The 62,168-nt window shown below is 32.4% G+C and overlaps 8 protein-coding genes across 8 annotated transcripts; 5 read left to right on the top strand and 3 right to left on the bottom strand.

The window, feature by feature from the left end:
- Positions 1 to 7,491: 7,491 nt before the first annotated feature.
- On the bottom strand, positions 7,492 to 8,028 carry LOC132933209 (uncharacterized). Its single transcript, XM_060999523.1, has one exon. It carries the CDS (start codon positions 8,026 to 8,028, stop codon positions 7,492 to 7,494), a length of 537 nt encoding a protein of 178 aa, XP_060855506.1.
- Positions 8,029 to 15,524: 7,496 nt separating this feature from the next.
- LOC132933208 (uncharacterized) lies at positions 15,525 to 16,031 on the bottom strand (the record flags this gene model as incomplete). The annotated part of the gene is made up of 2 exons (XM_060999522.1): positions 15,525 to 15,731; positions 15,835 to 16,031. Coding segments are annotated over 2 exons (354 nt in total), but the record flags the coding sequence as incomplete, so codon positions are not given.
- Positions 16,032 to 21,343: 5,312 nt separating this feature from the next.
- On the top strand, positions 21,344 to 23,226 carry LOC132933207 (uncharacterized). Its single transcript, XM_060999521.1, has 3 exons — positions 21,344 to 21,536; positions 21,858 to 23,095; positions 23,155 to 23,226. Exons 1-3 carry the CDS (start codon positions 21,344 to 21,346, stop codon positions 23,224 to 23,226), a joined length of 1,503 nt encoding a protein of 500 aa, XP_060855504.1.
- A 6,906-nt stretch (positions 23,227 to 30,132) lies between these two features.
- On the top strand, positions 30,133 to 31,053 carry LOC132933206 (probable serine/threonine-protein kinase clkA). Its single transcript, XM_060999520.1, has one exon. It carries the CDS (start codon positions 30,133 to 30,135, stop codon positions 31,051 to 31,053), a length of 921 nt encoding a protein of 306 aa, XP_060855503.1.
- A 12,604-nt stretch (positions 31,054 to 43,657) lies between these two features.
- LOC132933205 (uncharacterized) lies at positions 43,658 to 45,667 on the top strand. Its single transcript, XM_060999519.1, has 4 exons — positions 43,658 to 44,078; positions 44,142 to 44,302; positions 44,561 to 45,122; positions 45,249 to 45,667. Exons 1-4 carry the CDS (start codon positions 43,658 to 43,660, stop codon positions 45,665 to 45,667), a joined length of 1,563 nt encoding a protein of 520 aa, XP_060855502.1.
- Positions 45,668 to 53,187: 7,520 nt separating this feature from the next.
- On the bottom strand, positions 53,188 to 54,404 carry LOC132934694 (uncharacterized). The gene is made up of 4 exons (XM_061001018.1): positions 54,248 to 54,404; positions 53,898 to 54,017; positions 53,599 to 53,801; positions 53,188 to 53,487 (listed from the first exon to the last, which is right to left on the bottom strand). Exons 1-4 carry the CDS (start codon positions 54,284 to 54,286, stop codon positions 53,331 to 53,333), a joined length of 519 nt encoding a protein of 172 aa, XP_060857001.1. The 5' UTR covers positions 54,287 to 54,404; the 3' UTR covers positions 53,188 to 53,330.
- Positions 54,405 to 54,927: 523 nt separating this feature from the next.
- Positions 54,928 to 58,379, top strand: LOC132933204 (uncharacterized). Its single transcript, XM_060999518.1, has 3 exons — positions 54,928 to 55,063; positions 57,076 to 58,205; positions 58,351 to 58,379. Exons 2-3 carry the CDS (start codon positions 57,083 to 57,085, stop codon positions 58,377 to 58,379), a joined length of 1,152 nt encoding a protein of 383 aa, XP_060855501.1. The 5' UTR covers positions 54,928 to 55,063; positions 57,076 to 57,082.
- A 5-nt stretch (positions 58,380 to 58,384) lies between these two features.
- Positions 58,385 to 59,887, top strand: LOC132933203 (uncharacterized). Its single transcript, XM_060999516.1, has 2 exons — positions 58,385 to 58,790; positions 58,941 to 59,887. Exons 1-2 carry the CDS (start codon positions 58,385 to 58,387, stop codon positions 59,765 to 59,767), a joined length of 1,233 nt encoding a protein of 410 aa, XP_060855499.1. The 3' UTR covers positions 59,768 to 59,887.
- Positions 59,888 to 62,168: the final 2,281 nt, after the last annotated feature.

Here is a 62,168-nt window from a genome sequence, read left to right as displayed (position 1 = left end):
CGACATCATTTTCAAATCAAACAAGTGGTCTACATCACTTATCAGCTTTTCAGTTACCTAAGCGTACCTTCCCTATTTTTTCCGGTGAGATGACCGAGTGACAGGGCTTTGACGATTTGTTTAACTCCATACTATCGCACGCTCCTGAACTGCCGAACGTTGAGCGTTTTGAATTTCTGAAAATGTCTCTTAAGGGTGAAGCTCTATCACTTATCTCACATCTCGCGTTAACGGCTACGAATTACACTAGTGCGTGGAAAATATTGCGTTCCCGTTATGGCAACAAGCGTGATCTTGCTCGTATTCACCTTGATGCTCTGCTCGATAACCAGATTGTTAAGTCCAATGATAGCTCCTCTATACAAACTCAGATCAATACGATCTTAGAGAACACTGCTGCTTTGGACAACCTTGATTTTGTAACGCGCCAATGGAGTCCGCTTCTGGTGCACATCGTTGAAAAACACCTTGACTATGAACTTCGTGCTCGGTGAGAGTTGGTCGTTGGGGAGAATCATGATCCTCAAATTTCTGAATTTGTTGAATTTTGCGTACTCATCTGCGGTCTGCGGAAATTTATTCCAGTTGTTCCTCATTTGACCGACACGATAGTGCATCGAAACCGCATAAGTCAGTTTAGCAATCAAGTTTCAAACCTCACTCGTCTTCAGCCGTTCTAGCCACCACTTCGAGTAATTCGTCCATCAAGCAGTGTCCACTGTGTAATGCACCTCATTCAATAAGGTCATGTAAACTATTTACCGACAAGCCTCCGAATGAACGATTTCTTATTGCCAAAACGCATCGGTTGTGTATAAACTGTCTGGGATCAGGTCACTCTTCAATGAATTGCAATTCAACCTATAAATGTCAGTCATGTAAGAAAAGTCATCACACGTTTTTGCATATTAATTTTACTGCAAATAAACCAAATACCTTTGGCTCAGTATCGTCAAATACAATATTCACTAAGACAGCAGAGCCTGTCGCTGAGTCCTATGTTACGACTACCTCATGTATTGTTCGAGGACAACCTCAGCGAATCGTTCTATTTTCAACAGCAATAGTAGACGTCTATGCTGCCAATGGACGGCGACACCCTTTAAGAGCGTTATTAGACTCTGGTTCACAAGCTAGCTTTATCACGGAGCGAGCTGCGTGTACTCTTATGCTTCGTCAATTCCGATCTTCTGTCAGCGTTTCTACATTTGCTAGTTCAGACTCTACAATTGTTCCGGGCAAATGCAATATTAAGATGTCTCCCTCCGGTCAGCCATCACCCTCTTTTTGCCTTGACATATCTGTAGTTCCGCAAATAACTGGACCAACTCCTCAAACTCCAGTTACATTTGGGCACTGGGATCTTATTAATAGTCTATCACTGGCCGACCAATCATATAATACACCTGGCCCAATTGACTTACTAATCGGAGCCGATCTTTTACTTTCAGTGTTCCTTGATAGCCAGTGAAAGGGCCAAGTTGGTGAACCCCTCGCAATGAACACTGTTTTTGGATGGGTGCTCATGGGACCAACGGAAATTAAAGACCGCTCTTCTGTCACCATACTGAACGTGAACGTATCCGAGCCGATTGACTCATTAATTAAAAAATTCTGGGAACTTGAAGAGCTACCCACCACTTGCCATTTGAGTCCAGCTGACGTTGCTGCTGAAAAAATATATACTTCCACTCTACTTCAACTTCTTCTACTTCAACTCGGCTAAGTTCTGGTAGATTTGTTGTCATTCTTCCGTTTCTGAAACCACGCCCACTGCTTGGTGACTCAAAAACGTTAGCTTTGCAACGGTTCAAGGCCCTAGAATGTCGTCTCAACCACAACAAAGACCTGCAAGATCAATATGCTGAGTTCATGCTCGACTTTGGAAATACTTGTTTATGGCTGATATCAAGCAGATGTAAATAAATATAAACCAGATTCTCATCAGACCCGCTCACAGAGATTACTTGCGGATTCTGTGGAGATTCTCGTCCACATCTCAGATTGACGAACACCGTTTATGTACTGTGACGTACGGCACCTCTGCAGCTCCATACCAAGCACTTCGCACTATCCGTGAATTAGCGACTGTAGATGGTGCAACATGACCGATAGCTGCTTCTGTATTATTAAATGACACTTTTGTTGATGATATCCTGATCGGAGCCAACTCAACAGAAACTGCTTTGGAATGCCAATCCCAATTAATAAACTTGTGTGCCATGGCGCAATTTCAATTCCGAAAGTGGGCAGCAACAATAGTCAACTTCTGCAAACTGTACCAGAAGAAGCCCGTGCCATTTCACCATCTGTCCTTTTCGAGAGCAGTGAACATTCAGACTTGAAGGTGCTAGGTCTGAAGTGGGACCCGGTAGCTGATAATTTTTATTTTAAAGCTAAACCGTCAGCAGTCATTCCAACGAAGCGTAAAGTCCTTTCAGACATTGCTAGGATTTTTGATCCGTTAGGCTTGCTGTCGCTGACAACATTCTGGACGAAACACGTCATGCAGCAACTCTGGATTGCTGGAGTCAAATGGGATGAAGAAATACCAAAGGATATTCGCTGTAATGTGGACACGATATCAGTCAGAGCTAATGTGAATTGAAGCCGTCTCTATCCCTCGTCGGATCACATTTGACGACGCCACATCGATCCAACTCCACGCATTCTCGGATAGTTCGGAAAAAGGATACGCTGCGGCCGTTTACCTTCGAACCACAACTCCTACCTCAGTTCATTGTCACCTTGTGACTGGCAAGTCGAAAGTGGCCCCTTTAAGAAGGTCTACAATTCCGCGACTTGAACTATGTGGAGCTGTTTTAGCTGCCAGACTTCTACGCTTCGTCATCGATACCTATTCAAATCGTATCAAAATCGATAAATTCTATGCCTGGACATACTCAACCACCGCTTTAGCGTGGATACAGTATCCTCATCGTTGGGCTACGTTTGTTGCTAACCGCACTAGCCAAATTCACGAGCTCACGTCACCCGACATTTGAAACCACGTTCTTACACATCAAAATCCAGTTGATTGTGCGTCTCGTGGACTTTTTCCATCAGAACTTGCTACTCTTCCGTTGTGGTGGACAGGACCTGCATATTTACTAGAATCTCCTGACGAATGGCCGTCTGCTGTAAATCATTCAAATACAACTGATGCTAACATCTCCACAGAAGCGCGAAAATGTACCGTTCTCCTAACTACGACAAACTGCTCAATTAACAATGTTCTACAGCGTTTCTCATCTTTAGATAAAGTCCTGCATATTATAGCCCAGGGGTGGCGAACCTATGGCACGCGTGCCAGAAGTGGCACGTTGACCAAATTTTCGTGGCACGCAAATATTATTCATCTTAAAAAAAAATATTATATTTTAAAACTTTAGTATGAGAAATTTTAAGAATCAAATTTATAAGTTTGTAATAAAATGTGTTTATAAATGTTATAATAAATAATATTTATGATTTTTGTACTCTTATTGCTACGATAGAAATATAAAGTACCCAACATTCGATTACGAAGTTTATTTTAAATTTACCAATACCGCGACCGGTTGCGATAACAACAATTGCACATTTGTCAGCCGTTCAAGGTTCAAACGAACTTATAATTTAGTTACCCGTCGGCCGTCGTCAACTATTGTGATTATTGATAATCAAATAAATACGAGTATTTTATTAATATGTCACTTTCAAAAAAAATGAAATGTTCTGAAGAATCAACGAGTCGAAACTTTCAAGAATGGTGGACATTCAAATATGGTATGATATTCAAAAATAATAAAGCGTTATGTGTACTGTGTTCAGAAAGTGTTGGATGTCGGACTTCATCTGTCAAACGTCATAAAACTATTCATAAAACACTGTTGACAAAATCTGCCGATGAACTAAAATGTTTTATTTCACGTGCACTATCAAATAAAGATGCACTATACTCCAGATATTAAAATGTTATCTTCTAAAAAATAACAACAGAAATCACATTAATAAATGAAATAAAACTTTACATATACACTATTTATTTATTATTTATTTATTGAATTATATAGTATATACCTAATAAAATGTGTTTAATTATTGCATGCTTTTTCTTTTCATCTTACCTAGTAAAATTCATTTTTTTTTTTGGTGGCACGTGAACATATTTCAAAAAACTTGATTTTAAATTTTGGCACTTGACCCAAAAAAGGTTCGCCACCCCTGTTATAGCCTATTGTCTTCGTTTCTCCAACTCACGTTCAGCTACTTCGTTCACACATCAGTCCACCAGCAACATATATAGTACGTATGTTGTGAGAGAGGCCGCCCAGGTCGTCCAGATCGTCCGCCGATTGCGTTACACCCGTCACCGTCTCAAGACTTTAATAGAATTAAGTTAGATTTAAGTATTGTTCCTGTGTTTGTGAGCTCTGTGGTCATTGCACCAAACCGATTCGACTACAGAGACCCTCCACCCATAAATAGCTTGCACCATCCTCATTCCTCGGTAGTTCCCTCCCGTCATCGTTGTTGTCGTCGCCGTGCACATTTGGTTGCCTACCCTAAAATTGTCGTCGGTTAGTGGTGAAATTGACAGCCATCAACACATGAAATCTCGTCTCGGTTGTCACCGAGTGGTCCTTCGGGTAGTCCCTATTGTGGGGCGCGTACAGATATTGTGAAAGAAAAATATATGTCATTAGTATAAACTAACATAGATAATAATTAATAATGATATATTGTAATACTAATAGTTATCTAAAAAAAAAAAATTAACAAATGACAAATGAATTGTTTCATTATCAAATTGTACTTAATGTTGAAAAATCAATGTACCAAAAATATATTGTGGATTGTATGATTATATTGTATTTCACATGTACTGACGTGTTTCCATTTGCCAATTGTTGTTTTCCTTTGTATTTCAGCTACTCGATGTGCAACAAACGTTCTCCATTTCGTCGAAGGTGAAGCGATCCATGCCAATACTATCATTGAATAGGTCCAAAAGTATTGTTGACTAATTTTTAATTGTAACCTCGGTATTAATTTATTCGCTAGACGTGTTAATAACAGTGCCGCACAAAGTTCTAATCGAGGTAATGACAATGTTTTTAAAGGTGCCACTTTGGATTTTGCGCATATTAAATTAGTGTGATGAATGCCCGCGTTGTCCGTACATCTCAAATATAAACAACATCCATACGTCAATATACTAGCGCCCGAAAATCCTAGGACCTCAATAACAGACGATTTTAAATTGTTCGTAATTTTGCGGGTTATTGATAACCTGTTTAACGTGGATAATTGTGTTCGATACTCAAACCATTGTTCGTGCACTGGAACGGGTTTGTCCCAATCAATCTTTTCACGCCATAACGCTATTAATTTTGCTCACACTATTAATGGGCCGACTAAATCGAGCGGGTCGAATATCGCAGCTATATCGGACAGCATTTCGCGTTTGGTAACAGACATCCCCTTTACCTTTTTATTCTCACGCACGTTATATTTTAATATATCTGACGTAGTATCCCAGAATAAACCTAATACCTTTTTCAAAGAATAATTAAGTTCGTGTTTATTTGATATTTCTATATCTTTGCTAGGTAGACTTGATGTTAATAAACTTGTGTCGTTTGATGGCCATTTTCGTAACGTTAGACCGGCACTGTTCATCACCACAATCAAACTGTCGCGTATGTTAATAACTTCCTGTTCCGTGTCAGCTCCGGTTAATATGTCGTCCATGTAAAAATCGCGATTGATAATAGGCGTGATGTATGGGTATTGTTCGTATACCGTTTCGGCTAGTACTTGTAAACAACCTGTTGCTAAATATGATGCGGGTACCGTGCCATACGGATCGTAGAAACGGATTTTAGAATTATTAGTATAGTAAGTTATACATATTATGCGTCCACTCACCGGCAGCGGACGGATCGCACGTATCGGTCCGTCGGTAATGCCGACGAAATTGATCGAAGGGGCAACTTTTACGACTGTTGTGGATGACGTCATACGGATTACCGATAAGTGGACGCGTGTCACAACCGGTCGTCACTGGTCGCCACACTGATCATTTGAATTTTATTGCATTTCGACACTCACTACACACGTGTTTTAATTATAATATATTTATTATTTTAATTATAATTATTATTACACATATTATGGACATCGCAAGTCTAATAACAATTGTACAAGAGTACGAAGAGTTATACAATTTTAAACACCCTCATTACTCGAATCAACAAAGACAAGATAATATTTGGGAAGAAATTGGAAAGAGATTAAATCAAATTGGTAAGTTTATTCGTATTTCAATATAATTAGTTAGTAAAATAAAATTATTTAGGTACAAAATGTTTCCGGCGACCGAATGGGCATCCGAATCCCGTCTGACCGACGACGCCGCCGATCCCGCGACTCCTCGGTTCACGATCGAAGAGCTGCGCGATGGACTTGACCTACCACGTGACGCAGGTCCTCTCGGTGCACGGCTGCTTCAGGAGCTACCTGCGCAGGTTTAATCGGGCAGACGACAGCTATTGTTCATACTGCTTGGACCCCGATGACACGGCCGAACACACGCTGTTCGCCTGCCCGAGGTGGGGAGACGAACGCGCCATCATGGAGAGGATCCTCCATCGTCCTCCACACGCCGGCGACGTCGAGGACATCCTCTGCGGCCCCACCCGGACGAACCGGACGCACGATGTAGGATCGTAGAACAGGCCACGAACAATAGACGCGAGTTCATGGTGATGGTGGAAAGAATCATGAGCACAAAGGAAGCGGACGAACGGGAGGAGCAGCTGCACGACTGACGTCAGCACACGATGAAAAACGGCTCGCACACGCTTCGATGTCGCAACAGCGACACGTCGGAGGTGTCACCGACCACCGTTCTTCATCCCCCCACTTGTGACACCACGGGAGGGAAGGCGATCACAGCATCGCAGGACACCGGACAGGACGAACGAGACTACCAGAGCGGCGGACTCCGGTCGGCCCTAGAAGACCAGGAAGGCGCCTAACACACACTTGCAAACGTATCGTAAAATAAATAAAATGTCATGTAATAGGGGGGTAAGTCGGGGAATTGTCCCGTCTACCCCTCACGTATGTATATGTAAATGTTGATATCATTAAACGATGGTGGCGCCGCGGAAGTAATGGGAAAGCAATTCCCGCGGCGTCGTCGGTTCAAAAATGGAAAAAAAAAAAAAAAAGGTACAAAATGTTTAGTTAATCATAGTCACGTGAATCTCCTTCCAGCTCGAACTCTCCTTAATTGCCATTCTACTGACCCTGCTGCTGAATTGAAATAACTTTTGAAACCATCCCTAACTGCTAAACCATCTGTTTTCGAATTTCCACCTATATTTCTTAAGTCTTGCAGTCCTTTCATGTTGTAAACAGAAATATTCAAATCATTTTCTGTCCAGTGACACGTGTCATTTCTTAGAAAGTTGTGCAAGCAGCATGTATCCATTACAACACTCACAATGTGTTCTGGAAACATAGACAACTTACGTTCGAAAATTTCCGTGCCAATATTCCAAACGTATTTTCCACAGTATTTCTAGCACGACTCAACCGATAGTTAAACACTTTTTTTTCTTCGTTTCTTTGTGCATCGTCGCGTGAGTATGGTCGCATCAAATTCGTGCATAATGGGAAAGCAATTATGACGTGAGGTAATACGTCATTGCCCCCTGGTAGTATTTTTGGTGAAGGTATATTTAGAGTTCCATTTTGTAAGCCTTTACCCAAATTAGAATTTTGCAAAATTCTAGCATCAGAGTTTTTACCAAAAGCCCCAATATCTACGACTATGAATTTATAATTTGCATCCACTAAGGCTAATAGCACCGTACTAAAGTGTTTTTTATAACAAAAATAATTTGATCCACTGTGCGGTGGTGCCTGTATCAACACGTGTTTTCCATCAATGGCAGCAATCGCGTCAGGAAAATTCCATTTTTCACGAAAACCTTCTTCCGATTCTCTCCATACTTCTTCAGATGGTTTAGGCATTACTAGTGGCTGTAGAAATTGGGATATGGCTTCGTAGGTTGAGTAAACGATTCTTTGTACTGTGCGTTCATCTAGCCTAATGGAAAATGAAATTGAACGAAAAGAGTTCCCAGTGGCCAAAAACCTGAAAAAAAAGTAATGGCAACCGAAACAAGGTTAATATTATTCTATATACTCAAATACCTTTAAATAAATAGCCTAATATACGTGTATCCTTAGTTATAAAACTGAACATTTTATAATTTTTAGGTTCTGAACGAAGTGATGAATGTATTGATTTTAAAATGTGTGTTTTTTTATTTTTTATGTATCTACATTCTATGGTCATTTTTTTTAAAGTTACACCAAAAACCAAAATTGGTTTTGTATTGTAAAATTAATACATTCACCACTCCATACAGAATATAAAACAAACACATCGTTAATCACCTAGGTCATAATCTAAAAATATTGATTCATTGTAATGCATTACAGGTAATGCATGCAAGGAGAGATGGACCAGAACTAGAGACAACCATAGGAAGGCTTTGAATCTGCGCAAAACCAAAAGCGGCCAAGCAGCATCAAAACTGAAGCCCCCCAAATACTATAAAGAGCTCACTTTCCTCACTCCGTATTTGAATGACGAGGAAGAGAGACTTTCAAACCTATCGCCACCTATTGGTGATGATAGTAACGGTGATTAAAAAGAGCTTGAAATATCACGTAATCTAAATAATATAGATAGTGATACAGTAAATGAATCAAGTGATACACGAGAGTTACAACCAACATCGTCCAAGTTATCATCACGAAATGTTGGTAGGAAATCGAAGTTTGTAACACCACAACAACCAACTGCAGCTAACGTCCTTCAGGGATATTTATCAAGAAAATAACAACTTAACAGTATTCAGAGTGATCCTATGGTTGATTTTTTTATAAATATGGCAAAAACAGTCAAGACTTTTCCTATTCGAGATCAAGATCACATTAAGGCGCAATTGTTTCAAATGGTTAACAATGTAAAGATGAGACTCGCGTTAACTTCACCAACTCCTGTTTCCAACGTAACGATGCCTCCGCCCCCATCAAATAATTCAAGGTTTTCTACACCGTCTACTTCAAAACAAACTTCAAATAGAACAATGTATTTTTCACCTACCGTGAACAAAACTCTGCATATTCATTGCCCGTCACCTGTAACGATGTCTCCTTTTCCTGATTTAAATGTAATTATGACTCCATCACCTAATTCTAATGCATCGATGTCTCCTATATCTAACTCAAGTGCCGTTATGTGTCCTTTGCCTAATTCAAATGCCATTATGACTTCTTCACCTTCCACAAACGAATTTTCTTATACGCAGGATCAAGATAATCAATATCTAAGTCAATTTTTAAAATTTCCTTATAATAATATAAATAATGTATCGGAATAACTTTGTTTTGTACTACATTGTAAAAAACTGACTCAACTAGAATAAAAAGCTTATTGGTTTAAGAATGTAATCGTGTTATTTTTCACATTGCGTTTGAAACGATGTATCTACTTAATATTTAATACCTACCCAATAATTATATTTTTTAATACTTCAAACTAATTGTTTTTAATACATACCTTAAACACACAGCAAGTTTTTGTTCTGGTTCTATCGCCTCTCTGTATGTTGTATTCTGTCTTAATATATGAGGACGTAAGATTTCAAGAAGAGTTGTGAATTTGGCATGAGACATACGAAAATACTGGAAGAATTTTACATCGTCGTTAAGCAAATCGGTAAACAGTGTATGATATTCTCCAAATTGTGAGCTTTTTTTGAATATGTCATGTATCTACATTCTATCTTTTCTCTTATTTCCTCTTCTTTCTTCTTCATCTTCTTCATCTAATAACAAGGCAATAATGACAAGTTCTTCATCACTTTCCATGTTGTCTATTAGGTACACACACTGTAATGTTTCCGATCGTTCACTCGGAACGAAAATGCGAATGTAACTTAAGGGGGCTGCAGTCGATCGTGTTTTAAGGAAATTAATATAGGCAATTTAACATGATAGCATTAAACTGACTTGTAAGTGTGTGCAATTTAAACGAACCTTAGTGTGTGTAAGTCTAATCGCTCTCAATATTTACCAGGAACCGACCCGCCGTCGATATCAAGCATCGTAAACAATTAAACGGAAACGACTAATTATGTGGGTCATAAAATATATTGTTGTCAAAAGTAGGTTATTTTAGTATTCTTTATTATAATAACTAAACCTATTTTTGTATATACAATTTGTTTACTCATTAATTACATAATCACTTTTTTTACGTAAAAGGAATAACACAATCACTCGCATACACCGAAACACCTGTATATTATAAAAAAGGTGAGGAAGGTGAGTGCTAGAGAGGATAAATCATTACGACTTGGTACTTACTACTTACGTACTGATATTTATACATATACATATTAATATTATGTTTGAACTCGGCGTTATTTCACTCACATAAATGTACATAATATTGTAAGTTAGGTATCTTGGAGAAAAAAATAATGCGATCCATATAATATGAATATCAAGTTAAATTATTATGTTTTTATAATTTATTTACAAACTTCTTCAGTAAAAAACTTAAGCGTAACTATGGTTAGTCACGTAAACGACGGTTGCTATCAGCTCTTGAGTCTATTAACTCGGGCAACATCGCTTGGAAATAAAAATTTTCTAGCAATGATTTCATTTTGGTTTCGAAAAAATCATCATCTCTTAAAATTTTTTGGTATAATATACCTGTAAACATACGTAAGTGGAAATCAATTTACGATAGTTATTAGTATAACCTATATTTATTTGTAATTTAAGAATTATAATTACCTTTAGGTGACCATATTATAAAATAACAAAACAATCTTTGAGTTATTTGTAATTGACCCATAACTTGAAAATAGTATTTGTCACTTTTTTTTAACTGTAGATTTCCTTGATTGTCAATAGTTGCAAATTTTAATTTTTCAGTTTCTATAGCTTCTTTTAGGAGTTAATTGTTTAATTGTAGATGGACATTTTATTTCAACTATACCGTTATCTTCTAATAGTCCATCCGGACTGGCTGCTAAAAACGGTAGTTGTTCATAAATGAAAAGGCCAGATTCTTGAATTTTAAGCCCTGTTAGTTTTTGAAACTCTATCTTCGCAAAGGGTTCGCACTCAATACCTTATCTTGTATGCTCATTTCCGCAAAATGTTTTATACAACATTGACTTAATTGTATTAGCTCTAGACGTCGCCGGTCGAAGTTTACAAATGGTTCCAAAGTTTGACGCGGTTAAACGAATTCGTTTTTCTTTATGCCATAATTCACATACCGATTGAAGTTTAGTCGATTTTTCAATTAATTTGATTTCATCACTATTTTTTATAATTGTAATCGTCATAAATTCTAATTTAAGTTTTTCGTAATCATTTTCATCCATATCCAATTCTTTACAAATATCTTCTTCACAATTTGTCCACTGCTACATTTCCTTTTTCCCGCAATATCACGCATACGATTTATATAATTGCGTAAGACATGGTTTTTACATTAAATTTTTTGAATTATCATATTCGGACCATAAGGTTTAGCGAGTTGTAATTTTTTACTAATACTGCTATCACCATCACCAATTAATTTATAATATATAATATTATGCATTGCTAAACTTTCTTTGAACCCTTCAACTATAATATCTGACTCCATAGAAGTAGAAGTAGAAGTCCAATTTTTGTAGCATTTGTGCTCACAAACTATATTTTGTTTTGTGTTTGAGGCTCTTTCACATATGACACAGTACTTATTGCAAACACTCATAAATAAACATTTTTTCGTTCTATACCCAATAATTGACGCTACACCCGATGAAGCATTGTAATTTGTTTTATAAGATCTTTTTGACGAAGCTCCATCTGCAACAACAGTCACTAATGCACGACCTTGGTCATCCACTTCTCCATTTTGTATAGCAAGTTTTGCCTCTTCAATTCCAGCTAGTCTAATTTCATCTAACGAAGCATCAAATAAATGACTATACAATTTCTCGTGATATTTTTGATATGAACTATTAGCATAACAAGGCATATCTAGTACGGCCGTAAATTCATCCAATTGCGAATATCCCTAACCAGTATTAATGACGGCTGAAGTAATTGCCATATTGATATCAACATCTTTCCTATCAGGATCTTCCGAATAAATATTTTCAAAAACTCCACATATTAAGCATTTAAAAACAAAATTGCTAGAAAATCCATTTCTTTTTTCATTTACTAACGTCATATTTTTTGAGAATGAACATTCGAAACCTTATGTTTAATACGTCGAATGGATTTAAAAAAACTATGCAATATCAACTATTCGTCTACCACTTAATAAGTACCTAAAATAAAAACAAAAAAATTGTAAAAAATGGATGTACCCACGATCTGCCTTTATTTAAAAATATCTATAAAGGTAAACGAAAGAAAAACGATTCTGAGCGACGACAGTCTATCAGTCTATAATATTACTTAGTAATTTAGTATATTTGTTAATATTATTGTGATGAAAGTAATTTATTTTACTAGTTTGCATTAGTACCTATACTACGCAGTAGATTTAATTCAATTTTGCTAAAATAATAATATTTTTAATTTACAACAAAATAGCATAAATCTTGGTTATTTAATATGTAATTTCGTCCACATTTTAACATAAAAAACAAAAAACAAACACGGTTATCATATATATTTTTAGATTTTTTGGTTACAGAATAATCTACTTGCGTGGAACTTAGTTTTAAATGTTCAACCATTAGTTATAAAAGTTGAAAAGTTTAAAAATTTTAAACTAAAATCATTTGTAAATTTTGAATGATATGTATTTTGTCAAAATTTGAACTTTAAATGCTTACTAAAAAAAACTGTGCTTATGTATTTTTAATATTTTTCAGCTAATATTGTAAGATATATCAGGAGCCTTGTATTCAATTTTCAAGTTTTTTGATCCTACAAATACAATTTTATTGACAAGTAAAGAAAAATAAACTAAATAAACTAAATAATTAAAAATTTTAAATGTCCGTAAATTGCCCAAAACGATTATGAACTTACTCGTAGTTTTGCGTGTCGTTCAAATTATCACTAGTTGATATTTCTAATACCACTGCTTCGGCTTCGTCTTCTTTCGGGTACAATATATTTGAAAGCGAAGGTACAGTATCAACGGTATCGTCCACATTATCAGTATCAATACTCTATAATATTTTATAGTAAAACAAAAACAGTAATAACAAATATCTAAAATCGTTTGAGGATAAATAGTTATTTTACGCGATTTCGTAAAAATTTAAATTAAACGTTCATAAATGTTTTTGTGTAATGCCGCTTTGGTTTATTTTATAATTATTCAAAGGAAAATCATGGTAAAGCTTGTATTCAACTTTAAGTAACCTAACCATAAGTATAAATACTAAATTTTTTTAAAACTTCACGTAAAATACAAATTGAATAAATAATAATAATTAAAAAGGTGATAAGATAAGTTATAGTAATTAATAGATTTGTAATATTTTATACTTTTTTTAAACCATTCAGGGCATTAATGTTACCTTTATTTTTCTTTCTCTTGGATAAAAGAGTTTTAGTTTTTTTTCCATAATGCCAGTCACTTTTACTGTCCATAGCACCAAAAATGAAAAATATGTAAATATTTTACACAAAAATTCTCTCTCTCGATACTGCACATTATACTATTAGTAGTATATATTTGTATGTTCACAGCCAGCTTTTCCACGGTAAAAATTTTTTTCCAAGGGGGAATGTCCCCCTTGGAGCACTCAGATTTACCGTGTAACACATTTCACACTGATTGTTACTAAATTTTACCTCGAAAAAATGTACTGTATTTCATTTTTACTCATGTTGGTTACACTGATTTTTTTAATAATGATAAAAACATTATTTATTATTTACAATAATTTTAAGTTATAAGCTGATTGCTGATTATTTTTTTCATATTCAGTTACTAATGATCCATCGTTCACTCAAGTCGTGTCTCATTTTTCTTTATTTTCTCAAAGCTTTATTAAATTGTATAAGTTATTTAATTTCTTCAAAAATGAATTTTCAAAAATGCACAAACGATGTCCAGTCATTGGTCGATCAAATACGATTCAATTCAACGCCAGCGTATCCAGAATTCTCTGCATTTGTATCTAGGTTACGATCTTTTAAAAGTTTTCCTTCAAATACCGGCCAGAATAAGTACAAGCTCTCAGAATGTGGATTTTACTATATCAATCTCGATGACACAGTTCAATGTCATTGGTGTGGAGTAATTCTACATAGTTTTGAAATCGATGATAATTGTTTTATAGAACATACCCGATTCTCACCAAAATGTTTATATGTATTATTAATGAAAGGTAATCAGTTTGTTCAAAAAGTCTTAAGTAAATATTGTAAAACCGAAGTTATTTGTTATTGTGAAACCGGTTCGTACGACACCATTTGTTAAATCATGTTTTTTTTATATAATATACTGTTTATAATATTTGCTGTATTGAATAAAAAAAAAAAATAAAAAAAAAATTGAATGTTTTATCTTAAATGTTTTATTATTCGATTTAATATCTCGTGGACGTATAGCCTAGCGGGTTAGTGCGTATATAATAATTTAAAATGTTTTTCAGGTATCAGGTTAGTAAGTATATGTAAATTCCCTCTCTAGTATGCACTAATTGGCTAACTGTACGTTCACATTTTTTGAATTTTTTTTTTTTATCCGAGTTTTTAGTATATAATATGACTGCAAAGGAAAAAACTAACAGTCCAATGTATAACTCCTAACAGTTATATCCTACTTTTTATTGTGTACTTTTTTAGCAAAAAAAAACTTCATTATGAGTCCACCAATAATTGTCTGTAAGTCTACATTCGACATCCGAGCTTTTAACAAGAAAAGTATTACAGTTGGATTACTAATTAATAAGCAGATTTCAATTATTTTATTATTAGAATGTAAACTTTCAAAGAAAATTATTACATTAAGTTTAGAAGAATGGTTTACACTGATGTCTGAATCTAATTACAATTCAATTATTAATAACCTAAATACCAGGGTGAGGCGTGTAAAGATTACCGATTCCTTTTCATATTCAATTAATGTCAAACAGAGTTCAATTACCCTACATCTAAACGAGGAATATATTACCTTGACACGCGTAGATTTGTACCGGCTTCGTCAATTACAGAATTTGATTGATTTGTATGTGGTAGACAAGCAAAAACGTTTAGCAAATTATCAAATTACTTTCAACACTGCATATGACCTAATTAAAAATGATGTCCGTGGTCTGCCATCCACTTGCCAAAGGAACGAATTTACCAACCAATATATTCAAAACTATGATTTTAATTATTATAATTTTTTTCTCAGACATACTATATAGTTTATAGGTTTATGTTTTCCAAGACCTTTGAGTATTGAACAAATAAAAACATACATGTATAATAATATTTTGTTTTATTAAATGAAACTCATTTTTCCGTATAATAATCAAACAACCGTCTTGCTTTTAATAGTTTGACGCTTTGGATCGGTTAGTAATTTATCAAATATAATTTGCATTGTCTCATTAAGACCAGTATGAAGTGTTTGATCTTTTGATTCGTCGGTCGTGTACAATCTAACAGTAGCTTCACTGAACTTCCATCTATTACAACAAATTATTTTATTTAAAAACAAAAGAAGTAAATAAAATCAGTAAAAAAAAAAAAAAAAAGCAATAGTTTTTAAATTTAAACCAATGTATTTACCTGTCCTTTACTGGTACATCCTCGATGTTAGTAACCTTATAATGACTTAGCACCCAAAGATCCTTTCCTTTTTCTTCAAAAGGCGTCTTTATTGTCACAACGCCATCTCCTTGTCTGAATGTTAGCGAATCAAATACTTCAACATCAAAATCTTCTGATCTCAAGCGTTCGCTGATATTATCTCTGTATGATGCATTCTATAAAAAAAAAAAAAATTATTTATGCTATCATTAGGAAAAAATATTATTTTTATTACCATTTTATTCTGCTACTTTTTCATAGGTTTTTTAACACTTGTTTTTTCTGCAGAACGTTTTGATCCAGGTTTTGTTTTTGAAAAAGACGGTCTTATATCAATTGATTCGCTAAAATGTTCATTCTGTGAAACATAAAACATAGTATATTATTTTTTACTGTTTTTTTTTCCATTATATATTTTTTCTATGTCCCAAGAATTATACCCAAAGCGTTGAGTAATGTTACGACGCACTTCCAATATACTATGTTATAATCAGTCATTTAATATTATTTTAAGAATTATAACCATAGCGTTGAGTGGTGTTACGACCGGCCTCCAATTTGCTATGGTTATAAGATATTTACTAAGTAGTTACTAACCTCTGAATCAGTTGAAGCAATTGTACGGTACGACATTTTATTTTGGTAGTATTTCTGTTGAACTGAGCTTCTTGTCCTGGGATGAAATATTGAAGACTGGTGAATATTAGAGAATTCCCTCTGTCTTTTATACACAGATTTTTACCACTACTTCAATAATTAAGTATACAAATGGTCATAGCCTTACATTATAGAAACCTGCTAAAACATGAACATACAGGTACAACAGCAAAATCACATTACATGACTTTAAATTGACGCTAACATAACCTATCCCAGCCAAATGTTTATGACATTCACCTTTTACCATGGTCAATACCCTCCTTGAATAAATTTCTACAATAACCTTACCTTAGATGGGTGCTGAAACATGTTCATATACAACAGCAAATTACATTACATGAATTTAAATTATTACAAACAGGATTTAAAATAAATTAGAATGTATACATTCATTCTCAAAAACCAATTACATTATATGAATTTTAATTGTTGCTAACATAACCTGTCCAGCCAAATGTTTTCACATTTACTAAATGTCAATGCTTAAAATGTATACATTCATTCTCAAAAACCAATTATATTATATGAATCTAAATTGCTGCTAATATAACCTGCTCAGTCAAATGTTTTCACATTTACTTAATGTCAATGCCATTATAATATTAAAACAGGATGTAAAATAAGTTGAAATGTTTAAATCCATCACAAAAAAATTCTAATGAGAGAAGAGAGGGTTATTTTCGGGTATAAAACCCAGAATTTCTTAGCTTATCGTCATCAGTTCAAGCAACAGCAGTTCCAAGAGCAGCCAGCAGCAGAACAGTCTTCTTCGCCAAAACAACAGCCAGCCAGCAGTTTACCAAACATCTTCAACAGCCATTGAAAACCACTGTGTGACGGGGAGTATAAGACCAATCGGGGGTTATTACACCTTTAGCCATGTTTCTCGAGGGCGGCTCCTTCACGCCTTTGTGACGCGGTCGCATCCCTCCGACGGGTTAAGTTCAGGGCACCCTGGCGCCAGGCTGACGTTCCCCCGCCGGCTACTCTCATGCGAGGTAGAACGTTGGGTATCGCTGATCCGCGTCGGCGAGCGCTGGATTCGACCCAGGCAAAAGATTGTCAAAACAACTCTAACAAATAGACCAGCCATCATACTTAGAAAAAGTACCTCAATTTCTACAAGCTATGTAAGTACTATTTTTTTTTTATTGTTATTTATTAAATTTAACATCATACTTCTTTTTTTTTTAAAATAAAATAGAATAATAACAATTTATTGTTGTAATGATAATACAGTTTTATAATATTACTATGGGTATTGAGTGTTTAGACTTAAAGATTTTTTTTCATAGATTATTTAAATAAAAACATTAAAATAGAAGGAGTTGAAAGACGGTTTCTCAACTCTCACTTTTAGTCACTACTATAATATAAGCTGTTTTCTTTTTTTTGTTAAGTTATGATCAAGTAACAATAATACGTTATAATTACACCATAGAGTAATAATACTAAAATGAATTACACCACGTCTACAGTATAGAAGATAACTGATGTACCATACTATCATAGATTTACATAGATAAGATAGAACATCGGGCTTATCATTCATCAATAATATTGATAATTATTACCTAACCTCAAAAATCTTTAATAGTCAATCTCTTTCATGATAATTACTATAGATACCGTTATCTAGTAGTTGTTGCACGATACCTTGTTTTTATCAATGTTAAAATACTATAGCCGATTATAAATATTTGTTATAGATAACGTGATTGTTGTATTACACGTGTAATATTATCTTACGTAAAATGTTTTAATATAAAAATTTTTTTTTATTATATTAAAATATTCAATAATGTTTAATGACTGTATAAAATATATCCTAAAACGTATATTATATACATATATAAATTTAAATTATTTTTTCTATAATGTTTTTTTTTATTGCTTTTACGTTAAGATTATTCGAAAGCTGCTGTCGCACGTTGATAGTAAACACGTAGTTGCTTTCGTGACAACGTAATGTTACCGTACGAACTCTACGATTGTTACTATCGCCCTATCTACTATTAACTAACATATAAACTATCACGTTTTTTTCTATTATCGTGTGACGTAGCTTCACTAGCAACTAAAATTTTATTTTTTATGATATAAATGCTATATTGTCTAATTTTTAAAGTTTTTTTATTTAGCTTTGAATAATATAATTAGTTATTATTATATATACGTATATACGTACATTCGTTGTTTTATAAATAATCGCTTTAATAATTAGATTTATATAATATTTTATATTTTATACTAATGTATTTAGTCAAAAATTACAGATAATGAATTTTTGGCATTCATATGATTTTTGTAATTAACAAATTCAATATTATGGAGAACAAATTGTAACCTTAACGAAGATGATTGATGAAAATAGGATTAAAGAAAGATATGAATATAAAGATCTCAAAAATAAAATTAAAAACCTGAAATTCATTATTTATTTAAGTAGAACAAACTCTAACCCAAATTTTTCTTATATAAAAGATTTAAACGCAAAATTAGTTTTATTAAGAGAAGAAAAAATGGATATATGTAAAAAATATAGTGATTTATATGTTACAAATTTTCGTAAGCGAGAACACTGTTTCGGTAAAAGGTTAGATTTTATTACAACAGCAGAATCTAAGCGCGAAAGATTTAGATCAGGTTAAATTTTTTTTTTTTAAATTTTTTATGAATAATTAGTAATAATATTATAAGTTTAACCGAAAATTATATCCCTAAGGAAAACTGTAGTTCTTAAGTATTAATAAATTATGATTAATACATACAAATTTTTAATATAAAAGTTAAAAAACATAAAAAAATAGAAATATGTTGGAAATATATTATTGTCATTAATATGCATTATTTTTTTTTATCTGGCAGATAGTTTACAAATTCTATATAATTTTTCCAGATTTTTTTTTAAAAAAAGAAAAAACATGAAAGCCAAATCGTTAATTCACGAGCAAATCATTCAAATATTGGAACAGCAAAAAGAAAATGATCATGCTCAAGATGTTGACGAAAAAATGTTCTATTCCAATATTAAAAATATTAAAATAAAAATTCAAAAAGCGGTGCTGAAAGAAACCAGAAAAAGGCTAATTGAAGAAAAACAGAATTTAATAAACGAATTTAAACATTTAACATATATAAATTATTTATGCGAGAAAAATATTCAAAAATGTCTAAATGATTTATATAGTAAATTAGATAATGTCGAATAATATTCTGTTTTTCAATAAATAATTAAAATATTATTTTTTTTTTTTGTTATTATTTATTATTTTATCATATAATTATTATTGCGTATATAAGATCTGCTGGTATGATAAATGTTTTCAAATAAAACTAATTTAATAAAAATGTTAGGAAAAGTGGTTTAGATTTAAAAAACGTATCAATTAGTTAGTTTTTGAAATTCTATGTAATTTTCAGAATCATGAACCCAGAAATAAACGTAATTAAAAGCAGAATTCTAGCAGCAGAACAGCAGTTGCGTGACAATAAACGCTATTATATCGAGAAACGGAAAACATTTCGAAAAGTATTTGTAAAAATTAATGATAGTATGAAGAAAAATTCATTTTTTAAAAATAAATTGATAAATGAACATAATAGATTCGAAAACTATTCAAGTGAATGTAAAGCAGATCTTCAGTGTCGGTTAACAGAACAAAACAATCGGTTAAGAGAATTAGAATCTGAGTAATTTCTTATTATATTAACCAATTCTTTTTTTCTTTGTAATAATTTAGAATTAATACTTTTATTATATTTTGAAAACAATATTCTGAATTGCTTGCATAAGATTTAAAAAAAAAGAAGTTGATGTTATAATACATTTTACAATATTATGATTGCTTATATCTGTGTTTTTTTTTATTTAATCTATTTTTTCAGTTTCATAATGAAAAGAAAAACGGTTACAAAACACGAGCGGATGTCATCTTCAGATGAAGGTTTATTTGAAATCGAGAGATTTAAGAAATGTTCAAAAACATTTTTGATTAAGAATACTTTAAATTTTATAGACTACACGCTTTTTTTTAACTATGTTAGAGATAAATTAATTTTAAAGTTAAAAGAATCATGTTTACAATCATCTATAAAATTTAATTTACATGTGGATAGCGTATACGAAAGAACACTCACTCAAGAAGTTCGGGACATAGCTTTCAAAACTTCTAATACAATTGCATGTAATTCATCCGATTTCAATAAATTACTAAATGGAATGTTCAATAAATTATTATCTGAACAAGACCAGTTTTTAGCGAAAGGATCTGGGTGGTCCCTTAAAACTATAGATGTATTACAATTGAGAATTAATACAGTGAATCATCTCAGAGGAGGAACGTATCTAGATCTACCTGAATATATAAAAGATAAAAGAGCAATTATAAATGTAAAAAATAACGATGCTAAATGTTTTAAATATTCAATACTATCTAAGTTTGATAATCGATCGAATAAAACTTATTTGAATAAGAAATATTTTAAAATGTTAGAAACAAAAAGTGGTTTAGATTTTAAATGTATTGATTTTCCAACACCAATCAGTCAGATGAAAAAATTTGAACGTACAAACGATTTATCAATTAATATTTATAGTTTAAATGATAAAAAACATATTTTTCCTTTGTATATTTGTAATACTGAAAGAAAAAAACATTTCGATCTTTTTTTGTTCAATAGTGATGAAACATCACATTACTGTTATATAAAAAATTTTTCAAGATTCGTTAGAAGTCAGAAAACTAAAAATTGTACTAAGCTAATTATCTGTAAAAGATGTTTTACTACTTTTGGAAACAAACCGTGTAAAAGCAAACTTTGGGGTATGAAAGGATTGATTGAACATCAACATAATTGTAGAAAGAACCAATTAGGGAAACCTATAATGTTTGAAGAGGGAGATGATGATTTTATTTATTTTAAAAGTTATAAAAAAACTCAAAGGATACCAATTGTTATTTATGCAGACTTCGAATGTATTTTAACTCCTAAAAAACCTGATGAATTTATTCAGAGTTGTAAAGTTCTTTCATAATTTATCGTACGATAGCCATTTCATAATTCGAGAGCTCGGTTGCGATGATCAAAATATTCACGTTATTCCTAATTCATCAGAAAAATATATATCCTTCAGCAAGGAAATCGCACCTAAATTTAGTATACAATTTGTTGATACATTCCGTTTTATGAGCGAGTCATTAAGTAAACTTGCGGAAAATTTATCTGAAGATAAGTCGAGATTTAGAGAAACTCTTAAAATATTTTCTGCGGAAGCACTAGATTTAGTTACACGAAATGAGTCTTCCCTTATGAATATGTCGATAATTGGAGTAAATTAGATGATACATTTCTGCCATCAAAGCTAGAATTTTATAACTCTTTAACAGACGAGAAAATTAGTGATGAAGATTATATACATGCTAAAAATGTATGGCATACATTTGATATAAAGACTTTAGGTGAATATAGCGATCTTTATTTAAAAACTGATGTTAGCATACTAGCCGATGTGTTCGAAAATTTTAGAGACTTATGTTTATCTACGCTCGAACTAGATCCTGCTCATTATATGACTGCTCCTGGGTTCGCTTTTGACTGTATGCTGAAGTATACCAAGGTCAAATTATCAAGGTTAAAGGAGTATAACATGTTGCTTTTCTTCGAAAAATCAATTAGAGGCGGGATATGCCAATCAACCAAAAGATATGTTAAGGCAATCATACCAAATATCGAAGGATTGGACTATAATGCAAATGAACCGATCACATGGATTACATATCTCGATTGTGTGAATTTGTATGGGAAGTCTATGTTAACAGAATTACCTTTTAAAGATTTTGAATGGGTTGACGATCTCAACATAGATGTAACTAAAATTGCTGATGATTCAGAAGTCGGATATATATTAGAAGTTGATATTGAGTATCCTAAACATCTAAATAAATATCATAATGATTTCCCATTTTTACCGTTTAACGAATGTCCACCGAATTCGAAAGTTGAAAAATTGTTAACTACTTTATCACCGAAAAAAAACTATATTGTACATTACAAAAATTTAAAACAAGCAATTTCTCACGGTCTTAAAGTAGTAAAAATTCATCGAGCTATCCGTTTTTCTCAAAGTAAATGGATGGCATCATACATAAAATTATGTACATCTATGAGAGTACAAGCTAAAAACGAGTTTGAGAAGGATTTCTGGAAGTTGCTAATGAATAGCGTTTTTGGTAAATGTATGGAGAATGTTCGAGCAAGAACTTCTATAAAACTGGTTTCTTCAGAACAAAAAGCAAGGAAATTAATGGCGAAAACTAGTTTTAAAGACAGAACTATATATTCTAAGAATCTCATGGCCATTCATCAGCATAAGGAAACAAATAAATTCGACAAGGCAATTTATGTAGGATTTGCAATTTTAGACGTTTCGAAAACATTTATGTATGACTTCCATTATAATGTAATGAAGAAAAGGTATGGTACTGTAGTGATCCCTCACTGCTCGCTTATATTTTTGAGTTCGTCGACGTTGATGGTGAATGTAGGAGAGAAGGTTGTAGAGCGACAAGTTACACAAGTTAGTTATAAGTAATTTATTCAAAAAGTAATTAATTTCGTATATAAATTTGAGGACAGAGCGAAAAGCACCTGCCCGAGACTCAGCGTGTGCGTAGTGCAGACTCTGTACTAAATCTAATTTTACTATAGATTCTATCTTATATTTATATAAAAACTATACGGATACAAATGTACACGGTAGAGTCCAGGAGGTGGATATTTGAAAGGAACCGGAGATGGACGTTGTTATTGCACAAACAACCCGAGTGAATGCTTGACACTTATTGGTACAAAGTTAATTAAGTTTTGCAGATATTCATAATCCGTTTGAATTGCACTGGCACTCACGGATTATTTTCATAGGTTGTTTTAGCACTATTGTGTAAAAATGCTTTTTAAGTGCGCGGTCAAACTCTAGGTACGTACATTGTACGTGGTTCTTGGAATCGTTGATGTAGTTAACCTTCTTGTTGTTGTTGTCCTATCGTGAGAATGTACTTAGAATATTAGTAATACTGTCGGTTTACTACATTCCTCCCCTCGAAGATGGAAGTCCCTGACTTCCGCTAATTCAAGAATGTCCGAAGTGTTGGGTAGCCGGTAGGGATGTTTCTTGGTGTGAGTGGAAACTCGACCATGTCGATTCCTCTTGATGACATCATTGGGTTTGCGTCCAGTTCTTCTGTTTCTTCCTGTGACTGTGCTACTTCCGTGTGATTTGTTACTGTTTTTTCTTTAACCATATTTATTATTAATATGATTACCGTCATAAAAATACTACTTGTTATTACATATAATATATAATCGTTGCGTTCTTGCGTGTCCTTTAGCTCGTCAATTTTGTTGTCGACTTTCCGTTGTTTTTCTAATTGTTTGTTTGACCCTGACACTTTATGTAGGTCCTCCATGTTATTTGTTTTAACATGGTAATCTTCCATTAAGTTGTTGTTGTCGGTGAACGGCATATCCTTTATGTGTTCTAAAACTGATTTCGGGTTGAAATCCATATATTCAGATTTGTAATCGACTTTTCCTGGTATGAGTACGTCTCTAGCGGCGTACGCTTTACAAGTTTCGTTTAAACTTAAGATACCTACACCTTTTAGTGTATGGCTGGTGGATTCTTTATCTTCGTCGCAGGTGATGAATACTAAATCGTAGTTAGTGACGTAGATCCACTCGTTTTTGAATCGTTTTTTGTGAAAGATGGATGTACCCATTTGTACGTGCATGATTTCGCAGTTTGTTGGAACTTTTATAGGATCTTGGAGTAATTGTACTTCGCATGCTGGTCTACTAGCACGTGGATGTAAAGGATTACCCTCAGGACACAAAAGGAAGTCTCTAGCGTGTTTACAATGTGTGTAATACAATTCGTCATAAAGAGCATAGTGTTCTTTCGTTTTACTTATAGCTAGATACTTATTACTAGGTTTTATATAAAAACAATCGTTTCCGGTGCACACTGGCACAGGTATTAAATTATACAAACTAAAATCATTTTGATAAATTAAAGGTAAAGAAATTATAAACACTAAGTTGTCATTTGCATAGTATATAGTAATGTCTGAGAGCTTTATCAATTCGTAAATATTTTGTATGTCTAAATCAGTTGGTAAATCGGTGCCCCCAGGTAATGATACTTTAACGTCTTTAACGTGTTCTAATAACTCTTTTGGAGATATTAAACTTGGATGAATAATTCCCATTTTAGCTTGTTGTATTACCTCTAATAGTGTGTTTGTTTCTTCTATCTGTTTTGTAATTAATAAATTAACGTGTATAAAATGTTTTGTCAAATAGTTTTTTATTTGTTGTTCCCGTGTACTGTTTGTCGTTTCGTTCACCATTAATGTTAAAGGTACCGAAGATATAATGTTGTGTGACACTATATTATTCTGTAGTTGTACTACTTTAATTTGTTCTTTTATTAGTTTAGATTGCGAAGTGCTTTGGCTTTTTGCTATATTAAAATTAAATTTTTGTATGCATTCTAAATTGCATATTCCGTATATTAATTTAGCTGCTTTTGTAACGAGTTTAGTTAAAGCATTACGTTTAGTAATTATGTGACCAATAGAATCTAAGACTTGTGTCTTTTTATTGTGTAAATTGTCAACTATAGCGGTGGCTGTTTTAAGTAAGTTGTTACAATTAAAGTTATTGGTAACTGGGTCGTGCATGTATGCAACACACAATTCGTTCGTTTTATCTATTACTTCGTTTATGTATTCGAATTCTTCGTTATATTTAGTAAGATTAATGTATGCAGTAAGATCCCATTGAGACGTAATAAGTTTCAAAGGTCCCCGGTTCTCGTAGTATAGGCCAGAGTGTCGTGTTAGTTGTTCGTCGGTGTATCGAAAAGTCCCCGACGTGAATGGTATTATCAGAAGCATAAGTCTGAAAATCGTTTCAGCTTATTAGTTAAATATAGTTTTATAATAAAAGTTTAACTTAATAGTATTCAATATACCCGTTCTATTGTTCAGGAAACTACTAATAATAGTAATATGATTACGAGTGTAAAATAAATAGAATGATAATAAAATAGTATTATAATTAATAAAATCCCGTAATCCTCATAAAATAATTTGATAATAAAATCTTAAATATATTATAATAATAATAATAGTAATAGTAATTATAATGTAATAATAAACCGTCTCCAAAATAAAATGAATATAATTGTATGACTTAATGTATTCTACAATTTGTTTTTTTTTTTTTATTTTATTCGCTGTCGTTATCGTCGTAATAACGTTTTACGTTATTTTTATGTATACGATACTCGCGATTTCCTTTTTGAATTGTAATATTTTCGTTATCGTGTACTAAAAGTACCTCAAAAGGTCCTTGCCAATTTAAGCTAAGCGCATTTTTCTTATTGTGTTCTCTAATGAGTACTTTATCTCCTACGTGTAAATTGACGACATTTAAAGTTCGGTCATAGTAAGTTTTATTAGATTCTTTTTTTTTGATTAGGTTATCCCTTGCTATTTTGTGTGCTTCCTGCATAAGGCGTTTGAGGTCGAAAACATAGTTATCATAATTATACTGTGGTTCGGGATTTTTGTTAAACGCAGAAGGAATGTTCGGTTTTCTTCCGAATACTAGTTCATAGGGTGTAAAATTAGTCGAGGTATGAACTGTGGTGTTATAACAGAAAGTTGCGAAGCATAATAGTTTATCCCAATTACTGTCTTTGTCAACAAAACTCCATAAATAGGTTTTTAATGTTTTGTGGGACCGTTCTAGAAAAGCATTTCCTTGTGGATGCCAAGGTGTAGTTTTCGATTTCTTTATGTCTAAAAGTTTGCACATGCTTTTGAATACGTCGGATAGAAAGTTTGTTCCGCAATCCGTCAGAATCGATTCGGGGATACCGTATATACACACGAAACATTCTACGAAAGCTTGTGCTACCGTTTGCGCGTCCGTGGCGGATAACGCTATTGCTAGTGAAAAACGACTTAATTCGTCTTGCAAGGTGAGTATATACATGTTCCCTGCTAATGTTTTTGGTAAAGGTCCTACTATATCTAGGCAGACTCTTTCGAAAGGTTTTACTACTGTACTAGTAATTAACATAGGTTGTTTGGTTTTAACATGTGATTTGTTTTTCTGACATAGCTCGCAATGTTTAATATAATGTTTGACGTCTTTTTTCATGTGGCGCCAGTTATAATAAAGTTTTAATCTTTTTACTGTGCGCGATACACCTGCATGTCCCCCTAACAGTGAGTTATGGTGCTCGTAAATTATTAATTTCTTTTCGTCTTCGGTTAATTGCTGACCCGTGTAAATTTTTACTACAATGTCGGTTGCTTTAAAAATATGCCGAAACATTGTTCGAATACGTAAGTAACTGGTGAGTGAGGTGGACCCGTCTAATTTATTCGTAGAAAACGAGTTAATTTTATTTGTTATGCAAAACGTTTTTAAATTGTTTATGGCTTGGTAAATGACCTCGGCTTCGAGTGGTGTTGTATACGTGGCCTTAAAACCATAAATTATTAATAAATTCGGGTCTCTTTGGATAGTACAAAACTTGTTTTCATCGGAAAACTGTATTTGACCTACGTCAATGTTTTTTATTACTTCACGCACTGCCGGGTTAGTTATGACTTTGTCTTCCGAAACTAGTATTATAACGTTCTCTGTCTCTACGGCCTTGATTATATCATTGTCGATTTCGATAATTTTTGAATTGAAGATGGGTTTGCTTTCCGCGGCTTTGAATTCATTGAACCCGTTAATTGCGTTGGCCGGACCGGTTTGTATCATTCGAATTCGTGATAAACAGTCGGCGTTCGAGTGCTCGGGGCCGGCCCGGTACGTAATGTCATAATCGTAATCGGCCAGTTGTAATCGCCAGCGCATTAACTGCGATGACGCGTCTTTAATGCCGAATAAATATGTTAAAGGTCGATGGTCGGTTATAATGTTGAAATGACGACCGTATAAATATGGTCTGAAATATTTCACGGCCCAGACGATGGCTAATAATTCCTTCTGAATAACGCTATAGTTACACTCCGCTTTATTTAATGTTCTACTGGAGTACGCGATAGGTTGGTCTTTAGGGACTTCCCCCTGAGATAAAACGGCTCCTATTGCATACTGACTTGCGTCTGTCATTAAATTGAACTTTCCCGCTTCCCAGTCGGGATAGACTAGTAACGGCGGGTTCATTAAAGCTTTTTTGAGTTCTTCAAAACTATGTTCGCAATTATCGGTCCAAACGAATGGTACGTCTTTTTTAAGTAAATAAGTTAATGGCTTTGCTATTTTTGCAAAATTATCGACGAAACGTCTATAGTAGTTTAGTAGTCCTAAAAATGACTTAATATCCTTTGCATTTTTCGGTTTAGGATATTCCCGAATGCATTTCAAGTTGTTCGGGTCCGGGGAAACTCCGGTTTCGTTTATTACGTGCCCTAAATACAATACTTCTTTTCGTAAGAAAGAACATTTGTTAGGTTGTAATTTAAGTTTGTGTACGCGCAGCCTATTGAATACTTGTTCTAATTTTTTCTGGTGGTCCATGAGACTAGATCCGTGTACTACAATATCATCTAGGTATGCAGTGCACATTTCTTCAAGTCCCATGAGTACAGATTTCATTGCGCGCGTAAAAGTGGCTGGAGCTGAGCTCAGTCCGAAAGGCATGCGTAAAAATTCGTAGTGACCGGATTTTGTAGAAAAAGCTGTTTTATGTGTATCGGCCGGGTCTATATGCAGCTGATGATAACCTGCCGCCAAATCCAAAGTACTGAAGTATTTGGATGATCCTAGGGATTCTAATATCTCTAGTAAGTTTGGGAGGCCATAAGCTTCATTCTCGGTTACTTCGTTAAGTTTTCTGAAATCTACGCACACTCGCAGTTTGGGTTTCCCTGTCGGATCTAAATTTTTCTTTTTCACTACTACGAGTGGAAAATTGAAAGGTGATTTAGAATCACGTATAATATTGTTATGTTTCATTTCTTTAATTTGTTTTTCGATTTCTTCTTGGTATGCCCAAGGTAAACGATACGGGCGTATGTTAATGGGTTTTGTGCAACGCGGTGTGTTTATTGTGTGAGTCACGATTTCCGTGGCGCTAAGATAGTCACCCGGTAAATAAAACAGGTCCGCGTAATTACAACAGAGTGCTAAAATATTTTCCCGTTCTTCTTTATTCAAATCGTCGGTTTTAATTTCGCGTTTGATTTGTGTTATACGATCGGTTTGTTTGTCATCTATAAAAGATGCTGTCAATACTGTTTCATTATATGGCTCCCACTCGATATGTTGTGTGGTAAGCTCGTCTATCACGAAAGGTTCTTCTGAAATATTTATTATATTACTAACAATGTTATTTTTGTTAACCGGACTGATACTGTTCGCGATTATTACGTTTTCGTTCAAATGGTAAAGCGCGTAAATGAGGAAATTAAATCATTTAGGAAAAATTAGTAATAAGACTTTTATAGTCTATAGTCTATAAAAATAAGGGATAGGAAGTCGAATATTATTAGAGGGATTTTGGAGTAGCTAACCGGGGATTTTTTGTTATAATATTCGAGCGTAGTACGAGCGCGTACGCGTAAAAAACATCGCGGAACATGGCGTGGGAAACGGGTGAGGGGATACCGTATCGAAATTTAACACGCGTAACATAGGCGGTCGAACGTTTTACGTGTTATTAGATAGGTACTCATCCATATCCAACGTACGACGCGCGTTTACGTAATTTCTTTTTATTATTTGTGCATGATAATTATTTTATAAGTAATAATTTTTACGTAAAATTAATTTTGGTGACGGTAGTTACGTATTATTAGTTTATAAACTAATAATAGTATATACATGTAGAGTAAATACTGTTGGTAATTACTCACGCGGATAGGATAGTAATAAATTTAGTAGATATAATTTATTATAAATTATATATATGTAATGTTTAGATAAATATATGTCAGAATCCGATAGTTCAGATATTGACACTAGTTCTGCGGACAGTTCAATAAAATTTGAAAAATATAAACCTAGGAAAGAATTAAAAGAGGCAGTTTTAAAAGACGCTGTAAAGAAAGAATTTTTAGAACAAACTAGGAAACACATAGTTAAAACTGAAAAAACTGTTAAGAAAAGTTAGTAAGAACACATAGTTTAACAGAACAAATAGGTACCGCGCCACGAAAACAAACCGTAGGTCGTTTAGGTACTAGGTCAGACTCAAGCGTAATTCACGTGCAGTTAGAGTCAGTGGTTAAGAAAAAAATGAGTAAAATGGATTTAGATAAAGCAATTGCTATGATACCTATTTGCACGGGCAAAAAGGACGTAGCCGAATTTATAAATATTTGTGAAATCACAATTAAAGAGACAACGGAAGCAGATACACCGATATTATTAAAAATAATTACTTCTAAGTTAACGGGAAATGCGTTAGAAGTAACAAAATATCGAAATTTAGAAACATGGGGAGCAATAAAAACAATATTAGAAGGGGCATTCGAACAAAAAGTATCGGAGAGGGCCCTATCAATAGCTTTAAACACGGCACGTATGGCCGAGGGAGAAAGTGTGGCAAAATTCGCTAGTAGAATCGAAGAGTTATATTATAAACTCTGCGCGGCAAGTACGATAGGTCTAGTTCAGGCCGAGGCAGATATAGTGAAAAAACAAACAAAGAAACAGGCAATGATCATATTTATGACAGGGTTACCTCATCACCTATATACAGTACTGAAAAGTCGAAATCCCAGTACATTGGAACAATGTTTCAAAACGGCGATCGATGAGATGCTCGAATATGAGTCGAAAGTAGAAATGGATAAATTGCAGAGACAAATTGGTAATGGAAAACAGGCAGACGTCAATAACGAGGAAAAACGACAAAATGGTGGCAATACAAATAACGCAGTTAATCGCGGAGGAAACAGTAATTCAAATCAAAGCAATAGAAATAATAATTTCAACGGGTATAACAACCGATATGTTAATCACAACAACCGCAATAACTATGGGAATAATAATCAGAGCGGATATGGCTCACACATGGTTAATCGCGGCGGTCATCGAGGCGGAAACGGCTATGGACGGAATTTCAATGGCAATAATGTACAACAAAATAATATTAACCGAGGCACCGGTTGCTACACTTGTGGTAGATCTAATCACATAGCACGAGATTGCTGGAGCAATCGACCTAATGTGCAACAAAATACGTATAACAATAATCGTGTAAACGGCACGCGCCATGCGAGCAACAGCAATAATATTCGTAGGGACAATAACAATACTCAGGGCGTACTTTGCAGTTACTGCAATAAGATAGGTCATGAAATTTCAAACTGTTATACAAAACAGAAAAACGAAAGAAGCACGTCGGGAAACGCCAACGGACTATCACCAGTGGGAGTCAGATTGGTCCAAGAAATAGTTCAAGACCCACACACAGGATTTTCCACATCACAGCAAAATTAATAGACAACCACATTACTTTAGAATCACCCAGTTTTAATAAGAATCAAATTAAATTATTAGTCGATACTGGGGTGGATCTAAATATAATTAAAATTAATGCATTAAAAGGAAACACTGAAATTAACGAAAACGAAAAAATTTATTTGAAAGGCATCAATGAAAGAATAGTTTCTACAATAGGCAAAACAGAAATAGAATTAATAATTAATAATGAAGCATTCGAAACACAATTTTATGTTGTAAACAATATTTTTCCGATTCTGGCAAACGGAATTATTGGTAATAAATTTCTAATAGATAACCATGCAGTAATAGACGTAGCTAATAACACGCTAACAATAAATAATAATAAAACCGGAAGCGATAGTGATATCTGTTTTACATTAAAACCGCGCTCAGAGACAATAGTACAAATCGATATACCCGATACAGAAATGAATAATAAAAATATTTTAATTAATAAGCAAGAATTAATACCGGGCGTATATTGCGCGAATATTTACAATACAGTCAAAAACAACAAAACTACAATAAGCATATTAAATATATCTGAAATGACGCAGGAAATAAATGTAGGTCAAGTGCGTAATATTTCATACGACACGGATGTTTTAACAGATAGCGTACAGTGTATAAACACAATGGACACTGAACGCTCGCGTCGGGTCAGGGCGTTATTACGTACTGATCATCTTCAAGTTCACGAATATAATTCGATAGTAAAAATATGTGAACATTACGCGGACATTTTCTATTTAGAAGGGGATAATCTTACGTGTACTACGGCAGCAGAACACGTAATAAAAGTTCCTAAGGATTTGAAACCGATTTATAAAAAACCCTATCGTTTACCGTTTTCACAACAACCGGAGATAGAAAAACAAATAGGTCAAATGATGAAAGATGAAATCATAGAAAGATCAATGAGTCCGTTTAACGCACCATTAATATTAGTCAAAAAGAAGGAGGACGCCTCGGGGAAACAAAAATTCAGAATAGTTATCGATTTTAGGGCACTTAATGAAGTAACTTTAAATGAATTTCACCCATTACCAAATATAACGGAAATATTAGACCAATTAGGACAATGTCAACTGTTCAGTTTGATAGATTTGAAATCAGGATATTTCCAGGTACCTTTGGCTAAAGAATCAAAAGAACTTACGGCATTTTCAACGGGACAAGGACATTATCAATTTAAACGATTAGTTATGGGTCTAAGTTCAGCTCCGGCGACATTTCAAAAAATGATGACAAACGTGTTATCAGGGTTAATAGGAATGAAGTGTTTAGTATACCTGGATGACATAATAGTGTATGCTAAAAATTTACAAGACCACAATGAAAAATTAATAAACGTATTCGAGAGATTACGTATACACAATCTAAAAATAGAACCGGACAAATGTAGTTTTTTACAACGGGAATGTTTATTTTTAGGTCATGTAATTAGTGACGAAGGAATCAAACCGGACCAAGCGAAAGTTAAATCTGTAAAAGATTTTCCGGTTCCTAAAAACGTTAAACAAATAAAAAGTTTTTTAGGACTTAGTGGGTATTATAGAAAATTCATAGAAAACTATAGTGCTATTGCTAATCCAATAGTGAAATTATTAAGAAAAGACGTAAAGTTCAATTGGGACGAAGACTGTCAAAAAGCTTTCGATAAATTAAAAGAAATATTATGTTCAGAACCAATTCTACAATATCCGGATTTTACAAAACAATTTATACTAACGACAGACGCTAGCGGTAGGGCGCTAGGTGAAATATTATCTCAAGGTAAAATAGGATCGGATTTACCAATAGCTTACAGTTCTAGAATTTTAAATAGGGCGGAATGTAATTATTCGGCAACGGAACTGGAATGTTTGGCGATTATATTCGGCGTAAAAACATTTCGACCGTATTTATATGGTAGAAAATTTACAATTCTTACGGACCATAGGCCTTTGTCATGGCTATTTAATTTGAAAGACCCATTATCCCGATTGGCAAGGTGGAGACTACAATTGGAGGAATACGAATATGAGATAGTATACAAAATGGGCAAGTTAAACACCAATGTCGACGCGTTATCGCGTATGTATAATGTTACGGAAATTACGGACGAAAGTTATGATAATTTTATGCAAAAATTCGAAACAACAGTAATATCTAATAAAGACGTTAAGGAAGTACACGGCGAACTAATAAATAGTCCGTCGGAGTACCACATAGTATCTGAAATCGAAAAATATTATAATTTTCGATCAGGTATTAATTACGAATTAAAAATGAGATTTGGTAGAGACAAGCAATTAAAATCTCATAAAGATTTAGGCGACGTCGTAAAATTCAAAAGTGGAGATAGGTACATAATATTTTTAATAACAAAAACGAAAAAGAAACAATTAGCCACGTACCAAAATTTACACGTTGCTTTACTGAATCTTAAGTATTTTTGCGAAAAACATAAATTAACCAAATTAGCAATGAACCAATTAGGACGACAAGACGGACTAGATTGGGCAAAAGTTAGATCAATGATAAGATACATTTTTACACACTAAAGTTAATATATAAAAAAAAAAAAAAGTAACGCTAGATATTAATAATTAACTAATATAACACTACAAATAGTAATTTTAAATACATTAATTTCAGAAAAAATAAAAGAAAGAAATAACATTAGGAGCCGGGCGGTAAATAATAGGGGTATATTTTGTTTATTTTATTGGAGACTGACAAATGGTGCACTTTTATGCACCGAACGGTTTGACCACTTAAGGGAAAATGTTGGAATTTGATCGTTTGGTGATTGGTTGGAAAAATCGTGTGAATAACAGATTTTTTTAACGGGATCACCAAGGGACCAAATGGCCATAATAAATCACAATAAGAAATTACAAAATCTTATTAGTTTAGCCAGTGTCGTGGGATGATGCTTTGATTTGCAGCACACTCTGGCGACACGGGTTCAATTAGCAAGATGAAATCATTACGAAAAATAGAATAGAATAGAATCGATTTAATACTAGTCTAGATCATGTAATAAAACTTGAATACAATAGTTTATTGTTGGTCTGGACCTGTAGTAAAAAGATATAATCCAATTACAGTATAAGGATAGTAATATTAACTAGATATAAAATATAATGATATAGCGATTAATGGAAAATATATATATAGAAGCAACGTAAACGTAGAACGAATGAAAAAAAAAAAAAAGAAGGGAAAGTTAGGAACATATTAGCATGTATTGGCGTAATTAACATGGTGATGGAATAAGAAATATATTAATCTAACTTATTCAAAATATAATTAACATGGTAACAGAAAATAAAATATAGTAAACACCACTATTTTATCATATATATATATTGCACGGAAAAAAAAATATATTGTAATAGATTTTAAGAATTCATGTTATATTAAAATATTATTACACATATTATATTAACACTAAGATAAGATTATTGATGTAAACAAAAACACAAAAAAAAAGAATATATTGTTAAATCACATAAGATACTAACCTAGATAATAAGCAAAATATAAACTGTAATATTGTGGATTATAATCTGTATTTTGTCAATAATAATCAATATGGTAAAATGTACCATATAGTTAAAATGATGTATTCAATGTAAAACATAAAATGTAAACATGTAATAACTGAATGTAATGTAATAATTGATATATGTAAAATTTGTAATCATAGGAAAGTGCTTGAACTAATGGAGGAAGTTTGAGTTAATTTTTCTCATTTTAGACGATAAAAATCAACTTTTAAAGGGGGAGATGTAGTAAGCCAGTTACTACTTAACAACATCATTGTAATATAATAGTAATTATACTATACTATAGATTAGCTATACTGTAATTCGGCATAAATCGGATATTAGAAACGGAAATAGGATTTCCTACTGTTTAGCATGAGAAGACAGGCTCACTGAATAATATAATTACTCGGGGAGTCCTGTGAACGACAATATTCAAATATAAAATTATAAAATAATGGTTATTTTAATTACAACGCTGTACGCGACGATGTTCAATATAGAAATATAAAAGAGTAGAATGATTCAATCATAAATGAATCATAGATTAGCATTTTTAGCAATACGTAGAAATATAAGGAAGTCATAAAATGCGTGGGCTGGAACGATGGTCACACACATCACATCCGTGAGCCGAGATACAGTATCTATAGGCAAGGGGTACGGGGAAATTCATATATAAGGGAGCCCGAATCGGCCTGTTTTCAGACGTGTACTACCACCCATTAGTGCAAGCATCTTCACGCCACTCTGTACGAGCATATTTTGGACTTAGAAAAATTATCAACAAAATAATAGAATTCACAATAAAACAACAACTGTCTTTTATTTATTATCAACCACGACTACAACATCAAACAAATTGTCTGCGACCTGCAACTATAATATCATGGCAGCCACTTATCTACTATCAGTACTACGATAGTAGGTACCAAGCTCCCGAGTATATTACAATTGTATGTTGTCATAATATGGCTCCCACCTAGAAACATTGAACCTTCTAGGAGTCCTAAAACTCTGGTGACCACATTAATCTTTGTGTAATAGTAGTATATATTTTTATGTTCACAGTCTTTTTTTTTTTCACCGCGGTAATTTCGTAACGTTCAAGGGAGGATGTCCCCCTTGAACACAATGATTTTACCATGATAAAAATCACGGGGAGATTTTACACTCGTTGTCCACCTATTCCCCCCTCACACAAAAATATTTACCATATAGCATTTTACAGGGAGATTTCTCATTTTTTATCCACGAATTCTCCCCTTGCACAAAATATTTACTGTATTTTAAAATTACAGGGAGTTTGCACCCTAAAAATTTAGGCGTTTTGCCCCTTACTCAAAAATATTTACCGTGCACACACCAAATTTAATTTTTCCCAACAAACCTTATTATAAAACTGAAATTATAATTTTAAGTACAGAACATAAATTATGTAATTATAGATTTTTTTTACTGTTATAAATTAATTCTTAATATATTTACACAAGTTTTCTTACTTCTCTAGTAAAAGGTACATATTCTACAATACGATCATGAATTAACAAGCAATAAGCAGTTACACCTGCAAGCGAATCTGAAGCTTCAATTTCCAATTAAACATCTACTGCTGAGGCTGTGGCTGAATCGTTCTGTTTTGAAGTGTCGATAACTATAACTGGTGCGTTTGCTAGAAAAGTAGAAGGACTCAATATCGGGTTACGAATACTTTTTTTAAAGTACGATTCTTGAAACGATGTATACATATTATATAATATAGTAAAATTATTTTTCGAAAAATCTAAATTCAAATTATCGTATGGGTAAGCTATTGAGTTCAGAAATACTTTGACGTTTGTAAGATTACAATGATCAAATATACTACAATCTTTTGATAACATATTTTTACGTCCTTTTTGTAAACCGATTATGATAAATCGTGGTTTTTCTAATTTTGATCAGTTTTCAAATTCCATACAACTTTTTTAGTGGTTCCGAGTTTAGGGTATTCAAAAGTTTCAAAAGATCTAAAAGGAATAAATAAACTTTTTTCTTTTTCTATAAGTTTCAATAATTTTAGCCTTTCTTCATCGTCGACCGTTATATGTGGGACCTTCCAGACTATTTTGTTTATAACGACTTTACCTTCAGAAGCAATTACACCAGTTTTTAAACTTAAAGCATTTAAATCGCTATGACTTTGAGTTAATATTAATTCCAATCTAGAATTCACTAATATTCTTTTATAATCTTCAAACAAACCTAACCAATATTTCAATGGAATGCAAGCACTAAATTCACCTTTCTCATTTTCCGATTGCGTTGCGTTTTTAAAATTCCAACCAGAATTTTCATAACAATTATAGTTGTGTGGTGTACCAGATAAGTATCCTTTCAACGAGCTAGTAATTCCAAGAACACGTGTGCTATCTACTTCTATCCCATTGATTTCCAATCGTATTTGCTCGAAGAGGTAAGAGTAACCGTTATTAGATAGTTTCACTTTGGTAGCATCAGTAATTTTTCCTTCCAAAAAAATAAAGCTTTCATGTAGATATGGATAAACATCTGTTTGCTGGATTGATATACGTTTTTCGTCATTATTATTAAATGATGCTGTATACGGTGTGTATGAATGATATTCAATTTTTGTATTCTTAGAATCCGTTTCGTACTGTGAAGTTATATCCAAAATATCACTTTCATTCTGCTTTAATTGATAGCCTAGAGATTGCAAAATTTTTTTATTTTTCACCGTCAATTTTTTTTTTTTTTATTTGATGTTGCTGCTAGCACATTAGGCTTATGACTAGTTAAACTGATTCGAAGTAGCGGGTTTATATTGAATTTTAATCCCATCTCAAGACCCGTAACGTTTAATATGTAACACAATTGTCAATGTCTCACCAAAATTATCAATCCGATTATGATCTTGATCAACTAGCTGAACGGTTATCGTATCAATATTTGTTTTATTCAATTTGTAATATATTACATTTGGTGGTGACTGTACTACTTTCGATCCTGACCTTTCACTCGGGAAAAACTCATAAATCGAATGACTTTGAAGATGGTTGCTGAATGATCCTTGAGCTATATTGCACATTACTTTTATAGAATTAATTGTGTTTAAATTCACAGCTTTTTCTGATCTATGAAATTCATACTCCGGCTTATATTCTCGTTTTTAAAAACCCAATACAGGTGCTATGTTATGTAAAATTTCAAAGTGAAGTATTCCATTACATTTTATATATGATCTGAAATCGTTTGGATCAACCGAAATGTCAAATGTTAACTTAGCTTTGAATTTCTTATTGTAAATATTTATTTGATCCATAACCCGTTGCTTAATATCTTTAATTTCATAACATCCCTCTTCCAGTTTAATATAACACCACATACGATCATTATTATTATGGTCAACTACTTGTATAGCAAATTTATTATTATCTTTGTTGATATTCGGGAATAAATTAAATGTCTGCAAACATAACAAAGCTATTTCTGAGTCTTCCGTAAAGGTTTATAGACGAAAAATAATTCGCAGATAATATGGTTGTGTTCCCGGTTAAACTTAAAGTAATTGACTCGTACATTCCGAAATCTGAGATACAAATTTAATAATGAGACTCGTGACGTTTAATATGCAGAACAACTGTCAATGTCTCATTTAAGTTGTCGATCGGATTATTGTTTTGATCAACTAACTGTACAGTTATTGAATTAATATATGTTTTGTTTAATCTGTAATATATAAGGTTGAACGGGGATTAAATAACCTTTGTTCCTGTTCTACCGCTTGGGAAAAACTCTTATTATATCGAATGGCTTTGTAGCTGGTTGCTGAATGACCCATGTGCTATACTGGGTGTCCCACTGAGATCTGACAAATTAAATAACTTTTGTTCTAATTAATATTTTTGAAAATTTTCTTTTAAATATAATTCATAGACTATTGCGCTATATTTTTAGCATACATTTTTTATTTTTTATTTTTTAATACTGAAAATAAAAAACTTAAAAACTGATAAAAAAAATTTCCAAAATATCCAAAATAGCCAATTTGTAAATCTGATTTTCAGAAAAATTTATATCGTAAAAACATTTATTTAAGTCAAGTGGCTGATTTTTTACCATTTTTTTAAATATCAATATTCTTGTTAAGTAATATACGATCTAGTTTATGTTAGAAACATTATAATTTCAAAAAATATAAATCATTTTGAAATTATTTTATATGAACATTTTGAAATAGGTGCATGTTAAAATCTAACTATTTTTTTTATTGTATTTATTATAATAATAAGTTGTGTACTGGTGTATAAACTATATTAATACAATAATACCCGCAATTATTGATTAAATAATTCATGTGCTTATTTCTAGAAATGTATAATACTATTTTTACAATTAATGTTAGCGTTTATATTTTTCATTTTAAATAATCCGTTGGCAGAATACGGTTATTTCAAATAATAAGAGACGCTACGGTATTGCGTAGCTTAATCGCGGTAGTTGTATTTATTAAAAACCAGTAGTTAAAATATTGTTCTTTTATCTGAAGATAGGCCATAAATTGTGTGCACAATAGTTTATTGTCAATGGTACTAATTGGATAGATATCAATTCTGTGGTACTCGTTTTCTAAATTACTGGAAATACATGTCATAACAGCTATAATATTATAAAAATAACCCATATTATTGATAAAGATTATATTGAATATACAATTTTATTATCATTATCAATTATTATGTTTTATCAATTGGATCAAAGTATCTATCTAAGACCGTGATATCAATTATCATTTTTAAATAATAAACAGTGATAGCGGATCAATAATCCAGATTCAAAATCAACCACATTAATTATTCTTTACATTTTATAATGAAATAATTTAATTTTAATAGTTAATTATTTATTATAAAATTGTTTACATATCGATGGTTGCACGACAAAAGGGAATAAGCGACATTAGGGTCTAAGCGACATTTGAATTATTATCGAATAGAGGAGACTTAGATGTATCATAATGTATCACTGGTACATCAGTGTGACCATTTTATAATGAGTTATTGAATTTTTAAATTTAGGATACAAACGACCGTTATGATAAGTGAATTCTAAAACACGGGTCTAAGCGACATTTTTGGGGTCCAAACGCCAATAGAAAATAATATAAGGGGACCAAGTGACGTTATGAAATTAATAATATCATTATGATACTAATTATTATGACGCAAAAAACAAGTGACAATTGCTCCAAAATTGCTAATTACAATGTCTTATGTTCAAAAAATCTCTTATCATTCTTAAAAATGAATTTGCTTTTTTTGTAATCACCTAAATTAGACGTGTCAACTAATTAATATTGAATTGTATACAGTTTGTAGTTTGTAAGATTATAATATTATAGAAGATTATAAGGTATGTACATCTACAATCCTCCAGTCTATTTAAATAGTATAATGTTAACAATAACATTATAATATTTCTGGTTCACATAACTAAGTATACTAGTTTAACTTACGATGTTATCAGAACTTGCTATTATAATCATAATAATATTTTCTATTTTTACGTAAATGTAGATAAATACTATAATTATAATATTAAATATACTAAGATGATCTAAAACAATATAATAGTTAAGTTTATTCGAAATGATTCTATCTGATATAATATTATTATGCCATTTTACATTTTATTTTCACATGGTAACTAGTATTCAATAATAACATGTTTTTAAATTAATAACACCGTACGACCTACTAATCTAATAAAAACTTTAACATAATTGTAGCATAATACTATTGTAACCGCATGTAACCTACCTATGTATATTATTATGAGTAAATGACAAAGTACCTTCAATGGAAGGCTCATTTAATCCGTATTTCAAGCCAAAAGTTCACTCATATTTTTTACTAATTGTTCTAATTATTAACTGATTGTACATTGTATTGTAAAAATTTAAAAATTTTCCTTAATAACATAATATTTATTTATTTTTTCTTATCCTATAAATTATAATATAATGATATAATATTTATTTCTATAATTATTTTATAATTAAAGTATTATCTATTTATAGTACTAAAATTTGTTATTAGGATTTTGTTCCAAATTCCTTGTTAATAATCATAAGATTTCTTTTTTGCGGAAATAGTCCTTTGTGACTACATTTATTTTAGGTATTATATTATTATTATTCTACAATTTGTTACAATAATATTGTTTGTATGATTATAGGTTTTCCTCAAATAACAAAAAAAAAAAAAATTGTAATTGTTTATAAACACCTATTTTCATTAATAATTAACCTTAATATAATTTACGCTAACTTAACAAAATCATTTTTAAACTGGAGTTGTTTTTAATTATTTGGTAATTAACTAATAACATTTTTTTCATTATTTAAACAGTTCTAAAAATGAATTCAAGAAGTAGGAAAATAGTGAAGGCCGCACTTCAACAGCCGACGTTAACAACCAACGTTAATGGAATAGTACAGTATCCTCTAAATAATAATAATGACGTATCATTTCCTGATTTCGAGCCTGATTTAGAGTACACAACATTGACAACAGTTCCTTTAGTTGAAATTGGTTTAAACAATATAATTTTCAATGAAATCATGGAACAAAAATCCGGACCAATTTTATCAGATAACCTTTCCACTTCAATCGAAAGTCAAAGTACAACAGAATGGTTACCGCGAAATTTAAATTATGAATCAGATACGTCTAGTTCTTCAAAAACTCAAAATCCTGTAAATTTTGATTTCGATAACGTTGTTGTCGATCCGGTTTCAACTGAAAACTCGATGGATTTTATACCATTGAGTATAGAGAATCAAAATACACCGAATACTGTAGAAGAAGTTCTTGTAGTGGGAATGGAGGGTGTTAGGCCTAAAAGAAAAATTAACATACGTGAAATAACTAAATTAGAGAAATCCAAAGGTGTTGGAAAAAAGCTCCAACCAAATCCGTGTGCTAACAAAAAATGTCAAAATAAGTGTAGTGAAAAGTTTGGTGAAAATGAAAGACAAATAATTTTTTCAGCATTTTGGAAACTAGCCAACCCAATTAGACAAAAAGATTATATATTAAACTGTGTGAATGAAATGCCTATAAAAAGAAAACGAGTCATTGAAAGCTCCAAAAGAAAAGTTACTAAAGAATATTCATTGCCATTTGAAAACCATAGAAAAAAAAAATGTCTTCAGTATGTTTTAAGTACCTTAAATATTACAAAAAAATTCTTAAACTATACAATAGATAATGCACTGTCACCTACAACTTCAAAAATTGATCAGCGTGGCAGGCATTCACCGAAACATAAAAAATCATATGATATTATGAAAAGTATCGATGATTTTATACAAAAACTTCCTGCGGTCAAGTCACATTATTTCCGTGCATCGACCAACAAAAAATACTTACCAGCTGAAATGGGAAATTTATCAAGACTGTATCAAGTTTACAAGTGTTACTGTGCTCAAAATAAAATAGAAATTGTTAAAAATAGTTTATTTCGAAAAATCTTTAAAAAAAAATACAATATTGGTTTTCATTGCCCAAAAAAAGATAAATGCCGATTTTGTTCAAAGTACGAGAATATTGAAAGTACACGAGAATTAACTGAAGACGAATATAAATTTAAAAAAAATCACGAAGAAGAAAAAAATGAAGTTAAAGATATGTTTCTATTTGAACAAGAAATATCAAGAGCTAATGGGAACTTCATTTGTGTAAGTTGTGACCTTCAAAAAGTGTTGAATACTCCACAAGGGCAAAATATGAACTTATATTACAGCCGGAAGTATTCTATGTTTAATCTAACCATCTATGAATCGGGCTCACAGAACGCATTAGCATATTTATGGGGTGAGACTACCGGAGCACGCGGTTGCAATGAAATTGTTACTTGTGTGTATAAATATCTATTGGACTTAGATGAAAAAGGTATTTATAAATCAGTTTCTTTTTTTTGCGACTCGTGTAGTGGACAAAATAAAAACCGTGCTATGTTAGCCATGATACATTCTACACATTTTGAATTCATTGAAGAAATTAAAATTACTTTTCTCCTACCTGGTCATTAGGGTGGTCCTTACTTATAAGAGAAGAAAAAAAAAATTGTTTTTTTTTATGCAGGACCCTACCATTTTTTAAATTGTTACGAGAAAATAATTTGTGGTGAATTGGGTTATGATGACTTATGTCCTTCCCATGCCGCAAGAGGGGTGAAAAATGATCAAAGAGGGTAGTTTTATGGTTTTTCCGATTTAACTCAAAAACTATTGACTTTTTCGTAAAAATGTATAGAGCTTTTTTTATAGCCTTATTTACTTTCTATAAAAAAGTATAAATTAAAATTTCTTGTAAATCTAGTATTTCTGCACGAAAATAGCAAAATGTAATTTATTTGAATCATTAGGTACAATTGATTTTATTACGGTTATTTTATTATATTTTTTAATTATTTAAGTATACCATTAAATATCTTAAAGAAATGTATGTAACATTTAATTTTCTAAAAAAAAATGTTATTTATAAGTTTTTATTGGATCAGCTAGTTCAATGTTATACTTGAATGTATGTAATTTTAAGCTAAAACGAAACAAACAATTACCGCTGTCACGATCTCGTGTATTTGATATTGCCAATCTACAGTTATTATTATTATTACCCAATAGACATTTTTATCTCTAAATAGTAAAGAATAATCTAATAATATAAAATATCAGTGAATCAGAATATTGTTATCGAATAATCACTAGCGATTATTAGCTATATAATTCGTTTACAATCGGCAATCGACTGCGCACGCCGCACAGCTTATGCCATAAATTGTTATCTTAGTTTTATTTGATGTAATTTGTAGACGATCACTATTAGTGTGTTAGTTGTCAATAAGTTTTTGGTGGACGATATTGTGTCAAATAACATAAAATGCGGCGACAAAATATTCATTTAATCGGTCCAACAAAAAATCAAATATTAGGTAGCAAACTTCCTTCATTAAGGGACTGCTTGAAATTATTATTTTATAATATGAGATTCATAAATATGACTCTATCAGAAAGTTCCAATTTGGTAATCGATGAATGTATAATTTTCTGGAAAAAGGCCCGTATCCCAACAAAAGATAAAGCTGATTGTGTGAAGAATTTAAAAAAAAAATACGAATTATGGCGCAATCTTGAAAAGAGTAAACATCGCGAAAATGAAAGTTACAAATCAAAAGTTCAAGAGTTTGAAGAAGATTTGGATAAACTATTCGACATAGCTCATTCTAATGCTTTAAAATTAATGAAAATTGAGGTCGACAAAGCATTTTTAATTGCTCAGCGAAATCCCGGTCGTCCAGGTTGCATGTTAGGAGTAGATATGAATCAAACAAATAAAGAAAAAAGAAAAAATGTAAGAATAGAAACGGAAATTGCAAAAAAAAAGAAATACAATTCTCAAATTTCAGAATCCGCCACAGGTAATTATTAATTAAAATTCCTTAAAAATGACTTATAAAATTATTTAAGTATAAATATTTTAGTTGAGATACCAACATATTATTCAAGTTCAGATGAATCCGAAAATGTTAGCGAGGAAAGTGATGTTCATTCAGATAACCGTTGTCCTGGCCCATCTGGATCCAAAAGGGCCAATAAATCAATAATGACACCACGGCTTTGTGCAGCATTAGATAAGTGCAAGGTAAGTAAATATTGATGTAGGTAAATTAATATTATATATTTATGGTTTTGGTTACGCGAACTTAAAAAAAACGTTATTATGCAACACATTAACAACTGTATTTTAAGATTTTGATTCAATATTATTGAGATTAGGTCAGGTTAGGTCAGCCGTAAAATAGTATTTGGGACATATGTGTTAAACATACAAATTCAATATTAGTTTAAAACAATTTTTCTAGATAAACGTATTGAATTTATATTTTTTTATATTTTCAAGGTTAGTGATCGGGATGCTGTACATTTATTGTCAGCATTTATTGAAAGTGTTTCTTTGGACCCGGCTCTTTTTGTAATCAACCGAACATCTATAAAAAATGCACGACAAAGTGTTAGAGAAGAAAACGCGGAAAATGTGCGGTCAGATTTTTTAAATTTGAATGTAGATTTTGCCATTGTTCACTGGGATGGTAAAATACTTCCCGTTTTTGGAGGATACGGAAAAGTCGATCGTTTGCCTATAATTGTAACAGGTCCTAATTTTGAGCAACTTCTTGGCGTTCCCCAAATCCCATCTGGTACAGGATTAGAAATGTCATCTGCTATATTCGATACTCTTGAAAAATGGTCATTACTTGATAAAGTTCAGGGATTTGTATTTGACACGACGTCTTCAAATACAGGGAGACTCAATGGAGCTTGTGCTCTGCTAGAACAACGACTGGGAAGAGATGTTCTTCACTTAGCATGTCGTCATCATATTTTTGAGTTGATTCTTCAAGCAGCTATAGTTGAATCAAAGTTACATATATCATCCGGACCGGATATTGCAGTTTTTATGCGTTTTAAGAATGCATGGAATGGAATAAACACCAAAAATATTTTTGTATGGAGCTCAGATGAAAAATTAAAAAATATTTTGTCACCAGTGCGTCAAAATATTTTGTCTTTTTGTTTGAAAATGCTAGAAGAAAAACAACCAAGAGATGACTATGAAGAATTTTTAAAACTTGTAATTATTACACTTGGTGAAACACCACCAGGTGGAATAATAATTCGTAAGCCTGGTGCATGTCATCAAGCCAGGTGGATGGCTAAAGTAATTTATTGTTTGAAGATCTTTTTGCTAAGATTAGAATTAAAGTTGACAAAAACCGAAGAAAATGCAATCTGCCGAGTCTCTGCGTTCATTATAAAAATTTATATCAAGTCATGGTTTACGGCAACGAATGTAAGTGAGGCCCCTTTAAACGATATTGATTTAATAGGTAGATTATTTGAATATTCGATTGATGATGAGCATATAGCTACATCATGCTGTGAGAGTTCGTCGCTTTTTAGAGCTCCGAAAACCACCCATGACGAAAGGGGAACACTTTCGTCATGACCTGTGAGCCGCACCGCGTGAGACCCGAGGGTCAAGTCGGTGGAACTCACAGGCTTTGATACACGCAACTACAAATGAATGTAGAGGATTTATGTTGGGAGAGAAAAAAAAATATGAGTTAATTAAAATAAATAATAATAGTATTAGGGTAAGTATGTGGGTATATTTTACATATCGGTTATAAAATAATAATATAAGGGCACATGGCAAATACAATAAGTATATAATGGCACATGGCAAATACAATAAGTATATAATGGCACATGGCAAATACAATAAATATAAAAGTTTGGCGCATACTTCCCCGGCCCACGGGAGGCGACACGCCATATTAATCATGGTATGTCCTCACAGGGTTACCGGGAAAGCGTGCGGGGTTTACATTAGTCGGGAAACAGGGGGAATACATTTTGTAGGGAATTGTCTTGCGACGCCTCCTCCGGCACACACGTTATACGAACGTGAATTTCGCATAACGTGTGGCCCACGTGTTGGTAAAGGGGGGGAATAAGGGGAAAGATATGACATATTACGACTGGTTGACTGCGTGGTTGACGTGGTTGACGTGTCCGCTCCGGCCGCCGCCCGGGCCCTCGTGGTTAGTCTTAGCCCATCATTTTGTTGTGGACAGCGTGGTTGACTCTTTTAAGACGGATCCGGGTCGATGCCAGGTGGAATCGGCAGACAGGCTGTGTCGGCAGACGAAAATTGTATCGGCGGACGAAAACTGTGTCGGCAGACGATAAGTTGTGTCGGCAGACGATAAGTCGTGTCGGCAGACGATAAGTGCCTTAAGTGGTGACCAGTCGACAGACAGAAAGGAATTTTAATAGCCAGCGATGAGATGGTGAGCTGATCGTCCGGCCGTTGCTGGTGTCGTAGCTTTTTTCGTGGTAGTAGGGTGGATCAGTGTCGTCGTTTTGCGGGATTGTACATATTATCGTGGGAGTACAGTATTGTCTGCGGGCCGTACCGGCGGACGCGACGAAAGCGCCGGAGGCGACGGGTGACGGGCAACCGCGACACGTCGGCGACGGACACTGCATGATGACGGGGGGATCGGGGAGCATTTATTGCATAACACTGCGGTCGTTTGTGCATTAGCGCGCGATATCTACTTTTATTACTAATGGTTATAAGAATAACGGTGCGTTGACTTGTCAACAACGTGAGCAATAGGTATGTTCAGGGATGGTTATCATAATTTATGAGGCTGAAAATTCCGTGACGTTACATAACCCCCCCAACAAGTTGTTGAAGTTGTTACGTAAGTCGGAACTGAAAACCACTTGTTGTAAGAGAAAGGCAGGGGATTTTCTGGGGACCATAGACAAATAATACTTAGGGAATGTTATAGTTTGAAACAGGGATATAGTATATAGTAATGAATATCAATTAAATAATAATAAAGTGATACATAATTAATTAGGGTACTGACATCATAATAATAGATTTGAGCTATCACAATGTAATATAATAAAGTTGCAACACTATCAGTGTATAATATAAGACCTACACGGGAGTGTATACCACAATATATAAAAAAACCTACCAATTATAATGACCTGACTAGTCCAGGGATGATGATACTACCAATATATAATAATGTATTACACATAAAAAAAAACTAACAGGGGAATCGGGAACATAGGGACTCTAGATCTGTCTATGCCTTTACTGGGGTCACGACAGAAATAGGTACGACTACACTATGGGGACTTAGTGTAGAAGGGAGAAGACAAAAAAAATAAAAATAAAACTGTTGTGTACAGGCAAGACAACGAGGGTCTTGCACTGCGTGAGTTACTCTGGACATTTTACTTTACACACATGGCAAGCCATGGTGGGACCTATCATTATTAAGGGGGGGCTATCAAGAATGTTCCTGCATGTTGTGGTGAAAGAGCGGTCAAGAGGCGAGGTCTGGTGGCTCCTTTACCCCCTTACGGGAAGTCACCCTCCAGATCATCGGGCCGCGGGTCAATGGTGGTAAGTGTGGCCCGGGGCCCCCTACTTAAACGCGCACAGGGACAGCTGGGTTTTACGCCAGCCGTATGTGAACGCGTAGGAGACTACCCGCTAAGCCCCAACGGCAACCACACCAGGCCAACCAAGCCCGGACACTCACTGGGACGGAGCGTCACCACAACACCGGTCAAATTAAAAGAAGAGTGTCTCAGACTCTTTGCCGGACAGAGAGTAGTATCAGTACTCCCTGTACGACGGGGGCCCTACCGAGCTGGGGGGACAACGAATTCGAAAGAAGATTTACAAGAGACAGAAATAGGCGGGGTAGTAAGGGGAAAAGGGGGGGAGAACGCGGAAGTAAACGAATTAAATGACCCGGACCTACGAATATCATTCGTACAACTGTGTTACACAGTTGTGCTGAGCGGAGTCTCGCTCACGGTGGATACACCGTGTCAGGCAGGGTATACCGCATTTTAACCCCCCATTTGCTATGGAGTCCCAGGGACAATTCGGATCACCTGATGGGGATACGAATATCCTTGATTTGATTAAAAAAAAAAACTGTAGGTTAAGTTATTGGATTATTAAACTGAAACTGACTTTTGATATTAAATTTGAATAGAGATTGTACTTTAAATTTGTTGTTGTTCGAATGAGATATTTTGAAAGAGAGGGATTATGTCGGGGGGAATGGGGGGTGGCAGAGTGTAATGGAGAATGACAGGGGAGTCTTTAAGGGGTTGGTCATCTCGACCGAGGGGGTGACGAGAGAGGGTGTCGATAGGGTTATCTTTACCGGGGCAATGATGGATTTGGAGATTGAACTCTTGGAGGGCAAGAGTCCAACGGGTCAGACGATTATTTTTTAATTTACAGGAGAATAAGAATGTTAATGCTTTATGGTCGGTGAATATTTTAATGGGGTGTCCTAGGATATAGATTCTGAATTTTTGGCAAGCAAAGAGAATCCCCAACAGCTCCAGCTCGGTCACCGTATAGTTCCTTTCGGCCCCACAAAGTGACCTACTGGCAAATGAAAGGGTGTTCCTTTGGCCGTCGTTGTCAATTTGGAATAATTCGGCGCCGAGTCCTACATAGGAAGCATCGGTTTGAATACAGAAAGGGGCATTGAAATTTGGGTGAGTGAGAGATATTTGAAGGGAGAAAGCAGTTTTAATTTTTTGAAAATCGATTTTATTTTGTTCTGTGAATGTCCAGGGAGTGTCTTTACAAATTAAATTTGAGAGGGGGTGTAAGAGAGAAGAATGATTTTGTGAGAATTTACGATAGAAGTTGCAGAAGCCAAAAAATGATTGGAGGTCCTTTTTATTACGGGGTTCGGGAAAATTTTGAAGGGCTTTAACTTTGTCCGGGTCCATTATCATACCTTTGGGGGATATCAAATGTCCGAGGAATTTAATTTTTTTTTTATTGAAATGGCATTTTTTATATTTAAGTGTGAGACCTGCTTGGGCAATTTTGTGAAAAATCCACTCAAGGGTGTTGAGGTGATCTTCAAATGAAGGGGATGAGAGGAGAATATCATCAACATAAGTATGAATGTCATTTGGGGATGGACAGGGTATTGAATAATTATTTAAGGCGGCTTCAAGTCCTTTGCCGAAAGCGGCATTAGAAATGTTCAGACCAAACGGGACAACGCAGAACTGGTACGACCTGCCGTCATACAAAAAACTGGTGTACTGTCGTACCGAGGGGTCAAGGGGAATCTGCCAATATCCAGAAGAGAAATCGAGGGAGGAGAAAAAAGATTTATTATTAAATTTGGCTAGGATATCATCAATGGGTGGAGAAGCGTCTCGAGTGGGGAGAATAATCGTATTTAATTTACGGGCATCTAAACATAAACGTATCGAGCCGTCGGTCTTGATGACAGTGACCAAAGGATTATTATATGGTGAGTCTGATCGTTCGATCACCCCCCATTGAATCATTTTATCAATCTCTTGTTGTACCGCCGGGCGTACCAGGCGGAAACAATTTTAATATTTAATTTATACAGTGAAAGCAATATAATAAATTTTTTTTTTGTAGGGAAATAACTTAGTGATTTTTTGGTAAAATAAACAATTTAATAGAGGGGAAACAACTTAATCTTCTTGGTAATTGAATTTTATGAGCTTTTTTGCAAGAGAAAAGAAATAATTAGATTTTTTTTTTTTTTTTGTATTAATATTTAATTTATTATTTTAATAGAGAATATGACAATTTAGTTTATAATAAGTTTTCAGTAATGGATTTTTGTGCCTACCAAGAATAATATATTTTAATTTAATTTATAATAATAATGTGGTTTCACGCATGACAACCAACAGATTTAAGTTAATGTATATAATTTTTTGACCATGGGGTCTTGACAAAATATAAGTAATAATAATATAAAATTGACCATGTGGTCTGGGGAAAAAACAAGAGTTATCGCGCCCTAAGCAGAAACGAACCTAACAGTGTTATGCATGGGAGGAAAAAACGGGTCCAGGGAACATAACAGGGGGGGTTTACAAGGGGAAAAATATTAAAATCATACCAAAGGGAGATAGACGGGTCGTTGCAGTGTCCGGAACTTCGATGCCGCAGCTATCCGCCAAGCCGTCACCGACAAACGCCTCAGCCGCATCCAGAACCAGCACACACCCGCAGGAACAATTTCTGTAAAAAGCATGTTGGATAACAATTGTGTATGGGGGGAAAACATAATAAAAATAATAATAATTTAATTTTACCTTGGTAGGGCATCATTTTGCCATATTTAGTTGTTACAATATATTTTTTTTTTTTCTTACCACAGGTAAAGTGAGAATTTTAATTTTACCTTTCTCTTGCACAAGAGTAATAGAGTAAAAAAAAATTAATTTTAATTGAAAAAATGTGTGGGTTTGGGGGAAAGTTGCTAAGAGGGACGTGAGGGATTGATTTAAGATGTTTAATTATTATAGGGGACTTTTAGATTTGGAGATGGAAATAGATGAAAATTTGCCATGTGTTTGCCATATTTATTTTGTTAATTATTAAGTTTTTATAAATGAATTTTGCCATTTTTGAAGAGATTTTATTATTTAAATTTTAGTTATTTTTACGGGGCAAAGAGAAGAGAGAGAGAAAAAAAAAACAGTTTATGAATTATAAGGGGAATTTTAGGACAAGTCCTGTCACGGTCGCCATATGTGAGAGTTCGTCGCTTTTTAGAGCTCCGAAAACCACCCATGACGAAAGGGGAACACTTTCGTCATGACCTGTGAGCCGCACCGCGTGAGACCCGAGGGTCAAGTCGGTGGAACTCACAGGCTTTGATACACGCAACTACAAATGAATGTAGAGGATTTATGTTGGGAGAGAAAAAAAAATATGAGTTAATTAAAATAAATAATAATAGTATTAGGGTAAGTATGTGGGTATATTTTACATATCGGTTATAAAATAATAATATAAGGGCACATGGCAAATACAATAAGTATATAATGGCACATGGCAAATACAATAAGTATATAATGGCACATGGCAAATACAATAAATATAAAAGTTTGGCGCATACTTCCCCGGCCCACGGGAGGCGACACGCCATATTAATCATAGTAGTATACATTTGTATGTTCACAGTCTACTTTTTATGTCACCACGGTAATTTCACACCGTTCAAGGGAGGATGTCCCCCTTGGACACAATAATTTTACCGTGTAAAAATTATGAAGAATTAAGAATTTGTACACTTTTTACACGGTAATTTCACACCGTTCAAGGGAGGATGTCCCCCTTGGACACAATAATTTTACCGTGTAAAAATTATGAAGAGTTTGCACACTCAAAGTCAGTTTTGTCCAAATATTTACAGTGTACATGCTAAATGGTTTTTTTCTCAACAAACCTTATTACTAAAATGGAATAATTATTTAAAATACAGAACACAAGCCTTATTATAAAACTGAAATTATAATTACTAAATATTACTATATATTCACATTTTTTTTTCATTTAGGTTGGTTTCACTGTAATTTATCTAATTAATGAATGTCTATATTTTTTTTTAATTTATATACTTTTGAGTTATAAGCTAATCGTTTTTTATATTCAGTCGTCAATGATCCGCCGTTTACTCAAGTTGTGTCTCATTTTACTTTATTTTCTTAAAATTTCATTAAATTGTTTTACAATTTATAAATTTTTTTCAAAAATGAACTTTCAAAAATGTTCAAATGATTTTCAATCATTAGTTTATCGTATACGAAATAATCCGGCTGCAGTTCATCCAGAATTTTCTTCGTTTTCATCAAGATTTAAAACATTCAAATTATTCCCAAAAAATACTTTTCAAAATAAATATACATTGTCTGAATGTGGCTTAAAATATTCAGGAGTGGATGATGTTGTAGAATGCTTTTGTTGCGGACTTATTCTTCATAACTGGGAAAGGCTGGACGATCCATGGATTGAACATTGCAGATTCAGCCCAAGGTGTTTATATGTGTTATTAATGAAAGGTAATCAATATGTTCAAAACATATTAAGTAAATATTGTAAAACCGAACATATTTGTAATTGTGAAACTGGGTCATACGATACCGTTTGTTAATCATGTTTTTTTATTATATTATGTTATAGTAAATGAAAATAAATGTTGATTTTTTAAAACAACTTATATGTGTTAATATTTGATTTAATATCTCGTGAACGTATAGCCTAGTGGGTTAGCGCGTGTAGCAATAATTTAAATGTTTTCAGGTAACAGGTAAGTATATGTAATTCTCCCCTCTACTACATGCAGTAGCCGACTATGCTATACGTTCACATTTTTTGCATTTTTTTTTTTTTTATCTATCAAGTTTAGTATATAATACGCTTGCAAAGTAAAAACGCTTTCAGTTCAAAGTATATCCCTCATCGGTTATATTACATCAAATTTTTAAAAAAAATAATTACGTTTATAGTTTAAAGGTTTTTTAATTATTAAAAAGAAAAGAACTTTAATTTGTTATGGGTCTACCGGTAATTGTGTCAAAATCGGTATTTGACATACGTCCATTTGGTAAGAAGAGTGTTACGGTTGGACTATTAATCAGCAAACAAATTTCAATTATTGTGTTATTAGAGTGTAAGTTAACGAAAAAAATTATTACATTAAATTTAGAGCAATGGTGTACGCTCATGTCTGAATCTAATTACATTTCAATTACTAACAACTTACATACCAGGTGTAGACGTGTAAAAATTACTGAGAACTTTACATATTCAATTAATGTGAAGCAGAGTTCAATAACCTTGCATATAAATGATGATTATATTACACTCTCGCATATAGATTTCTGCAGACTAAAACAACTTCAACATTGTGTCGACCTTTATATCGCAGAAAAACAGAAACGTCTACCGAGTTTTCAAACAACATTCGATGCAGCTTACGAACTGATTAAAAACGATGTCCGTGGTTTGCCCATCAGTTGCCAGAGAAACGAATTCACAAACCAGTATATACAGAACTATGATTTTAGTTATTATTCTCATCTACAAAACGATGACACTTCATTTTTGTATGAGATTTTACAATTTCATTTTAATGTAATGTCTGACATGATTTTACAGGACTTAATAGTATGATATAATACAAATTCATTTATATTTATGTATTGTTTTTTTATTAAATAAATAAAAATATTTTTATACTACATTTTTTTTTTTTTCATGCGGCTAATTTATTTCTTATTGTACGACGTTCCGGGTCTTTCAAAATTACATCAAATATAACCTGCATGGTCTCGTTTAAACTTGTATTGAGAGTCTGATCTTTTGACTTGTCCGATGTCGTCACCTTGACAGATGCCTCAGAGTGTCGCCACCTGCAACATAAATTAATTATTCAATCAGTTTGGCAGTGAATAAAAACTAATGATTTTTTTCATTTAGCAATAGTTTTTTAATTAAAAAATAAACCAAAGTCTAGTCTTTACCTTTCCTTTGTTGGGACGTTGTGTATATTCGCACACTTGTAATGTGTTATCGTCCAATAATCCGTCGGCTTTTCGTCTGGATTAAATTGGCTTTTGATGGTAGCCAAACCATCTCCCTGACGAAAAGTGACAGAATTAAAAATCTCTTCATCAAATTCTTCCGCCCGCAATTTCTCTTCGAGAATTTCTCTGTATGATGAACTCTAAAAAAAAAAAACAAATAAATAAATTCATGCCATAATTCATAACCTTAGAATATTAGATAAAGTATTAATATGATAAATTATTATTTATCTTACTGTTTTCATCTGTTTTTTTTTGTTTTTTTTGTCTACTGTTTTTTCAGCCCCTCTTTTTAACGATGTTTTGACCTGCTTTGAAGTAGAAGGCTTTTTTGTGTCCAGGGACTCAAATTCGTTCTATAAAACATAAACTAAGGTGAATAACTATAAATGTATGAGTGGCTTACAGCCGATCTCTAAAACAATATTGAGCAACGTTACAGTCACACTCTAATTATTATTTAATTTTAATATTATGTTTAAAATAAAGTTATAATCAACCACGAATTTATTATAACCATAGCGTTGAGTAGTTTTACGACTGACCTCCAATTTGCTTTAGTTATTAAAGTGATTCAATTACTAACCTCTGATCCGGAATCGATGATCGAAGTTCTGTAAGACATCTTGAAGCTGAATTGTTATAGATGATGAAGAAGTTCTAGTTGCTGAATGTTGACTGTAATATTGCTGTTAATACGCTAGCCTTATATACTGTAATGTTTCCACTACCATAGATACTTTGAAATGTGGAATATTCATAGCAATGTTCATTAAACCAGCCAACGCCCTTAATTTGTCCTCTTATTAATATCAGTTTTATTCCGCCAACGGTCTTATACGACCTCCTATCGATACTAGTTTTTATTCGGACAACGCCCAGTTTTATTCCGCCAACGGTCTTATACGACCTCCTATCGATACTAGTTTTTATTCGGACAACGCCCTAAAATTTGACCTAGCTATTTTTAAATGAATATTCCGGACTACGGTCAACACCAATACATACATTATATATTATAATTACTATTACTACAAAATAACTTAGTTGTTTTTAAAATTAATATTACATGAACAGGTCATACGATTTCTTCGAATAGAATGTAAGTTTTAAACGATAACTAGGAAAGTAGGAGATGATTCTCGACTATATAACGCAGCATTTGATAGTCAAACGATATCAGTCCAGCTTGTGTTCTCTACCAGCAACAACAAGCGGCAGTCATTCACCATCGAATATTGAAAATACTTCAATCCTACCAAGTTTACCAGTCCAGCATCGACATCATCAATAAGGGTTCATCACTCAACATTGGAAAATACTTCAAACCTACATAGTTTACCAGTCCAACACCGGCATCATCAACAGTCATTCGTCTCTAAACATTAGAAAATACTTTAATGTAAGTACCTATTTATTTCATTATTTATATATTTAAAAAAAAAAAAAAATCATCTTATCGAATCTAAAACTCCACATCTTTACTAGTTTTTAAACGAAAAATAATACACGATAGCAAAAAACATAACATAACATAAGCGTTTAGGGAAGTGGTTATAAGTGGTTATAATGAACCGATATTCAATAGTTTTATTAGTAATTTTAATATTAAATGTACAAGGTTTTTATAATTAATTTTTTTTTTTAAATTTAAAAGGTTGATTAATTAAAATATCTATGTTTATCATGTTGTATATTAAATGGTTAAAAAAATGTTAGAAAGTTGAAATAAGTTGAAAAAAAACAAGTGTATACAGTATGTATATGATTATAATTATATGAATAACATAATATAAAAACTTGATTATTATAATATATAAAATATAGACATATTAGCTTACATTAAATTATTCACTATGCTGACTGATATATTATAGTCATTTTAACTACCATAATGTATATTTAATGATTAAAAAATGCTAAAAAGTAGGGATACGTTTAAAAACAAGTTTGTATTCCGTATACAGTTTGTAAATGATTATATTTATTGAATAACATGATATAAAACTTGATTATCAGCTAACTTTAAATTATATCCAATGCTAGTTGATATAGGAACCAGTTTCTAATTATCAGATTTTTTTTTTTTTAACATATTTCTTTATATATATTAGTTCTAACATTTTTTTAACCATTTTAAATAATGAATTCTCACAATGATATTTTAAACGAAATAGACTATTATAAACAAATGATTGAAAGTTATACAGAAACGGATGAAAAAGACCATTTCATGAGAAGATGGAGACTTAAACAGAATAAAAAAAATATTAAAAATATAAAATATCAATTGTTTTTAACTAGAATAAGTCCTTCTCCTTCTCTCAATGTAACTTATATTAACGAATATTATATACATACATGTGTATTAAAAGAAAAATTGCTTTTTTTAAAAGAAGAGAAAGAAAAGATCCTTATATTTTATCGTTCTAGATGTACCGACTATTGGCAATGTATAAATAATTTTAATATGCAGATACAAAATCTTAATTATCAGTTACAGGAATTGGGTACAATCTGTTAAAAACAAAATAAGATTATATTTTTTTAATATAAAGTATTGTATTTATTATGTTTATGTTTAAAAAATAATTTGATGATAGACACATGTAAATAAATAAACATTCTAAATTAAAAGTTTTTTGTTCAATTATTTAATTGTAAATAAGCTAAATATACCAACCATACAAAAAAAATGTTTTATTTATTAATTGAAGTAAACTTAACATAATAATCACAAACTAATGTTTATAGATGATGTATAACCATAATTTATTTTAATTTGTTGATAATATTTATACATATGTGTGAATACATAAGCTAGTCTATTATTATAAGTATTATTCACTAATTAATATACACTATTTTATTTTTTTTATTACTATCAGTTAGTGTATAAAAAAAACTATGACATTTTCAGAATAAAAAAATAAAAAATAAAAAATAAAAAATGGAATCAAAATCATTTATTATGGATGAAATTAACGATGTTATCCGAAAGGCCGAGCAAATTGATCAAGCAATGGATGAGGCAGCAGTAGAATTTAAAAAAAAAATTAAAATTATTGATATAAAAATAAAAAAAGCGGGTTTAAAACAAAAAAAAATAATGAATGAAAAAAAAAAGATTGCAAATGATTATTTACATTTGCTACATACAGATAAGAAACGTGAAAAAAATATTCGAAAAGAATTATCTATATTATATGCACAGTACAATTATATGAACAATGGTTAATAGTAATTCATAATTTTCTTGTTTTCATTCATTATTTTTTCACCTCAAAACAGCTTTTTTTATTTTTTATGTTTTGTAAATATATTCTAAATGTATTAATTTATTTGAATGATATTTTAAATAAAATGATCTTTCTACATTATTATATTTTTTTTTTTTTATATATTCTATTACAGTTTCATCATGAAAAGACAAACGGTGAGAAAATGCCAGCGGACAATTTCTACTGATAAAGAATTATTCGAAATTGAACGATTTAAAAAATGCTCGAAAACTTTTATCATAAAAAATACATTGGATTTTATAGATTACACGCTTTTTTTTAACTATATTTCAGAGAAATTAATTTTTAAGTTAAAAGAATCGTGTAAAAATACATCTATAAAATTTAATTTAGTCGTGGATAGTGTTTACGAAAGAATTATTACACAAGAAGTACAGGATATTGCATTCAAAACTTTTAATGTTCTTGCATGTAATTCATCTAATTTTAAAAAAATACTAAACGATATGTTCAATAAATTGTTGCGGGAAGAGACAGATTTTACACAGAAAGGTTCTGGATGGACGCTTAAGGTAATAGAAACATTACAGTTGAGAATCAATATAGTGAATCCTCTTAAAGGAGGAACATATATTGATTTACCTAAGCATATTAAAGATAAAAGAGCGATTATTAATGTGAAAAATAGTGATAATAAATGTTTTAAATATGCATTATTATCCAAGTTTGATAATCGCTCTAATAAAACTAATTTTCATGAAAAATATTTTAAGATGTTAGAGTTAAAAAGTAGTTTAAATTTTAAATGTGTTGATTTTCCAACACCAATCAGTCAGATACCTAAATTTGAACGTATAAACAATATTTCAATAAATATTTATAGTTTGAATGACAAAAAAACTATTTTTCCCTTGTATGTATGTAATACCGAAAGAAATGATCATTTTGACCTATTTTTGTATAATAATGATGAAACATCGCATTATTGCTATATTCATAATTTTTCAAGATTAATCAGAAGTCAGAAAACGAAAAATTGTTCGAAGCTAATTATTTGTAAGAGATGTTTCACAACTTTTGGTACTCAACCGTGCAAAAGTAAGCTTTGGGGTGTAGAAGGATTAAATGAACATCGACGCAATTGTGGAAAGAATCCGTTGGGGAGGCTAATGTTTGAAGAGGGGGATGATGATTTCATCTATTTCAAAGGTTATAAAAAAACGCAGAGGATTCCATTTGTCATTTATGCAGATTTTGAATGTATATTAACTCCTAAACAACCTAATAAATTCATTAATAGACGTAAAAAAACAAAAAATCAGAAAACTCATGTTACACATTTACATGAAATTATGAGCTATGGGTTTTATGTAAAAGTTGACTATAGTATTATATCGAAAGAGCTGGTAAAACAGTTTGAAATTCCGACGAAAGTAATTATTTATAGAGGTAAGAAAGCTGCAAAAAAATTTATGAAAAATATGATCGATATTGGAAATGAAATTAATAAAATTTATCAAATTAATACACCGATGGACAAATTAACTGATAAAGAGGAACAACGTTTTCAAAGAACCAAGTTCTGTCAAAAATGTTCAAAACATTTTAAAAACAATAATTTGGTTAAAGTTCGAGATCACTGTCATTTTACTGGCAAATATAGGCAATGTCTCTGTCTTCAATGTAATTTCGAAATAACTAGTCCATCGTTCGTTCCAATATTCTTTCATAATTTATCTTATGATAGTCACTTCATAATTCGGGAACTAGGTTGCGATGATAAAGATATTCATATTATTCCTAATTCATCGGAAAAATATATATCCTTTAGCAAGGAAATCGCACCTAGATTTAGTATTAAATTTGTCGATACATTCCGTTTTATGAGTGAGTCGCTAAGTAAACTTGCAGCCAATTTATCTGAAGATAAGTTGAGGTTTAGAGAAACCCCTAAAAATATTTTCAATCAAATCATTAGATTTAGTTACACGGAAAGGAGTCTTCCCTTACGAATATGTCGATAGTTGGAGTAATTAGACAATGCTTTTTTACCATCAAAGCTTGAATTTTATAACTCGTTAACAGATGAACAAATTAGTGATGAAGATTATAGACATGCAAAAAATGTATGGAATACATTTGACGTAAAGACTTTGGGTGAATATAGCGATCTTTATTTAAAAACTGATGTTACCATACTAGCTGACGTGTTCGAAAATTTTAGAGACATATGTTTATCTACTCTCAGAATAGATCCTGCTCATTATATGACTGCCCCTGGATTTGCTTTTGATTGTATGCTTAAGTATACAAAGGTTAAATTAGAGAGGTTAAAGGATTATAATATGTTACTCTACTTCGAAAAATCAATCCGAGGCGGTATTTGTCAATCAACTAAAAGATATGCTAAAGCAAACATACCAAATATTGAAGGATTGGACTATAATTCGAATGAACCGATTACTTGGATTACATATCTCGACTGTGTAAATTTATATGGAAAGTCTATGTTGACAGAACTACCTTTTAAAGATTTTGAATGGGTTGATGATCTCGACATAGATGTAACTAAAATTTCTGAAGATTCTGAAGTAGGATATATATTAGAAGTTGATATCGAGTACCCTAAACATTTACATAAAACCCATAATGATTTTCCGTTTTTACCGTTTAACGAATGCCCACCGAATTCGAAAGTTGAGAAATTGTTAACTACTCTATCACCGAAAAAAAACTATATTGTACATTACAAAAATTTAAAACAAGCGATTTCTCACGGTCTTAAATTAGTAAAAATTCATCGAGCTATCCGCTTTTCACAAAAAAATGGATGGCATCATACATTGAGTTCTGTACAAAAATGAGAGCAGAAGCAAAAAATGAGTTTGAAAAAAATTTCTGGAAGTTGTTAATTAATAGCGTTTTTGGTAAATGTATGGAGAATGTCCGAGCAAGAACTTCTATAAAACTGGTTTCATCAGAAAAAAAAGCGAATAAACTAATTGACAAAAACTAGTTTTAAAGACAGAACTATATACTCTAAAAAATCTCATGGCTATTCACCAACATAAGGAAACTATTAAATTCGATAAGGCAATTTATGTGGGATTTGCAATTTTAGACGTTTCGAAAACATTTATGTACGATTTTCACTATAATGTCATGAAGAAAAGGTATGGTACTAAAATTAGTTCTTTATATTCGGATACTGATTCCTTGATATACGCTATTCAAACTACAAATTTTTTCAATGATTTAAAAAATGATTTATTACCATATTTTGATACATCTAACTATCCCAAAGACCATTATTGTTTTAGCGAATTACATAAAAGTCAGCCAGGCTTTTTCAAGGATGAATTGAAAGGAATTATACTTAAAGAATTCGTTTCATTAAGACCGAAATTATATGCGTACAAAACTGTAGACGGTACTGAGGAAAAAAAAGCAAAAGGCGTAAAGAAATATATTATTAAAAAACATATGCAATTCGAAAATTATAAGGATATACTACACGCTTTTATAAACCATTTATCTGTTAAAGATAAATTAACTCACAGGGTCATGAATTTTATCCAATCAAACAAACATGTTGTTCAATCGAAAACAATGAACAAACTTGTTCTAAGCGCTAATGACGATAAACGTTATATAAATGACGACGGGATAAATACTTTGGCTTATGGTCACTACAAACTAGATAAATTATATAATTAAAGAAAAAAAGACTTGATAAATCTCCAATCGGTATAAACAGAAAGCGCTATCAAACGGTAGTGAAGTAAATTTTTTTTTTTTTTTTGTTTTTAAAAAAATTACAAACTGAAAACAAATAATTATTTCAACTTTTTTCTGGCATTTATTATAAAAGTATTACATGTTATACATAAAAAATTATTATTTAAAAATATCTGATGATGTTATCCACGAATTTTGACTTGAATCAAAACCCAACCATTTAACAAACATTTTATTCCCAACTTTTTTCACAATACGTTCAATAAGAAAGGTGTTTGGAAAATTAGTTAATTTAATTTCCTGTTCATAAAAACCACCTAAGATTATATTGTTTGATTCATCCTTTAGTTGATAAGTTACTGGATTTGTCTGTAAAACTTTTGAAACTGTAAATATTTCCGTTGTCCAATTCGGGGTATATCCTTTACTAAATATATGTTTATACTTAGATATTCGTACTTTATCGCTAACTTTAAATTTTGGTTTATACAATGTTTGTAAATTTTTTATATGTACTAAATTTAATTCTGTTTGTATCCATTCGAGCTTCATTAGGTGTGCATTTGATTGTTCTATGTTTTGTATTATTATAGTTATTTATAATTTTTGATATTGTATTATACCAATTCCATGTACCTGTTGCAGTGAAATGTTTATATATATTATTTTTAAGTGTTTGTATCACACGTTCTGCGATTGAACATTTAATAACACTGTATGAACTGTAATGTTTAATTTTATATTTTTTCATTAAATCTTGAAATTGAGTATTATAAAATTCTGTACCATTATCTGTCTGTAAAAAATTTCGGATTAGCTTTTTTCAATATATTAACCATTCCTTTTGTACATTCTTTTGCTGATTTATTTTTCAGCGGTTCCACAAATACATATTTGCTATATGTATCTATAACAACTAATATAAATTTAAAACCGTAATTTTTTTTAGAATGAGATTGCATATCCATTAAATCAGCTTGCCATAGGTCGTCAATAAACCGTGTAACCACACTACGTCTAGGAAATATTTTTCTCGCTGGTCGATGTAGCTCATTAGCTATACCCTCTAAGGTCGTCATTATGCTATAATATTTCTCTCACGCAGTTCTTCTAAAATAGATATGATTTCGTTATTAACACCAGTATTACCAACACTTTGCGATGATGTCAAAAGATTTAATCTAGTTACTAGCTCATTCGGATCGTCATAATAAACTAATTGGGTTTGAGGTAAGACATCTTTATATAAACCACTACCTGTCTTAGGATCAGGTGATGAAGTAAAATTAATCATATCTGTAGACATACGATCTGAAGGTGAAAAACTGCTTGCTGATTGATTAAAATCAAATGGATCATTTTCTTGTGTTATTTTTCTACGTTTAGCGTTTAATAAGCCAAAAGGACTAGAAGGTAAAGTATTGTTAAATGATTTTAAGTTAATTCGTGGAGTTGTATTCTCATTAATTTTATCTATTTCTTCATTAAACTGTTTTTCCTCCATTTTCATTCGATCATACAACGGTT

The sequence above is a fragment of the Metopolophium dirhodum genome, chromosome 1 (assembly GCF_019925205.1).
Source record: "Metopolophium dirhodum isolate CAU chromosome 1, ASM1992520v1, whole genome shotgun sequence".
Taxonomy (NCBI): Eukaryota; Metazoa; Arthropoda; class Insecta; order Hemiptera; family Aphididae; genus Metopolophium; species Metopolophium dirhodum.
The sequence above is the reverse complement of the archived record's forward strand: the minus strand, read 5'-3'. Positions and strand labels throughout refer to the sequence as shown.

Excerpts from the sequence above, each read along its gene's own strand:
- LOC132934694 (XM_061001018.1), bottom strand. The coding sequence starts at position 54,286 with ATGTCTTACAGAACTTCGATCATCGATTCCGGATCAGAG. Across the intron at positions 54,018-54,247 it reads TCATCGATTCCGGATCAGAG|AACGAATTTGAGTCCCTGGA; the intron begins GTTAGTAATTGA and ends TATGTTTTATAG. Across the intron at positions 53,488-53,598 it reads AACGTCCCAACAAAGGAAAG|GTGGCGACACTCTGAGGCAT; the intron begins GTAAAGACTAGA and ends TTTATGTTGCAG.
- LOC132933206 (XM_060999520.1), top strand. The coding sequence starts at position 30,133 with ATGGCCGAGGGAGAAAGTGTGGCAAAATTCGCTAGTAGAATCGAAGAG.
- LOC132933204 (XM_060999518.1), top strand. The coding sequence starts at position 57,083 with ATGAAAAGACAAACGGTGAGAAAATGCCAGCGGACAATTTCTACTGAT. Across the intron at positions 58,206-58,350 it reads TAATAAATTCATTAATAGAC|AGGTAAGAAAGCTGCAAAAA; the intron begins GTAAAAAAACAA and ends AATTATTTATAG.
- LOC132933205 (XM_060999519.1), top strand. The coding sequence starts at position 43,658 with ATGACTCTATCAGAAAGTTCCAATTTGGTAATCGATGAATGTATAATT. Across the intron at positions 44,079-44,141 it reads AATTTCAGAATCCGCCACAG|TTGAGATACCAACATATTAT; the intron begins GTAATTATTAAT and ends TAAATATTTTAG. Across the intron at positions 45,123-45,248 it reads GGATATTGCAGTTTTTATGC|AAGAAAAACAACCAAGAGAT; the intron begins GTTTTAAGAATG and ends TGAAAATGCTAG.
- LOC132933207 (XM_060999521.1), top strand. The coding sequence starts at position 21,344 with ATGAAAGGATTGATTGAACATCAACATAATTGTAGAAAGAACCAATTA. Across the intron at positions 21,537-21,857 it reads TGATGAATTTATTCAGAGTT|ATGATACATTTCTGCCATCA; the intron begins GTAAAGTTCTTT and ends GGAGTAAATTAG. Across the intron at positions 23,096-23,154 it reads TAGAGCGACAAGTTACACAA|AGCGAAAAGCACCTGCCCGA; the intron begins GTTAGTTATAAG and ends ATTTGAGGACAG.
- LOC132933203 (XM_060999516.1), top strand. The coding sequence starts at position 58,385 with ATGATCGATATTGGAAATGAAATTAATAAAATTTATCAAATTAATACA. Across the intron at positions 58,791-58,940 it reads CGATACATTCCGTTTTATGA|ACAATGCTTTTTTACCATCA; the intron begins GTGAGTCGCTAA and ends TGGAGTAATTAG.
- LOC132933209 (XM_060999523.1), bottom strand. The coding sequence starts at position 8,028 with ATGCCTAAACCATCTGAAGAAGTATGGAGAGAATCGGAAGAAGGTTTT.